At 35.4% G+C, this 72089-nt stretch overlaps 2 protein-coding genes and 4 pseudogenes across 4 annotated transcripts; 3 read left to right on the forward strand and 3 right to left on the reverse strand.

Annotated features, from left to right (window-relative positions):
* Nucleotides 1-3541: 3541 nt before the first annotated feature.
* On the forward strand, nucleotides 3542-6429 carry LOC120148179 (annotated as a pseudogene).
* Nucleotides 6430-8814: 2385 nt separating this feature from the next.
* Nucleotides 8815-12197, reverse strand: LOC120148159 (annotated as a pseudogene).
* A 4556-nt stretch (nucleotides 12198-16753) lies between these two features.
* Nucleotides 16754-19106, reverse strand: LOC120148160 (annotated as a pseudogene).
* A 4098-nt stretch (nucleotides 19107-23204) lies between these two features.
* Nucleotides 23205-25478, forward strand: LOC120148161 (annotated as a pseudogene).
* Nucleotides 25479-27325: 1847 nt separating this feature from the next.
* Nucleotides 27326-34847, forward strand: LOC120148224 (phototropin-1-like). Its single transcript, XM_039161393.1, is given in 24 exon segments — nucleotides 27326-28041; nucleotides 28142-28324; nucleotides 29231-29322; nucleotides 30287-30566; nucleotides 30663-30781; nucleotides 30784-30881; nucleotides 30987-31057; nucleotides 31219-31325; nucleotides 31498-31547; nucleotides 31699-31803; nucleotides 32007-32066; nucleotides 32160-32249; nucleotides 32334-32410; nucleotides 32524-32546; nucleotides 32549-32607; nucleotides 32691-32771; nucleotides 32918-33021; nucleotides 33174-33223; nucleotides 33306-33412; nucleotides 33510-33632; nucleotides 33742-33793; nucleotides 34023-34135; nucleotides 34216-34356; nucleotides 34498-34847. Coding segments are annotated over 24 exon segments (3003 nt in total). The 3' UTR covers nucleotides 34600-34847.
* Nucleotides 34848-59896: 25049 nt separating this feature from the next.
* LOC120148236 (kinesin-like protein KIN-5D) lies at nucleotides 59897-68631 on the reverse strand. 3 transcript variants are annotated; one of them, XM_039161405.1, is made up of 23 exons: nucleotides 68508-68631; nucleotides 67886-68106; nucleotides 67669-67798; nucleotides 67326-67481; nucleotides 66466-66942; nucleotides 66107-66204; nucleotides 65863-66019; nucleotides 65635-65704; nucleotides 65458-65534; nucleotides 65302-65355; nucleotides 65126-65206; nucleotides 64909-65020; nucleotides 64651-64737; nucleotides 64392-64567; nucleotides 64148-64309; nucleotides 63954-64061; nucleotides 61544-61702; nucleotides 61374-61457; nucleotides 61071-61276; nucleotides 60875-60976; nucleotides 60679-60788; nucleotides 60425-60576; nucleotides 60102-60335 (listed from the first exon to the last, which is right to left on the reverse strand). In XM_039161405.1, exons 2-23 carry the CDS (start codon nucleotides 68056-68058, stop codon nucleotides 60102-60104), a joined length of 3165 nt encoding a protein of 1054 aa, XP_039017336.1. In that variant the 5' UTR covers nucleotides 68059-68106; nucleotides 68508-68631. The 3 variants fall into 3 exon arrangements, with proteins under 3 accessions (XP_039017338.1, XP_039017336.1, XP_039017337.1); XM_039161406.1 differs by having other exon boundaries at nucleotides 67886-68101; nucleotides 68508-68565; XM_039161407.1 differs by lacking the exon at nucleotides 68508-68631 and having other exon boundaries at nucleotides 59897-60335; nucleotides 67886-68058.
* Nucleotides 68632-72089: the final 3458 nt, after the last annotated feature.

Consider the following 72089-nt stretch of genomic DNA (forward strand, 5'->3'; position numbering starts at 1 on the left):
AGAGTCAGTCAGTGTTTGTATATATATATTTCCTCTAGAGAGTTAAGAGTACTTAAATAACTGGAATGACGATAATGACCCTATCTTTTTCTAATTTCAGATAGACTCTATGGTAGATGACCCAGATTATAGTCAGGATGACAGAGACGAGAGTCATGCCTCACCACCACCCAATATCAGTGAGGGATTTGTCCCGGATACCTATGACCGTCATGATCCAGCAGATGCGGGTAGAGAAGGCTACCTTCTTCAGGGACCTCACCTTTGTACTTAGGCAGATAGCTAGGTCTCTTCTTAGTTCTTCAGCTGCACCACCTCCCCCACCAACACCCCAACTCAGCTAGTAGTCTTTTCCAATGAGTCCCCGTAGAGCAGCTCCACATATATAAAACTACCGAGTTCTTTGGTTCAGAGGATGATGATCCTATCACATCGTACCAGTGGCTATGCATACCTACGTTTCAAAAAAAAATCAATGCATACCTCAAATAATCAAATGATCTCTAAACACATGATTTCACACATATATTACTTGGATCACAAAAACAATGAATTTATGTAATAATTACACATTATCAAACATAAAAAATTACATATACACAAAATGCACATCAAATGATGGTGCGCTTCGCACGAGGCTCTCTCGGTGGGTTGGTGTTTCTGATGGCTGATGTTGTTTATACGGGTCGATAGAGAAAATTATTCTACATACATTACGATATTATCCTAAGGTTCGATATTTTTTTTCTTAGTTTTGTTCCGTATGATATTTATCTCAAATTTCACTTTTGTGTTGTGTGGCTCCGGGGGCGGAATCAAAGTGGGGTAAGGGAAGCCTGCTCCGTTAATTAAAAATATATATTTTTAAAAAATAAATAATTTTTTTTATCAAACTCTCATCAATTAAAATAAATTGTATTTATAAAAATTAAAAAATATTTTACCCCGCTATAATAAATTTCTAGTCCCGCTCTTGCATGACTCGAACATCTTATAATATCTTTATCATTTTACGACATTGTTGGTTCTCCTTTGAAAGGTCTTATCAAATTCGTCCATTAACAAGGGTAGAATGTGATATGTTAAAAGGTCCCCAAAATTTAAGACCCTATATTTAAAAAGAAAATTATACTAACCTAGAAAAGTTATTTTTTATAAGACTTAACAAACAAAAAAACCCTTATAATTTCATGTCTTATTATCTCAAGAATTCAATTGTAATAAATTCTTCCTAAAAAACCATCAAATTTATGACGTTTAATATATTAAAAAATTATTATTTATATCCATCCTTAAAGAAATTAGTTTAGGCGGCTATTTTCAAGAAAATAGCATAAGACCCATATATATTTTGGGACGGGCATGAGTCTTATATGACTATAATGTTTTTTTTCTACGAGGACCTATTTGAATGTTATTTCTTCTTCCTCATGAGCTTTCTGTCTTCTCTTAGCTATTTCAAAGTTGTCGTTGGGTGAAGTCACCCCGAGCACCGTTAAGATCAATGTCGATGGTGCTTATATGAGATAATTAGGATCACTTCACTAATAATGGATATATTGACTTTAGATTCTTCCGGACGTGCTGGTAAGTAGGAGTGTTCGTTTTTTTTATTTTAATTGAATTAATCGATTAAACCGAATTAATTCAGTTAATTCAGTAGGCCACTAATAAAATAAAGAGAAAATAACCTCAGTGATAAAAAATCCCAGATAATATACGATTTTGACCAACTTTTTTTGGATTTGCGAAAATGACCAACAAAATCGCAATGCGATCTCTAATTCGCATTGCGATCTCCAGTATCGCAAATTCGCGTTGCATTTCGCGTTGCGATAGTTGAAAATCGCGTTGCGATTTTCCATTTCGCGTTGCGATTTTTCATTTCGCGTTGCGATTTTTCATTTCGCGTTGCGATTTTCCATTTCGCGTTGCGATAGTCTATAGTTGTCATTGCGATTTTCCAAATTTGTTACAGTTGTCGTTGCAATTTTCCAAATTCGTTGCGATAGTTAAAAAAAAGATTTTGTTTCTTAAGAATTTTCTCTAAAAAGATAGTATCCGCGCGGACGTGTCGAAGACACGTATTACCACGACCACGACCCGAGACGAGACGGCGACGGCGGCGGCGCGCGAGAGTCCCCCTTGTTCTCTTTCACTCAACAAGAAAGTGCAAAGTCCAAGCCTTAAATACCATTCCCAATAGTATTTCCAATACTATGTGGGATTGAGCATTACCAATCCTATTGTGAAGATTGTTGCTTGAAGAGTTGAATAACGTTCATTGCCACAAGCGTTGCATGATTGGTTCTGGTGGAGGTTCTGTCGGGTTTGTATTCTTATACTTGAAGAAATGATGATAACCTATGCTACTTAAATTAAGCACATGATATCTACGTATATTACTCTTAAGAATGTAAGTTGCTATATATGCAAGCAAAGTCATCAAATTAAAGGACTACTTTTACTTGTTTCAAAACATTGTTAAAAGTAAAAAATTAGAAAAAGTAGGGCAATGCTCAATCCCACATAGTATTGAAAATACTATTGGGAATGGTATTTAAGGTTTGGATTTTGCACTTCCTTGTTGAGTGAAAGAGAACAAGAGGGACTCTCGCGCCGCCGCCGCCGCCGTCTCGTCTCGGGTCGTGGTCGTGGTCGTGGTCGTGGTCGTGGTCGTGGTCGTGGTCGTGGTCGTGGTCGTGGTCGTGGTCGTGGTCGTGGTCGTGGTAATACGTGTCTTCGACACGTCCGCGCGGATACTATATTTTTAGAGAAACAAAATCTTTTTTTTTAACTATCGCAACGAATTTGGAAAATCGCAACTGATGGCCAATCCGTTTCGAATTTAGAGGCGAGAGCTCTGGTATTAAAAGTGTTGGTAATGGGGACACAGAGTATATGTGAAGCTGGCCAATCCGTTTCGTCTATGGAAAGTGGAGAGGAAGGTAGAATTGGGATGGTTGAGAACAATTCATTCATAGGTGATGGAGCTAAGCTTGTTAATCATATGATTGCGGAAGAGGGGGATTATAAGGTGGTTGAAGCCGATGTTCCAAAATTTTCCAGTGGAGAAGACTTGGATGTTGGTAATACCTTTAACTGGAGATGCTTCGGGCGTTAAGACATCTGAGATTAAGGAGGCAGAGGGTGGGAATGCGAGCTTGGACTATGGTTTTAATCAGCTTAGTCATGATAAGGTGAATGATGAAATTATTGAAACTACTGAGGTCTTGGCTCCTGAACAGATTTCAGAAATTGATGCCTAGATGAAAGTTGGTGCTGCTAGTGGGAGTCTGCTTGGTAAAGATGATTCTCAAACCGAGCTAAATGACCTAAAAGATGAGGCAGGTATTGATATATTGGAGCAAACGTCTCCTGATAAAATAGATGGAGGGGGTAGAGATGGAACTCAGCTAATGGATCATTCTTCTCAACCTACCGAAATGATGACAGCGTATGAAACGAAGAATTCTGATAGTGATTCTCAAGGCAAAAGAGTGGAAGAACCTCATTCACCCAAGTCTGTAGAACAAACTACATTTTTCGAAGTAGTTCATTTTGAAGGTTAAATGGAAGAGAAGCACCATCAAAATGAAGGCCTTGCAATTGGAGGCTCAGATAAAATGGAGAGACTGAAAGTATGTTCTTCGAGAATGCTGAAGCTGCTAAGCAATTCTCGGAAGAGCTAGAGAGAGGATCTGCCATTGCTTCTCACTCAAATGCTGATACATCTCATGATCATTCTCAGATGATTGATGATCAGCTTGTCATTGATTCAGATGAAGAAGGGGAGGGGAAGGAGTTTGATTCAGATGCTTTGGCTACCCTTCTTAAAGCAACAACTGGTGGTGGCTCTGATGACAGTAACATTACTATAACCTCTCAAGATGGTTCCAGGCTTTTCTCTGTTGAACGTCCTGTGGGTTTAGGTTCCCCTATGCAAAATGCAAAATCTGCATCTCGATCTAACATGCCCAACATATTTAGTCCTGCTGCTGTAACAAGTAGGAGAGACTCCGATAATAACTTGAGTGAAGAAGATAAAATGAAATTGGAAAAATTACAGCTTATAAGAGTCAAATTCTTGAGACTCGTTCAGAGGATCAGACTTTCAACTGAAGATTCTATAGCATCACAAGTTCTGTATAGACAAGCACTTGTTGCAGGTAGGCAAACTAGTGAACTGTTTAGCATTGATTCTGTAAAGAGGAAAGCTCTGGAGTTTGAAACAGAGGGTAAAGATGATTTAGGCTTCTCCTTAAACGTACTTGTGCTTGGGAAGATTGGCGTGGGCAAGAGCGCCACAATAAATTCAATATTTGATGATGTGAAGGCCTCAATTGATGCATTTGAACCTGCCACTACAATTGTGAAAGAGATTACAGGAATAGTTGATGGTGTTAAATTGAGGATCGTTGATACCCCGGGTTTGAGATCTTCAGCCATGGAGCAAGCTGCCAATCGTAGAGTCCTAACTTCTATAAAACAATTCATAAAGAAGTGTCCCCCTGATGTTGTTGTCTATGTCAATCGTTTGGACACCCAGACCCGGGATCTTAATGATCTTCCATTGTTAAGGTCTATCACTAGTTCTCTCGGTGCCTCTATCTGGAAAAATGCCTTAATTGCTTTGACTCGTGCTGCTTCTGCACCCCTTGACGTACCATCTGGCTCACATTTGAGTTATGATATGTTTGTTGCCCAACGTTCCCATGTTGTTCAACAGTCTGTTGCTCAAGCTGTTGGTGATCTACGCATGATGAATCCAAGTTTGATGAATCCTGTTTGTATTGTTGAAAATCATCAGCATGTCGAAAGAATAGAGATGGCCACAGGGTGCTTCCTAACAGTCAAACTTGGAGGGCTGAACTATTGTTGTTATGCTACTCTATCAAAGTCTTATCAGAAGCAAATATTCTCTCCAAACCTCAAGATCCATTTGACCATCAGAAGCTCTTTGGTTTTCGTGTTCGATCTCCTCCTCTTCTATACTTATTATCTTGGCTGTTGCAGACTCGTAGCCATCCTAAATTCTCCACTGATCAGGGTGATGAGAATGGTGACTCAGATATTGATATGGCCGATTTATCTGATTCGGATCAAGAAGAAGAGGATGAATATGATTAGCTCCCACCATTCAGACCTCTAAGGAAAGTGCAGCTTGGTAAGCTTACCAAGGAGCAAAGGAAGGCATATTTTGAGGAGTATGATTACCGTGTGAAGCTCCTCCAGAAAAAGCAGTGGAGGGAGGAGTTGAGAAGAATGAGAAAGATGAAGAAAGGAAAGCTTGGCCGTCGATGAATATGGTAACATGGGGGAAGATGTTGATCAGGAAACAGGTGCTCTGGCTGCTGTATCAGTTCCATTACCTGATATGGTCCTGCCACCTTCCTTTGATGCCAATAATCCAGCGTACAGGTACCGGTTCTTGGAACCAACTAATCAGTTCATGGAAAGACCAGTTTTGGACACTCATGGTTGGGACCATGATTGTGGCTATGATGGTGTTAATGTTGAACATAGTCTAGCAATTGCCAGCTAGTTTCCTGCTGCAGTGGTCGTGCAACTCACCAAGGACAAGAAAGAGTTTAACCTGCATTTGGATTCTTCAGTTTCTGCAAAGCATGGTGAGAATGGATCAACCATGGCTGGCTTTGACATCCAAAATGTTGGAAAGCAATTAGCTTATGTTTTAAGAGGGGAGACCAAATTCAAAAATCTCAAAAAGAACAAAACAGCTGCGGGCTTTTCGGTCACCTTTCTAGGTGAGAATGTTGCTACCGGATTCAAACTTGAGGATCGAATTATTGTTGGAAAGCGGATAATTTTTGTTGGTAGCACCGGGACTGTTAGATCACAAGGTGATTCAGCATACGGAGCAAATGTAGAAATGCGGCTACGAGATGTAGATTTTCCAATCGGCCAAGATCAATCCACTTTGGGCTTGTCTCTTGTCAAATGGAGAGGGGACTTGGCATTGGGTGCCAATTTTCAGTCTCAGTTTTCCGTTGGACGGGGTTAAAAAAAAGCAGTTCGTGCGGGACTGAACAACAAGATGAGCGGACAGATAACTGTTAGAACAAGCAGCTCGGATCAACTTCATATTGCACTCGCTGGTATTCTTCCTATTGCCCTGGCAATTTATAAAAGGATCATGCCTGGGGTTAGTGACAACTATTCGATGTATTAGTTAATTTACTAGATGAGATTATTTTTGAGGCATTGCTTAAGGAATCTTGTTTACATTTGAGCATGAACAACTGCTTTGATGAGAGATTAATTTTTATTGCTTAATAAATGTTGTTTAAGCACGGTAAGTTATTGCTTTTATAAATATGAATTTCGCCATTTTAGCAGATGCTTCTCCATGTCCAGATCTTTGTAGCGTTGCAGTATACTGTATACACATGTTTGGTGTTTTGTGCTCTAGTGCCCTTTGAATATATCCTTTACTAGAATGTTTCGGAGCAGTGTAGTGTTAATTAACTGTTTTGTTCGGCTTTGGGGGAAAATGTAATTGATGTATAATATTTTGACTTTTTTTTCTTTCTAAAAATCAAATCAATTTCCACATAATTAATTTGATCAGAATCAATTTCCTTCAATTTACCACCTACCTAATACATACCGTAGCGCCTTTAGAATCGAAGAAAGATGTAGAGATTTAGAATTTGATCACTTGTTTTGGCAGACTGCCATGTTTCCCTAGTACCTTGTCCAATGCAGTGTGAAAATTGTCAAATGGAACCAACTCCATCCTATGAAAGAAAAGTGCACATAATGGTTTCCATAAGTGAGGATCGAATTACATAACCGCAAGCAAGATCGGGTATAAGACTGTTTGACTATGGGAACTACTTTGCTTATTCCTAGCTGGGTACATAAAGTTGAAACTAGCTATAAGGATGATAGTTTGGCTGCTGATTGGATCAGATTATTATCTGTGACACCTACTGCTGCTCCTAATTGGACATTTTCAAAAGGGGTACTTAGATTTAAAGACAGAGTTTACATTGGATCTATTGGGTCTCTTAGACTCCAAATTCTTCAAGTTTTATATGATTCTCCTCATGGAAGTCATTCTGGGACTCAAGCTACTTATCAGAGAATTAAATCCTATTTTTATTGGCCTAGGCTGAAAGCTATGGTGGTCAACTATATAAGATGCTGTACAGTTTGTCAGCAAACTAAGGTTGAGCATATATCTAAAACAGGACTGCTACAGCCCCTTCCTATTCCTCACCAAGCTTGGGAGGTGGTTATTATGGATTTTATTAATGGGTTACCTACTTCTTTGAGGAAAAACTGTATATTGGTGGTGGTGGATAAGTTCACAAAATATAGTCATTTTATGGCATTGTCCCATCCCTATACTGTGGTTGAGGTGGCTAAACTCTATCTTGATAATGTTTACAAGTTACATGGTCAACCTAAGCTAGCTATTTCAGATAGAGATAAAACATTCACTAGTCTCTTTTGGAGAGAACTAATGAAGCAGCTTGGAACTACTACACGTTCATCACAACTTACCATCCTGAAACTGATGGTCAAACTGAAAGGGTAAATCAATGTTTGGAGCAGTATTTAAGGGGCTTATGTTTTTTTCAACCTAAACAATGAGCTAAATGGTTGGCTCATGCAAAGTGGTGGTATAACACTACCTACCACACTGTCCTAAAAATTACACCTTTTCAGGCATTGTATGGTAACAAGCCTCCTACCATGGTTTGACAGACAGACTCTAATGTACAGTCAGTGAATGATTTAATGAGAAGCAGAGAGGACATTAGACAATTAGTAAAGCTACAATTGGAGAATGCAAGCAACAGGATGAAACATAAAGCAGACAAGAACAAAACAGAGAGAGTTTTTACAGTCGGGGAAACAATTTACTTGAAGTTGCAACCATATCAACAGACTTCTTTGGCCCTGCAAAAAAATATAAAGTTAGCAACAAAATTTTATGGCCCTTATAAAATTATTGAGAAAATTAGGGAAGTTGTGTATCGATTAGATTTACCTAAATCATCACGTCTACAACCAGTCTTTCATGTGAGTCTTTTAAAAAAACACATCGGGCCCTCAGCAGTCTCTTCAACAACTCCTCATGAAATAGATGAAGAAGGACAGATTAGAATAGAACCTGATAAAGTGATGGGTAGAAGAATTATCAACAGACAAAATAAACCTGTTACACAGTTGCTGGTGCGATGGAAGAACCTTGATAAAACCAATTATACATGGGAAGATTATACTGTTTTGCGTGGGCAGTTTCCAGGTTTTGATCATTGGGGTCAAGGATTGATTCCAGTGGCGGGTATTGTTATAGTAGGAGGAGAAGAGCGTGGAAATGAAGAAGAAATTGGGAGAAATGACGAAGAAATTGGGAGAAGTTGAGGTCAAGGGTTAGGGATTGTCGTTGGAGAATTGGGGATCGAGGGAAGAGAAGGGTATGAAATTGGGGAATTATGGATTAAAGTCAAAGAAGAGGGAACGAGGTATTTACCTTCTGATTTGGAGCAGATTGAATGCTGGGGTTAAGAGGGAGTTGGGCCGTCCAAGTTTGCAGTCCAACAAGAGAAGAATTAGCCAAGTTCGGTGGCTAGGACCTGAGGAGAGAGGAGAATATATGTTAGTTATAGCTGTTATATAGTACTACTGACAGCTGGCACATTTAAAATTACAACTTTAGCCCTGTAACTAAATAAAACAATGGATGAGAGGAATTGATTTCTCAAGTAATGAATGAAGTATCTCTTTTCTGTAATCCCTAATTCTAAATTTCTTCTTCTCGAATCCTTTCTACTTCTCTTAACATAACAGCTTTTTGGACATTCCACCATATGTTACCATAGTTCCTCCCTGCCTGAAAATTTGCATTCCAATGGAAGTTGGATTCTTATTACAAGAAAAATGTCCAAGGTCATCAATACTTCACTGGGGGAAGTCAACACTTGACGGGACTTAAGAACTTGAGAACCAAAGAAGCAGCATTTCCACCCACGCAGTTCAATCCCAGAGCAGGTCCGGGTATATTTGACTACCATGACAATAACAAATCAAATGGAAAAGATGGGTGAGCATCGAAAGTGTCAAAATCTAGCAACGTTAATAACATGAAATCCACGTGATGAAGATCAAAGATCTTCCCACAGTAAAATATACTATGTTCCATTAAGGATAGATAATACCAGAATGCTCTTAACATTCCTCACTTCTAGTTCGCTCCCAGTAAATACTTCATCAGCACCAAGAGCTTTAAGTTTTTCTTTTACTTCATCCGATCCAGCCCTAAGGCAAGCAGAGGATGGTAAATACAGCCCTAAAGCAAGCAGAGGATGGTAAATAAAGATGCACCGGAAAAAATTGCATGTATCACCTTAGAAAACCCTAACTGATAAGAAAGTACAATCAATTAAATAGTTCAACTCAAAAATGTTCGCGGTCAATGACAGCAACTTCCCAATTAACAAAATATCCCAAACTGAAAACACCATTTTCTTAAAGAAAGCAAGTGCAGTGAAAAAAAGGCATTCAGATGACTACAAGAAGCTGAGTACATCACCTGTCCCGGATAATGTTAATGCTATGGATGCCACGGTATCTTGCAAGTTGGATTACGCATTGGCCCACAATGCTGGTGGCCCCATTTTGAACGATAGAATCCCCTGCCCATGCAAGAAGCATGTGATAGAGGCTTGAACATTGTCAATACCACATCAACAGCTGTACCTGCGGTTAAAGTTGTGAAATCTTCAAGCAGTCAAAGGATTAACGGTAACTGTTGCAGCATATTCAATTGTTCAATCTTTACTGATCTTGTGCCACGAATCATGGTCTTTGACAACATAAGTTTGCCATGTTCCTGCCAATTATTTTCAACTGACCCTAGCATCAAGAAGAACAAATATCAGTCTAACTTATCCTTCCATTATTTGGCATATAAATGAGAGAACTGAAAGAAACTTCAACAAATTTTGTTAAGTTGAAGATGGAATGTTGAAAACATGTAAATTTCCAAGGAGAAAAAAAATGAAAGAATCCTCAAAAAATATAAATGAGAAAAACAAAATCCAACAGCTTGCAAGTTCCAACTATAAATAAGTAGATAATTGCCTTTTCTAATTCCTTTTAATCCAGTAGATCTAATCTGCTACACTATGTGCAATATAGCCATTCTAGACTTCCGCACCCAAACTTCTTTTAACACCATTTTGTTTCACATTCCAACTTAAAAGTTCTTTGAGATGTGAACTTCGGCACCTAAAATTGAAGATACATAACCAGAAAAAGATGTCGGATTACCAATTTTTAAACATGAGCCACTCGAAGTAAAATAACAACGGAATAGCAAAAGGTGCAAAGAGCAAACCAGAGGAAGGTGGGGACGGAATGACCAAATAACCCGGCAAGAGACCCTTAACTGCAGAACCAACAGAATATACTTATCTAACACCTTCATAGCCTCCAACTTCGGGCACTTGTGGCCTCACAGGGTATATTCCTACACACCAAAAATTCACTTTTTTATTTACAAAAGCTTTAGGATCATTATTAATAATGGGGATAAATCTCAAAATTTTATATGAACTGGATAAATCTCAAAATTTTATATGAACTTTGATTCAATGTGCAAGTAAATACGTGAACTGTGTAATTGCATAAACTGAATTTTGTTTAATTCAAATTTCATAAACCACTACAACCATTAGTTTAACTTCACATAGATGTATTTATTTAGTTTTTAACGAGTATGATAGAATCAAAAGCAAATGTGTATAGTAAAACTAACCAAACTCAAAGTTGTGTAAAATTGAGATTTATCCTAATTATCATAATTTAAACCCACCCAATTGAAGTAACCAACAACAAGTTGGTTTAGTGTGATGAGACACTAGGTCCCTTAAGCAAGGTCAGGGGTTCGAATCCTGGATTTTATGAATAGAGCAAACTGGGTTGATAAGGTCGCCCTTACCTCTGTAGTACCCGATCTGGATTAGCCGATCAATATATCGGATACCAGTAATTAAAAAAAATAATCAAATGAAGTAAAAAGTCAATTAATAAATAAAAGTGCGGTACAACTGAAAAGCAAAACAAACCAATAGAAAAGTGAGTCCAGCGACGGTCCACTGCAGCTTGCTTTTCAACGCCGATGGGAACATCCTCGATCCAATATCGGTCCTCAGAACCCAAATCCTTGTCTGCCGCCAAGATATGGGCAGCCTGGTTGCCAACACGCGGGGTAAAACTGAAGGAACACGACCGAAGAGGTGAGTTTATTGATGACCGAGCGCGCGTCCCCTTCAACAACTACATCTCGGAGGCCCAGATCGAGGGAAAACACCACTGCATGCACGGCTGCCATAGCTTCTGCCTGAAAACTTGAACTAATCCTCCTCGACTTTCTTCGACAAGCCCCTATTATGAAACCTTCAGTGTTGCGTATGTCAACTCCTGACCATGACTCGTTTTTCCCCTTCATGTAACTTTGTGTCAAAATTTGCTTTGAATGCATGTGGACTGGGAGGGAACCATCGAACTATGGTCAGCACTGGAGCACCATTCAGATTTGCGTTCGCTGTGATGAAGTCAAGAACTTGTGCTCGAACCAAGGTAATGATTTCCTCAGCTCTCAATCTTACCCCTTCATGCATGAGTTTGTTCCTGGCGTACCAAAGCGCCCATATTGTAACTACAATTTCTGCATGCTTTGAAGAAATGTAGTTAGTCATAATCCAGCGAAACCAATCGAAAAAACTCTGATAAGAAATATTTGGCCAGTTATAACCGAGAGCAGGCCACACTAAACGAGCCAAATTGCAATCTCTAATAATATGTATTCTGGATTACACCACATTCGAACAAGACAGGCACCATGGATCATTTGATATTCATTTGATACTCAACCGAATCATTGTGACTAGATTCAACCCTGCTCGGGAAATCTCCAGGGAGCCAGTTAATCATTCCATATAGAGATGGAAGTGAAGAAGTCGACTAACAAGCGATGTCGGATTTGAAAACAATCTCCACCCCTGTTTGGCCAACAGAGCTATGTTGAATTTGGCCGCGTCCCTAAAACCAAGTCCGCCATTCTCTTTTAGAGAGCAAAGATTGTTCCAGGCACACCAATGGATTCACCTCCTGTCTTCGGATTTCTGCCACCAGAAGCGAGCCATCAACCCTTCCATCTCTTTACATAACCCTTTAGGTAGAAGGAAAACACCAATTGCGTAGATAGGGAGAGCTTGTAACACGGATTTAATAAACACTTCTTTGTCACCTTGGGATTCCACCCCTCTTGTTTCTACCAACAAATGCTGGAGACCCAGATATTTCTCTAAATTCTATAAAATTTAAAATCTCTTTTAAAAATTATGCGATATATATAAATTTATGCATCAGAAAAAAGAACACTAAAAACTCGTGATTGACTGTAATATAACAGTGTTAATGATACATAATACTTTTAATTATCAGTGAGTGATTAAAAAATAATGAGAGTGAGTTTATCATTTTTTAATAGTTTGGGTGATTAGTGATTATTTCCTTCGTCCTATAAAAACCTTTTTTTATTGATCTTTTAAAAAGTTAAAATTTTTAAACTTTGACAATAATTATTTTAAATATTTTAAACAACTAAATTTTATAAAATATATATTTAAAATCTAATTGATTGAAGGTTTTTAATATATATATATATATATATTATATTTTTATCAATAATAAATTTTAAATAATAATGAATCAAAGCTAGAAAAAATGATAAAAAAAAGTCATAATAGACATATTTAATGGGACAAAGAAAGTATAAGATAATATGTAACACCTCATTCCCGTATCTATCACCGAACACGAGTCATAGATGGCACATGAAATTCATAAAACTTCCCTTACTGAAAATCGGTAATAACTTGTTTCTTTAAAACTATTATTACCAACATAAGCTAGTTTATAACTTATTACAACCTATGTTTGAGTAAAGTTTATACCAAATACTAATAACATATACATGCCAACTAGTAAAAATTGAATAAATCAGATGGATGTCATTATGATACTATAGACCTGCTTCTTGGTAGGTAAGATGACAAACACTCCTTATTTTGATCTTTGTTATTTATCTACGCATGAAAATCATCACACACTAAGTATATACTTAGTGAGACAAAATCAATAATACAAAGTAAAACATATCGGTGATATAAAATAAATCGTATAATGAAAATATGAAACTTATTATATGATATTATATGAGCACATAAAATGAACTTAAACCAAAGTCATTTTCAATTCAAGATTCCTAAAGTCATCAAGTCATATATAATGTTTTTTTATGCTAAATCACTTATAATAAATGGGAAGTTTAACTTTCCCACTTATCTGTCATAACTTGCATTTTTCAAAAATAAAATTTATGTCATAGCCCAATGTATATAAATGAGAATGCAAGATATGTGCGCCACTGAGTATATGGATGCACTTTTAGTGCCAATCACTTGTACATATACTATAATCACTGTATCAATATAGAAATAATCAAGAATATCATAGTACCATTATCACTCTACTATGTATTGCATTTCTGAGAGTAAAATAATGCCATAAACACTCTACAATGTACTCAATGTAACTACATACAATAGTTCCACAAGCACTCTACTATGTACTTAATGCAACTGTTAATACTCTACCTCTATATCATGTCAACTATAACAAAGACTCTCGATGTACATACAATGGATATTTCCATTAATTACCACTTGTTCTTCAATCATCAAAGATAACAATATATATTAAACATTTCATATAATAGCACAATTGGTTGTTCATACCTAAATATTTCATTTCCACAAAACATGAATATATCATTGATCAATTACCTTTTTGACACGTAAATAACATGTCCATCATATGATAACTATCATAATTATCATGGCAATATAATAGAGTTGGCTTCTCTTAAGCCTCTACAATGACATATAACATAAAGATAACATAAAATGCATAATTCACCACTCATCTTTCTATTATGGCAGCTTGTGCTACCCTTAAATAATTATTTTTTTGTAATTATCTACAAACTAAAATTATATTCCGTTTGTTCCACCAGAAACTAGATTCAAATACAAATTCAACCATATAAATCACTCTTTCTAGTTCAACTTGTTCAATTTATGATAAATTTTCTAATCCAAATTACATAATCTGTTTTGAGTAGAATATGCTGTCATGTTTTATGACCTATCATCGATAAAAAAAATTCATATCTTCTAGTATACATATCCAATTCGATCTTCATTTGTTTTAAACAAAACTAAATTGGCATAAGAATACACGATATAAGAATTACATTCTAATCATTTTTTTTATAATTTATGACGATTTTTCAAATATACTGTTAAGATCATAAAATGTAGGCATATTTCATTATTTTGCATCTTTAGTTTATTCATTAATTTTAATAATCTTCTAAATACAAATTTAACCTAAATGCATGAATCAAAATGTCACATAGTATATAATAGTTACTTCTTACCATAGTAACACATTCACTGGCTCATCGCAAGCAATGTTTACATTTAACATATATACACCATAATCATGCACTCACTTCAACACTTTAAACATCAACGAGCATCTAATCTTCCTGAAAGCTTTATATGAGCTCTCATCTTTTTCTTTTTTAATCACTTCACCTCGATTGAACTTGGATGGTTCACACACATCAATTACAAAGATACTAAACTGAAAGACATGTGTTATAATCTATTTTAACCATGCGTACAAATATAAGGACTTCTCTAAAAATTATTTCGATGCTTAATCAAAACTAATTACACTTCACACACTTCAAATTAACCTTGAATACCAAAATTTCACTAAAATTTTATTTTCTCTCTTAGGATTTCAAGGACCAAATTAGGGGTTTTCACATTTCATTTCCAAATTCAAATAATTTTACCATCAAAATGAAGCTTAGATGACGACAACCAACATGAACACTTCAATTTCATCAAAACCCTAAAATCTTAATTAAAAACCCTAATAGCCAAATATACCATGGTGTGTTCACATTTGAATTTTTTCTTCAAATAATATTCTAAAGCTTGTACAATGAATAATTTCCCTAATTTTCTTCTTCATGGCCTAACCTTGTATATCAACTTATCCATGAAATTTATCTTGATTCAAACATGGAAAAACTATATAAACAACTAATCCTTAGAGTCTAAGCCTTAATCCAATTTAATTCATAAACCATAATCTTTCTTTCTTCAAATTCCATAGCTCATACCAACCAAAACTATAAATTAATGATACCAAATTAAAGAGAAATCAAAGAAGAACAAAATTACATCGCTTCACCTTAAATCTTAACCAAAATGCTTGAAAAATCAAATGAAAGTGTTTTCTCACTTACCTTAGTAACCCATGACAATGAACAGAAAATGTGGAAAAAGTCTTGAAATTTCTAAAACAATTAATAAAATTATTTGTCATCTTTTAAATTAAATGAATTTAAAATTCATTTTATTATAAAATGATAACTTTATCCTTAAAATCCAATATTCTTTCATTATTTCACATGTCAAAATCTTCATCCAATGGCTAAGATTATTTCACGGAGTTAGTAGTTACCAACTTTGTCATTGCAAAATTTCATAATTATAATGTTGCCATTTTTCATCCAATGACTATGGAAAATCAACTTAAATTCAATGGCTCATATTAAATCCTATCATTTTTAAAGCATGGAAATGATAGTTTTGTCCTCGCTCTACATCTAACAAAATATCTCATATTTTCGATTCTATTCGATTATCTTAATTTGTCTCGAACTTTAACACTTTACATCCTTTAACATAAATTTCGTACCCAAAATCCGAGTAACTCCAAATATCATTCATGAGGGTAAATTATTCATTTAGGGGATAAAAATACATACTTTGAGAAAAATACTATTTTGGTCCCTGAATGTTTCCCAATATATTCTTTGGTCACCAAACTTTCAATTTATTTATTTTTGGCCACTAACCAAAATTTTGGGGTATTACCTAGTATATGTTTAAAATTTTCTTAACCTATTGACAATGATTCTCATAAGTTGAATTATAATTAACTTTTTTTATCGTAAAATGAATAGGTTATGAGGTTATTCCATCTTGTTTGGGTCTTGAGAAAGCTGTGGTAAATACCGAAAGTTATTCCATTTATTATGCACAATATCAGAGTGGGTTATTAGGGGAGCATCATGAGCGATTGCTTAGGACTTTTACTTTTTTTAATTCTACTTTTTATTTTTATAATTGAATCCCCTAATTTTTGTAATCTCACTTTTTACTTTTTATAATTGAGATTCCTAATTTTTTTAATATCATTTTTTACATTTATAATTGAGGGCTCTAATTTTTTCAATTATGCTTTTAACCTTTATATTTAAGGCCCCTAATTTATTTTCAATCTCACTTTCCAACTTTATAATTGAGGCCCCTAATTTTTTTAATCTCACTTTTTATCTTTTTAACTGATGCCCCTAATTTTTTTAATCTCACTTTTTACTTTTATAATTTAGGCCTCTAATTTAATTAATTTTCTAAGACTTATAATATAATATTAAATTAATTATTCAAAGTAGCATAATATACTAAAAATATCCAGCTCTGCACAACATATATACTTCATGGTAAAAATAGATGGATATAATGAGGAAATTACATGTATAATATAACTGTTGTAGATTTGTTGAACTGAAAATTACACATGTAGAGAGCACCCTCAAGAATGAATTTTCAATGCATCAGACTCATTTCAATGGTTTACATATTGTGGGTTTTTCTTTTGCTTTCTCTGAGCTTGTTGGGGGCAGTTCCAAGTTTTTCCAGATTTACTTCCAGATCGAGTGAGTGACTCATTTCATGTTTGCCTTGGGGCTATGGGGGTAAAAAGCAAGACTAAGAAAATCTTTGAAAAAGAAATGACCTATGATGATTGCTTTTTCGATTGTTGAAACTCACTGATTTCACCCTCTGCATTTTCCCACTGATATTATCATTGAGTTGTTCTTTTCTGATCGCATTACTCTGCAACAATCCCTCCTTGGTGACTGCAAAACACCAATACAAAACAGCTTCAGTAGTATAAGAGAACGTTATTCTTTCTACGATACTCGAGTTTGAACAGCTGCACAGAATATGTGCGAGTTATCAATATACTAAGAAAAATTTTGAACATCCTTTTACCGTCATAGTTTTCCTTTGTTTTTTTACGAAGAAAGATAAATTATCGTACCTTTTGCCATCGTTGGTCATCACGTTTCTTCAGGATGACAACGGAATCGAGTTTCTCTGGCGATGGTATTCTCCAAAGGCAGTTGGGACTCCTGATTTTGTGACGGTAGTAAATGCTGATGGTTTGCCATATAGGACGATCAAACTTAACCTTCCTCATGTAGAAAACGAAGGGCTTTTGACAAGGGTGACTTTCAACTGGTCTGGTGTTGAATGTATAGGCAGTGTAATCGGCTCTCTTGTACCAATTCAGAAATGTTCTCGACGGCATCTCCATCTCCCTGGGAGACATGATTCCCCTCATGATTTGAACCACATAGCCCCAAGAGATGGTGATGGACCAAAACCGATTCGAATCGTAGCATATCGATTGTTGCATCAGGCTCGCCGAGTCTTCTTTGGCGGCCTGGAGCAAGTGCTCGATTGCTTTGGCTCGTTTCATCCCGGGGAAGATCGGTTCCACAACATCTAGGTGGTGAAGTGATACCAATGGAGTCACTGGGTGGGCTCCCAAGAGGCCTACCAAATCTCCATATACATCGTACTGTAGACAAAACAAGGTGAAAACAATTTACCCTTCCAAATTCTTGGATGAGTATCAACAAATCATATGTTTTGAACTTTCAAACTAGGCTTATTTAGAAATGTTTCATATACTTTCATTGGTCAAATTATGATTTTAGTCCATGTACTTAATTTAATATAATTTATTCAACTTATAATTATTATTATTAATGTTACACTTTAACCCAAGTCACGAACATATTTAGCCATAATAAAGGGAACAAACAAAACCATGATGTTAACATCATGATTCAGACCTTTTTCATGAAATAAATAATGGTGTTATTTTTTTGGACTAATTAATGATTTTATAATGATAGAAAGATAAGATTATGTTAAATAATAGTGACTAAGTATCATTTTTAGCCATAATAAAAGGAACAAAACCATGATGTGACTAAACTGAGTTAGTGATTTAGTCTTTTAAACTAAAGGCCTTAAGGCTAAGGCGAGACAAAAATAATCGTACGAGGATTAAATTATGCCAAAGATATAATACAAGGACTAATATGAACATTAAGTATGATATAGGGACTAAAACCATAAATTTACGTACATTCACTCGAGAAGTAATTTTATTACCTGATGGAAACCAAGTTCCTTGGTGAGTGGCACTCCAAGCTCCGCCATGCACGCCTGAATCCGATCATCACTGCCGTACAATCCCGGATATCGTTGGATGCAGTTATCTTGCATCTTCGACAATTCTTTAGCCAATGGATAGCTTATTGCGAACCCACCACCTCCGAACGCCATAGCATACGAAAAGAATATGTTCTGAATATGGCTCTCCGATCCACTCCCGATGTAGTAAAACTGCGTGTGATCGTATTTCGAGAGCACCCTCACCACATTGTTGATGACGAACACCGTGTCGTCGTCCCCCATCACAAACCACCGGATATCCTTCATCCCGAGCTTAAGCGTCTCGGAAACCACACGCGTGATCCTCAACGCTGATCGAGAACCTTGCCTGTTGGTGTACTTGAACTTCGAAGTATCTTGAGAAACCCTAATTTCGGGTAATTTTTCGTGCGTGTAGTTCTTCACTTTCTTGTCCACCCACACTACACCCCTAGTCTCCTTCGGCCTCCACCATGCTTTAATGTACTCTTTCCGGCTTTCGAACAAATTCGACGACGACGCTATACCGAACGCAATGTGTTTGAGCTTGGTGTTGTAGCGGTTGTAGTGTCCGCTCGGTTCGACGATCTCTACCGGTGCCGGCTTCGTTAACAGTACCATGTTATTCGAAGGCGAAGATGAAGAAGAATTGATGGTGAAGGAATCGTTTGAGGACGATGAATCGAGTTTGGTGGAAAGATGTCGGTAGCTATTCGTGTCATTTTTGGTCAATAAAAGGTTTGAGTATAGGATGTAGAGTAAGATAATGGCGATGAACAAATAAATGATCGAGAATTTATAGTTGTGCTGTGGGGTGCGTTGCGGGAGAGAGGTCATTTGTTCTTACAATTTTTATTGGTTTTTGGTGAATGTTTTTTTCTTTCTTTTTTGCATTTGTTGTTATTGAGGTTGTTGTTGTTATTTGTGATGTTTATGTTTCCCATGTGTTTCGGTCGAAGGCTTGGTTAAGGAAATTAGGTTGGACTGAGGATTGTTCGGATCTAGATCGACTAATTTTCTTTTTTCCACAAGATTTTGTTCATAGTATCCTCCCTTGAACGTGTCAATTTTATATTAAGAATATCACAATATTTTATTAATAATTTTTATATAAAAAAACTCAAAAAAGTTGTCATAAAATAATGGAAGTTAAAGAAGAATAACACAAATTAGGAGAGAATCATGTATTATTTTCTTAAGAAATATATACAATGTTTTCTTCCTACTTTGTATTTATAGTGTTAAATAGTAGACATCATTTAATATATACTTATCTTATAAAAGTCTTAATAATAAAGTTCATCAAAGCCTTATTTAATACATATAGTTTTATTTATTAATGGATATCTACAAATACAAAAATATTCATAATACTCACCTTTGGATGTGCATTTAAGATAATGTGCATCCTTAAAACTTTACTAAAATAAAAACTCTGTAAAAAAATCTTAATGAGAAAAACAAAGTATATGTATCTTTAATATTCACATAATGTCACTTCATTAAATATCTTACCAAAAAAATTTAGCCGAACGGAACCCTGTTTAAGGGGAAAAGATACCATTTATATTTAATCCCCTCGTAGCAACAACACATAAGATCTTTGAGTCTTTAGAATTTAATCTTAAATACAATCTTCAAAAGTACCATGTGATGAATAGATCTTCAAAATTACAACTTAAACAGTTTCAATGAATATTTATATTGTCATTTGGTTGCTATCGATATTTTTAGTTACTTTATGTTGTTAAACGAAACAGATTTTCAATTCTTTTTATTCAAAACGATCCACAAAGCATGAATAAAATTATATTAAAGAATTCTTTTTTATTGAGATCTCGGGTCCAAGTGCCACATACGTAAAGATATACGAGCGTTTAATATCAAATAATTAAAAAATTTTGAGCAAAAACTATCTTATATTTACCTCAGGCTAATAAAAAAATAATCAGCAAAAATGTGTTTAGTGTAGACACTTGTTTTTGTCTGGGTCTACAAAAATATTTTATTATATTATTATTTATTATATTATTATTATTATTATTATTTATTTTATTATTTTTGCAGGCCCCACACTCAACCACCATGATTCAATAACCTTGATTTAGTGGGATTCAAAAAATAAACTAACGTATTTGAGTCCTATTGAAATACTAAAAACTGAGGCATTTGAGTCCAAGTGGGACTCTAAAACGTCTCTAAAAATAGCCAATTATTAGGCTATTTAAAGGCAAGCAAGGAGGGAAGGTAACCCACACAGATATTGGAACAAGCCATTGATTTGGGCAAAGAGGGTTCTTTCTTTTATTTTAGCCTTCGGCCCATTATTGTTTTCCCACTTATGCTTATTCCCCTACTCTACTTCGCTTGGTCCGGAAAGGCTTCCAAATCCTTGGAGCACCCGAAGGAATAAAAGTTTTTCGATCAAGTTCAGCTCGCAACGATGCGACTCAGTTCACTCCACAATTCAGCATTGCACCATCGTCGTTCCGTGTCTCATCAAGGGTTCCTCTCTCCAACTGCATTTTCAGGTGTCCAGTTGAAGCATGTTTCTATTTGGAATCGATGTTGCCGTATCACTCTGCCACTGCTTCGGCTTTGATGACTTCGATGCTCATTGTTTCTCGTTGCAGCGCTGGTTGGTTCTCTAAAGGGTTGACTTTACATTGTTATAAAATCCTCCATCATAGTATGTGTAAAAAGTTGATTTTATTTTTTAATTTTAGTATTTTTTTATTATTTATTTTATGTTTTTTACTTCTTATTATTTTTATTTTATTTTATTACTGTTAGAATTTAACATTTTTTTAATTTTTTCCCCTTTGATTCATTTAATATTATATATATATATATATTTGATTTATTTATATTTATTTATTATTTCTTATCTAACATTTTCAACTTTTTAGGTATATTTTCAATCGATCAAAGGTAATTAGTTTGAATTGAATTTTCAAATTTTGATTTAAATTTTAATTTTCGCAATTAAGACAACCGACGAATTGATTGGTACCGAAAGAGCAGTACAAGGGTGCTAATATTTCCTTGACTGTAACCGACTCTCAAACCCGACACATTTATGGTAAAACGCAGACCATGTAAGATGGTGTCCGATCCACCTAAATATTTTTAAAATGATCGGTGGCGACTCTACCCTAATTATTCAAGTCAAAACCTAATTCAGGGCCCAACCGAAAGACAACCACGACACCTAAACTTCAAAATTTGACGTTGTCATTTTAGCTGAACCCCTCTAAAGGCCCATATTATCATTTTGTATGTATATATCGTACAAAACAATTTTTAAAAAATAAATATGTTGTATTTTAATTATTTTAAATTATTTAAATTTTGAATAAATATTACATTATAATCTTGATATATTATTAAAAAAACATTAATAATGGCTTAAAAGAAAACTCATCCATTTCAACCCCACGACATTTGAATCCTTCCCTTTCAATCAAAATCAGTAGTACATGAAACTGCAAACCTATTCGATTTACATGCTTTTATGCTTGCAACCAAAAAGCTAAAATGGATATAAACAAAGCAAAAAGCAAATAAAATTGTGATAGGGTAAGGTGTTCCTTCATATTTCATAGTCATCCAGCTTGCTTTCAAGTTGAAAACCCCTATATACAGGCCGACTATTCCACGTGTCCATCTTTCATGCCTCTAAAATTTATAGCAAGCCAGTCATTTCATTGTCAACCCTCAACAACTATTTGCATTCAAGTTCCAAACACACATGTATCCATTATCTTTATGTTATTCCCCTTGTTTTTACTTTAATCGATTTGTAGTTTAATTTGCATTATGGTAAATATAATTTAATTTTTTAACCATTGATATTCAATGTGTTAATCGATTAATCCAAATCGAAGATTACATATGTCCGTTATGATTTCCATGTTTAAAAAAAATCATAATGGTTTTTTTTAAACAATACTAGTGGTTTGAGCTAAGGAATAACATTAACAATATAGACATTAAGAGGACTAGATCCCTAAGTTAAGTACAATACAGGGATGAATAACAACATTTGACCTTTTACTGTTTTCGACGATGATAAGCCATGGAATTGTGGATTATCCTTACGCCCCGTTTGGTTCACGGATTAAAACATTCTTGGGAGGAATCTTTTTTCCCCGAGTTAAGATACCCTCGTTTGGATGGCCATATTCCCAAGTGAGGGTAAACATTGAATACCAACAGTGATTTTTCCCCTGTTTTACTGGGAATGTTAGTCCCCCATCCCCTTAGGTATTTGTTTATACATGTCCTTTGTTGGCTAAAATACTCTTCTCCCCCGTTAGTTTGCTTCTGGCTGAAACAAAATATTCTTTCTTCTTCAATTTGGTGAGAATTGTTGCGAGGAGATATCTCTTGCTTCAACGGACTTCTTCTTCTGTCTTGTTGTATCTGCTAAGCTCTTGCTAGGCTCATCTCTCTCTCCCTATTTGAAAACTGTTTTATTTAGATTATTGAGAAAAGAGCAATTGCCATTTGTCGTAATAAAGAGGGTCGGTGGCTGTCATTGCTGCTTGTTTCTTCTTTCTTTCTGTTTTGACGTTGAAAATTCAATTCAACCATCCATTTCTTTCAGTTTTCGTTTTCTAAATAATTCAATAAAAATCCAAATTTGAACATCATTTTCAAAAGCCCCTCCCCTTGGATTTCGCCTTAATCTTTCCTTCTTAATACCCACAGCTTCTCTGGTTTTTTATTTTTGTTTATAATTTGATAAGCTCAAACAAAATATAAAAACAATAGCAGTAAAAAGAAGCAGAGAGAAATGGCGACGAATATAGGTATGATGGATAGTGCTTACTTTGTTGGAAGAAATGAGATTTTAACGTGGATCAATAGCGGACTTCAGCTCAATCTCTCGCATTGAAGAAGTAAACTTTTTTAATAATATATGCTAAATTATTCTTTTCTATGGGTAATTATTGTTTCTTTATTAATTATTGTTGTTTTTTTAATTTAATGGCCTCCCCATGCATTGTATATGCCAATGTAGGATTGTTTCATTTTGTTTTTACTAGAAATGAACACTTTTTGCCTCATTTTTCTGATTAATTTTAATGGAGAACAGAGAGAATGCTTTGAAATTAGTTTATATTTTTCTTCATTAAAATGGGATTGTTTTGGCCCATCCTAATAAATTTTCATATTGGAATCTTGTTTAAGATTTACTGATGTTTGAATTTATTTCTTTTGTTAATTTTTGATTTACTTGAAAAGTGTTGGTTTCCCTTGTTCTTTTTCCATGGTAGAGAAATGGTACTTGTAATATGTTAATAATTTTACCTTTTTTCCAACCTTATTTTGAAATATTTTTATTTATACTTCAGTAATTTCTCTGATACAGCTAGAAGCCGAGAAATAATTTTGGGAACATTCTTCCTTTGCTTGCTTTTGTAGATTAGGATAATGCTGAGACCAGATGATTGTGTTATCATGTCTATTTCCAAGCTATTATACTGCCCCTGCTTGATGCCTGATGGTGTCTTAATTAGGATAACATGAGAGCACATGGAATTTACATTAGGATCAAAAGTGGGTGATGATATGTGTATTTCTGACATTTTAGTCTATAGTTGGTTTGAGGTTTCCTTAGTAATTATGGCGATCTGTGCAGCCTTACTCGATAAAACTTGACTCGAACAGCTAAGTCAAACTGCAAAACACAGACGAGAAACTCATGTTTGTTTTGTAGATTGACTTAGGTATTTGACTCGAGCTTGATCTTGAAGGCTGTGCGGATGTAATATGATATTACCACTCTATTAAATGTGTTCTCTTATATCTTGACATTCATTACTTATCTTTAGTTTAAATAACTATTTGCTTCCAGGCTGCCTCTGGTGCTGTACAATGTCATTGATAGATATGACCTATCCAGGAGCTGTGCCAATGCACAAGGTGAATTAGCTCGCTTTATTCATCGTGTCTGCATTGTTTTCTTAATTAATTTTCCTCGTGAAAATCATTTTCCGTGATTTTAATTGGAATGCAGGTGAATTTTGATGCAAAAACATAATATGATATGATCCAAAATTACAAGGTTCTGCAAAAAGTATTCAACAAGTTGAAAATTGACAAGGTAGTTAAATATCTTTCAATGGCTAACATATGTAGTTTGTCTTTTTTTACTACACGTTTTAAAAGAATTAAAGAAATTCACCTTCAGTATCCTTCATCACATCGATTTGCATATGGGATACTGAAAACCTAAAAAAAGGAAGCAGAGTGTGGATTAGCTCTCATGTGAATTGCACTTCTTTCGGTAGTATGCCGAAACGAGATTGTGAAAAAAATAGAAAAACTGTCATGATGCCATTGAGGGATCTAAAATTTTGCTTTTGGCATAAAAATGGATGGTACTATTTAGATGCTTTTATAGGAGTTGAAGCTTACACTACACCTCATGAATTAAGATTTGAGGTCAACATGTGTTGTTCATTACTGTTGGCAATTGAGCATATTCCTCCACATGAATAGTTTTGTACGAGTTAGATTTCCTATGGTTTTCTTGAATTAGTTCAAATCTGATACCCGTAATTCTGCCATTTGCAGCATATTGAAGTCAATAGACTTGTTAAAGGTAGACCTTTGGATAATTTGGAGTTCTTACAATGGCTGAAACGGTATTGCGATTCTGTAAATGGTGGAATCATGAATGAGTAAGTATTTTTCCTGTCAGTTTATGAATCTTTCCTCCCTAACATGATTAGTATGTTATTATGATTGGATTATTTGATTTATTGTATGTGATTCGGTAGGAATTATGATCCTGTTGAAAGAAGACTTAAAGTTGGAAAAGACAAGAACTTGAAGGCTTCTCGCTCAAAATCTCTGGAAGCAATCCATCTCCATAACTCTACCTCTGGAGATGCAGCTGGCCATAATAAAAACATCGGTTTGCTTAAGCAATGCTATTTCTTTTGCGAACCAAACAAGTACACTTATGAACCAAAAAAATAGATATGTTTATCACTTCTGCACTCTGTAGTTGTACATGTAACTTCAAAATGGAAATTTTGTAAATTTGTTACCAGCACAAGAACTGTGTAGAACACACAAATCTGTTGAAATCTTACATTCCCAAACACACTTGTTGATTGAATGCATCACGTATGTACTCGACAGCGGTCTTGGAGAGAAGAATGTAAACCTTGTCGATTGAAAAATACAAGAAACCTCCCAGTGAATGCATCACGTATGAACCGCAACTAGTTCCCACAATGCAGTGCCAAGCTGGACCGTATGTGGAGTCGAATTCCTGAGAAAGCCAACGAAATCATTGTCATGGTCGATTCAATATCGTAGTGAAAGTTAAAAATCCCTAATATTGAACATTTAGTTAAATGTTGATGTAAAATTTTAATATATTTTTAGATAAATTATGTAAAATTTAATATTAATTAAAATTAAAATAATACATGATATATTTAAATAATAAATTAATATATTATCGATGAAGTTTTATAGAAATAATTTTTATTTAAATATATTATCGATGAATTTGTATAGAAATAATTTTTATTTAAATATTTAGAATTTCACTTGTTTAAAAATATAGAATAAGACAATTTGGTAAAATATACATTCCAGTAATCTTTTATTCCTTCAACCAAACACTGTAATCTTACATTACTACCAAACAAATGAAACACAGTAATGTAACATTCTCAGTAATGTGTTAGGTAATATTACATTCCGGTAATCCTATTCCCGGAGGTAATCTTACATTCCGTGAACCAAACGCATTAGAGAAAAACTTTTGGCTGCTTATTGGAGACAATGAGACATCAAAGGAAACAAATAAAGTATTGATGGAGTATTGATGGAGGACAAGCTCTCGAAACTTGCTACTGTTTTTTTCTACCGATTCTGGTTTTATTGCTATTGTTTCTTCTCCTTCTTGTATTGACAACCCATTTCCAGACTGTAAATTGATTCCAAGCAGAAAGCGACCAACAAATCACTCAATCAGTGAGTCAGCAAGGTGAGTGGATTGGTTCATTTATAAAAACACAACCTCATATCATTGTGTTTTCTTCTCTTTTTTTAAGAGAAAGAAATGGTTTGATGATTGAGTTATAGGGATACGAGCAGAATGGCCAGAGCCATGTGAGGTATGGGAGGAAGGATGAGAAAACCAAATCTTGTTCCTTTTTGCTTGCCGATAAAAGGTGGTTTCTTTTGCATGATCTTCAAATAAGCTATTGTGAAGAACTCAGCCTGAGGTAAGCCCTCATTTTCTTCATTTTAAAAAGATTTTCCTATTTTCTTTCAAGAATTTCGTACGTGCTCATCAAATTTCCTGAATATTTTCTGGCTTTTTTTAAAATTATTAATATTCTTATTCTGAAAATGAAAAATTGTCTCTGTATGGAAGAAGACGAAGTTCTGGATCACTTCTACTTTTGTGGTTACCAAAAGTAGAAGTTAACGTGGAGCTTGATGTTCAAAACCTACCTGAAATGACCTTGTGATGTATACTTTGTTAACCATGATACTTTAATTTTATCTTCGAAAGCATCTATCTATCTATCTTCAACCTCATGGTTCATGCCCCACCATTGATGTTGAAAATGAAACATGGGCATATAAGACATGGACGAACCCTCATCTCTATTAGTACTATTTCCAGCTGGTAATTCAATTATTTGTATGGCTATCAATTATTATGTGTTTTTTCCCCTCCGTTGATAGATTTTTTGAGCGGTCTAGTTATGGTTTTAGTCCCTCTACAATGTGAAATTTGGTATAATTTGATTCCTTCCATCTTTCATTATTGTTTGTATTGACGTTGAAGTTATGCAGATATGGAGCCGATGGAAAACTCATCCAAGCAATCGAAACTGATTCCACCATTGCCAAGGGACCCAAGGGGCTCACTCGAAGTGTTTAATCCATCGACTTTATCAACCCGACCCGTTAACCCGGCATTTCGCCCGCACCCCATTTGGGAAAACTTGACAGAGCGACGCGGTGAGGAAGAAGCCGACACTTGCAAGCTAGCCTCTAATTCGGGTCGGGTTGAGGAAATTACATCATGGATGGCACTCAAAGAACCGAGTGCTCCTGCACTGTCTTCACTAGCGTCGTCGCAGCACGTTCATAAGTTCTCCGGCGATCAAAATGGCGGTGGGACCGCGAGTCCGAAACCTTCCGACGAAGCCGGAGTGGCCGCAAAGAGAGCAGCGGAATGGGGGTTGGTACTGAAAACGGATAACGAGACGGGTAAACCGCAGGGAGTTGTTGTTCGGAATTCGGGCGGGGATGACCCGAATGCCAAGCCGGGTACCTCTAGTAGGAATTCGAATAATTCGGTTCGGAGCTCCGAAGAATTGGATAATGAGAATAGCAAGGAGAGAGGGTTCCCTAGAGTATCCGAGGACTTGAAGGATGCATTATCAACGTTCCAACAAACGTTTGTTGTTTCGGATGCTACCAAACCCGATTACCCGATTCTATATGCGAGTGCCGGGTTTTTTAAGATGACCGGATACACTTCAAGGGAAGTCATAGGCAGGAATTGGTAAATATATCATGTTGATTTGTTTACCTTTTTACTGTGGTTTTATTAACTGTAAATAACGGTCATGAAAGGGTACTATTGACATTTTGCTGGGATCCAGTCGGTTTTTGCAGGGAGCGGGTACGGACCCGGAAGACGTGGCGAAGATTAGGGAAGCATTGCAGGCAGGGAAAAATTATTGCGGGAGATTGTTGAATTACAAGAAGGATGGGACCCCTTTTTGGAATCTTCTTACAATTTCACCCATCAAGGACGAAAATGGAAAGGTCCTAAAGTTCATCGGGTTAGTTTGCAATTTATCCTCTATTGGGTCTTGTTTTTCTTTAATCTTAAAGGGAAAGAAAACGGTAGTAAAAGCGAAATATTTCATGAATCTATATAGGCTAAACTATTAAAACAGCCCTTGAACTAGCTTATTTATACTTTTATTATACCCAAATAAGCTTCTATACTTTTGATTTGTATTTAAATTAACCCTTATTTCAAAAAAAATATTGATTTATATTGATAATTTGTATTTAGATATAAAATAAAGGTCAAGGACTTCACCAGAGACAAGTTAAAGATTAAGAGTTCATTTTCAAATAAAATGACAAGTTTAAGGGCTTATATAGTATATGAGCCATTAATATTTTAATATTTGACCTAAACTCACGTAATATGTCTACACTCAAACTTGCATAAAAAAAAGAAACTTATGAAAATATCAATGTTAACTAAATTAGTAGTCCAAGTTCGTTAACTTAAGTGTTAAAACGAACCTCAATTCTTGAGAAAGAGGCTAATTAATATGTATTTTTCATTGCTTAAAATAATTTATTTCGATCACTAAAATATTAAATTATAAAATAATCATTAAACTTATTAAATTAATACAAAATGATTGTTTTATAACATTTAAAAATTCAATAATTATAAAATTATTTTAACACAGTTTAATGATCATTAATATATTTTATCCGAATAATATTCGTAACATGACACAAGAAAATAAGAAGGAAGGGATAAGGAAGAAAAATAATGGCGGTGTCGTTGTCCCGATGTGTAATTTTGGTGGCAACTTGTTGGGGGTGGCTCACATGCGGTCGTTATCAGTTCTCACCCACAGGATTCATATTCTTTTGTGGTGTGGGGATGTCTGATTGGTTTGATGGGGGATCAATAAATAATTGATTGAATGATTTGGCAGAATGCAAGTGGAGGTGAGCAAGCATACGGAAGGTGCCAAGGAAAAGGTGATGCGCCCCAATGGATTGCCTGAATCCTTGATTCGATACGATGGTACATTTTCTACCGTATCCCGTCTCACTTTTAAAATATTAAAATAAGACATTTTCTTTTTATAAAGAAATAGAAATATGTGCATCGATGCACCGATGCCAACTAGGATTGTTAATAAGTTTCGTCCGATCAAAACTCGAATCAAATATATTTGACTTGAATTTTTAATAAGTTAAAATGAGTTATTTGAAATTTGATTTAAAAAATTTATGAGTAAAAATATATTAATTTTAAATTTTTTAAATTAAATTAATAGTAATTTTAACATCCAAGAACCAATGTCAATTAGGATTGTAAATAAGTTTGCCTACGTATCGTAAGTTATTCGAGTTTCATTCTATTAATATTGGAATTGAATAGATTTGATTTAAATTTTTAACAAGTTGAAATGAGTTATTTGATACTTGATTAGAAAAGTTCACAAGCAATCAAACAAATAATATATTATTTTTTAATTAAATTATTAATAAAATTAATACCCATATGTTTTTCTAAGAAAAATAAAATAGGGTTTTGATGTAATTATGGTGTAGGTTTGTGTTTGAGCTTGAACTGAGCTTGAGTTCAAACTTTAATCGAACTAAGTATGAGAATGTTTCGAGTTTAATTTTATTGAATTTGAGTCGAACTTTAAATTTTTAAGCCCACGGCCACGAGTTTTGGAGTATATCAAACAACTTTGAACTTAGTTTGACTCAACTAGTTTATATCTGTAAATTATGAAGTACCCCCAACCTATTTTCCCAGGACATGCATGCATTAGTTACGTAGTACCAGAAATACAATTAAGAATAAATCGTACTTATAATTTTATGTATCATATTATATATTCGATCAAAATTTATATATCTTGAAAAGTCAAAATGCTTCCATTTACTGAAAATGGTTTCATTTTCATTTGATCTTGTAACAATATACGTCAATTTTACCAAGATACGAGCTACCTGATATCATGGTATTGCAGCCCGGCAAAGGGACATGGCTGCAGGATCGGTCACAGAGCTGGTGGAAGCAGTTAGGAAGCCACGTTCACTTAGTGAATCATCAAATGGTCCTTTCACTAGAAAATCAGGCGGTGGAGAAGAAGATGAAGAAGAAGGCGGTGTATCTATGGCGAGGCGAAACTCAGAAAGCGTGCCTCCTCATAGAAGGAACTCCAATGGTGGTATGCGGCTTTCAATGGAACGTATCAGTGAAGTTCCTGAGAAGAAACCCAGAAAATCCACTCGTCTTTCTTTCATGGGGTATAAATTTATAATCAAATCTTTACTATGATAGCTGCTAATAACAAAAAAACTTGGTATTTAATGGAAGCGTTCATCTTAAATTATGCATACCAGGCTTATGAGGAAAAGCCAGTCTACTGCAGACAGCTTTGACAATAGCCTGCTGGTGGATGCTGATGAGGACGAAAGTGATTATGATGATGAGAGGCCAGACAGTGTTGATGACAAAGTTAGAAAAAGGAAATGAGAAAGGGTATTGATTTGGCCACCACGCTTGAACGTATAGAGAAAAACTTTGTCATTACCGATCCCAGGTTGCCTGATAATCCCATTGTAAGACTTTTGAACTCTTAACTTTTATGCTTTTAATGGTAGATCATGCAAATCTGAGATTAACTATGTATGAAACTAAATGATTCTACTTGTCTTAATGTTCAGATCTTTGCCTCTGATAGCTTCTTGGAGCTGACAGAGTACAGTCGTGAGGAAATCCTGGGCAGAAATTGCAGGTATCCTCACTCATATCTGATAGTTTAAATAGTTTGAAAAGCTGGTAAAGAATGAACTTAAACCATAGCCTTTTTTAGCTGATGTCTAGCTAAAATATTGAGTTTGAACTAAAAATGGAATTCACTTCATTTAATTTTGTGCTGTTGTTAAAACCTTATAGATTTCTACAAGGCCCCGAAACTGATCCGGCTACTGTAAGGAAGATTCGAGAGGCAATTGATAACCAGACAGAAGTAACTGTGCAGCTCATTAACTACACTAAGAGTGGTATGGTTATTAACATTTTTCAAGTTCTAACACCCTGGAATTGCTTAAATATGAGGCATAATCTTCAGTTTTCCAGATTCATGTCATGAATGTAACGTTCTTGTCTTTCAGTATTTAAGGAGTTTATCTTCCTAGTCCTTAATTATTTAAAGCATTTTTGTACACGTTGCAGGCAAGAAATTCTGGAACCTGTTCCATCTACAGCCTATGCGTGATCAGAAGGTAAAATCCTCTAAATGTTTATGGTGGAATATGGATGTTTCATCTTGCCATATGACTCCATAGCTAAGCAATGATAAAAAATTCAGCTAGATACGGCTTTCTGACTTGGGAACAAAATTCACACTGATTTTTTTTTCACTTTTATGAACAGGGAGAAGTACAGTATTTCATCGGAGTGCAGCTAGATGGCAGCGCCAAAGTCGATCCGCTTCATAACTGCATTCCAGATACTGCTGCACAAGAGGGTGAACAACTGGTATGAACTCTTTTCTCAGATTCTCACTTTCTTTACTTGTTTTCTAAACCCTTGCGTTCTTAACTGAGTTCCATTGTTCTCTACTTTTGATTTGCTTATTGATGCTGATCTTCCTGATTTGTCATCGAAATCTTCGAGTATTATTAAAAAATGTATCAATTTGTTGGCTTGTTATGACATATTAGCATAATCCGTGCTTGCAGGTGAAACAAACTGCAGAAAATGTCGATGAAGCAGTGAGGGAACTTCCGGACGCCAACATGGTAATGTTTGAATGTTGACACTCTTCACAAGATCAAAGCTCTTTTTGTCTTACAAAAATCATATAACATATTTCACATTTTCACTACCTGCAGAATCCCGAAGATCTATGGATGAGTCATTCCAAGTTGGTTCACCCTAAACCTCACAGGAAGGATACCCCCTCTTGGAGAGCTATTCAAAAGGTATTATTCTTTCATACATGCAGACACGGCCCGAGTATCCTTTAAAACAAACCCAAAAACTCGATTTTCCTTAATATTTTGTAGGTACTTGACAGTGGAGAAAAGATAAGTCTAAAACATTTTAGGCCTGTAAAACCATTGGGATCAGGTGACACTGGCAGGTCTGTCTAATTACTTTGCTCTTATTTGACACTTAAAGTTTGCATGATAATTCATATCTATTCAGTCATACAAATTTTTATATCAGCTATTGTGCTTTTTATTTTCTTGGCAGTGTTCATTTGGTGGAACTATGTGGACTGGCCTGCACTTTGCGATGAAAGCTATGGATAAAAATGTTATGCTGAACCGCAACAAGGTATCTGAAATTGCATGATTATAAATGTACCCAGATTTTCATATGTTTACTATTTAATGATGCCTTGCCTTCCATTGCTATAGGTGCATAGAGCTTGTGCAGAAAGAGAGATTCTTGACATGTTGGACCACCCTTTTCTTCCAGCATTATATGCATCATTTCAGGTTAGTCAAATGATAGTTTGAAATGTAATTAATTTACAAAATTTTCCGGTCTTGTTTATTGAGCTTTTTCTTTTATAGCTGCCTGCTCTAATGTCACCACACTTTTATATGAAGACATCATAATTCTAACCGTAGACACTTTGCAGACCAAAACACATATTTGTCTGATCACGGACTACTGTCCTGGTGGCGAACTTTTCATCCTTTTGGACCGACAACCAAAGAAGGTCATGAAGGAAGATGCAGTGAGGTAAATATTCTTTTCACCGTGATCAAAACTACCTTAATCTTGTTCTGAAAATCTCTGATTATCTAATAAGCTAACCGATTCTGGGTTTGTGGGATTTCCATTTTATTGTGATGTATGAATCAGAATGGGACTAAAGTTCTTTATGAATGCAGATTTTATGCAGCAGAGGTTGTTATTGCATTGGAGTACCTTCACTGTCAAGGTTGGTTAAAATCAAATACATCAATGAATCTGGCAGTATCAGTGAAGTGATCAATCAATTCTTATAGTTGCTTTTCTTTCAGGGATTATATACAGAGATTTGAAGCCTGAAAATGTTTTACTCCAGGGCAACGGGCATGTTGCCTTGACTGATTTTGATTTATCTTGTTTGACATCTTGCAAACCACAGGTATTGAAATCCAAGCTTTGGCATCTAGACGAAAATGGTTTTTTACTGTATTTTCGAAGTTTCGGTAGCAAATCTGATACATGAGCCGTGTTTATAGCTGCTGATCCCAGCTACGGATGAAAAGAAAAAACGGAAGAAAAGCCAGCAGAATCCGATCTTTATGGCCGAACCAATGCGTGCATCGAATTCTTTTGTGGGGACCGAAGAGTATATAGCTCCGGTTTGTTCGCTTGCTCTAGGAATTCTTGCATTTCATATCAATACGTATAGTTCTTATGGGGTTTTTTTCCCTATTGAATGCTCAATAATGAATTGTTGATTATTTGCAGGAAATTATCACCGGGGCAGGCCACACCAGCGCTGTAGACTGGTGGGCTCTAGGTAATTTTGTTTTCTTACAAAGCAATACTGTAATCCAAAATTGCATGATTTTACATGAACATGATAAGATACATGAATTGCAAAGCCAGAGGCTAGTTTAGACTATAGTTTAATTACTTGCTGAAAAAGTAACTAAAAAGAAGAAAGGAGAATATCAGAAACCATCCCTATGAAAACCTTGTAGTTACACAACTAAATGAATTTTCCTTTTTTTTCCCTTCCATTTCAGGCATTCTTCTCTATGAAATGCTCTATGGATACACGCCATTCAGGGGAAAGACAAGGCAGAAGACATTTGCCAATGTTCTGCAGAAAGATCTTAAATTTCCCAGAAGCATACAAGTAAAATTCTCTCCCCAAATCTCTCTTTTATTACTGCAGTTTTTAAGTGACAATCCAAATAAATATATGCATGAATGCAGGTAAATCTCCATGCAAAGCAGTTGATATACCGCTTATTGCATCGAGATTCGAAAAACAGACTAGGTTCGCGTGAAGGCGCCAATGAAATCAAACGACATCCATTCTTCAAAGGCGTAAATTGGGCTTTGGTTCGATGGATGGTAAATTCAATACCCTTGCAACTCAACTCATTCAAGTAATAAAAGAAGTTTTAGCATAACCTACATTGTTTGGTTCATTAAGTTGGTGAGATGTGCATAGCTATTATGTAAACTGAAGTGCTATTTTTTGAATGCACTCAGAACCCACCTGAGCTTGAAGTTCCAATCTCCACAACTGAAATTGTGAAGGAAGAGAAAGCAGAGGACCCTGAACTACAAGATCTGCAAATCAATATTTTCTGAGTTACTTCGCCATTAGAGGCTTCTGGTTTGCTCCAAAATGTGGCTTTGGGAATGGCAGTGTTCATTGCAATGCCATCAACAAGCAGCCGAGCCACGAAGTTGATTGCAAAAGGAAAGATTTTTGGTTTTTGATTGTGTGTTTCTTTGATGTTTTGCATAATGTTGGATGCTTTCTTTTTTTGTATTAATAGTTGCTTGTAATTTTTTCTGTAAACTATGTTGATTGGTAAATAAAAATCAGTTTGGTTCATCTCTTTTCACCTACATTTTTTTGGATTAATAGTTGCCTTTGAATGGCGTTGGGGTCTCTAACCAGCCACCCAACCACCCTACTCATCCCGTCCTTTCTTACAAGGAGACTCTCACTGGCGAGAAAATCGGACAATCAGAAACGGAAGAACCCATCATTGATGATGAGGAGATTGAATTAATGGAGGGCGATGTCACCCGTAGCCTTTTTGATGGTATTATCTCAATTGATTTTTCTAGTCGTGTGCAGGATTTGGCCTCGAAGAGCCTCTATCAGACTGTTGTGTTCGAGCTAATGGGTCGGAAGATTGGCTACTCCACCCTCCGTAACAAAATCTATGATCTCTGGAAGCCTTCTCAATCAGTCTGTATTATGGATATCGAGAACGATTACTACCTAATTATCTTTCGTACTCATTCTGATTTTCTAAAGGTAATTTCAGAAGGGCCTTGGGTGATTTTCAAACACTATTTGATCGTGGAACCATGTGTTGGGAAATAAACTAAGTACGGGTAATTTTCTTATAACAAGATTAGTGAGAATACAAAATAAAAGCGGAAAAATAATACCCGAAATTGATAACAGAGTTCAGCCAATCGTGCATACGTCTCCGGACTGCTGCAGATATTTTACTAAGAGAGAAAATTTACAGATGTTTACAAAACACTCACTACTCACAAGAAAACTCTCTAGTATTGGAAGAAAGCTAGAATGCTTTGGGATGATATTGAAGTTAAATGGGTTAGGGTATTTATAGTTGAAACTTAGGGATTAATCTTGTAATTAACCCTATTTCTATTTCAATAAAATAATGCCTAACTTTAAATTATAATTTGCAGCAGCCGGCTGCCACGGCTGCTATCAGCTTTCAATAATGTTGGCTGCCATCTAGAATATTCAACACCATGGACAGTGGACTTCTCTACAATGCAGATGCACTCGAAGAAAATAATTGCATGGATCCGTCTACCTAGCCTCCATGTTATGATCAGGGCCGGTCCAATGAGTTTTAATGCCCTGGGCGAGATAATAATTTTATGCCCCTATACTTGTAGCGTATAATAGACAAAACATAAATAATTTTTTAAAACAAAAATGTAATAGAAATTATAGTCAAACAATATCAATACTAATACAAATAAAAATTGACAAAGCTACAAATATTACCTAAAATTATGCCTTCGTGCATTTTTTGAAGAAAAAACCTCTATTATTTTACGATATAGCAGAGTTGAAATGATGAATCTCTGGTTTGGGTGGTCCTTAAGGATGTGCCACTTCAGATTTGGAACGATAATTTTTTCTTGAACAGTTGGGGTAGGGTGGTAAATGTTGACAAAGAAACATCAAACCGTGATAGATTTGATGAGGCTAGGGTTTTGATCGTGGTTCGAAAAGAATCTATAATCCATGAGAGATTGATTGTCTTTCTTAAAGGCAGCAACTATGTGATCAAATTACATGTTGAAGAATACGAGGAAGATGACGGGTTAGTTGAGGCTGATGGGACCCACACGTGTTCGATTCATTTTATCGAGTATGAAAGAAACGAGGAAAACATAATGATTGATAGTTTAGTAGGTTAAGGATGTTAGATGGAAGGTTTTGAAGAGGCATCTGAATCCCTAAGTATTCTGGAGAATCCTGCCCATCTTATCGAATCAGTATCTAGCGGAATGAACCTTTTTGAGGTCCCAACTATATCTGGGTCTGGGCTATCCAGCCCATCGCTTGGGGATAACTCTAATCTTGTTGATGATTTTGGACTAGTGGGTTCGAATATTATGCATCAACCTATTTTGCAAGGGTCTTTTCTTCTCAGGCCAAATATATATATACACACTATAAGTATTAAAAAACGGATGCCCCCCTCAAACATGCTGCCCTAGGCTAAGGCCCATCTGGTACATGTATTGGGTCGGGCATGGTTAAAATTGATTTCCAAATGGAAAATGATAGGCGTGATCGTTTCGCCCACGTGGCCATTCATATTGATCTGGATAAGCCTTTAATCTCAAAGATCATAATCAATGGTTGCCTCTAATCGGTTGAATATGAAGCCTTGTCAACTATTTGTTTTGAATGCGGCAGGTACGGTCTGTAAGTAATGTTTAAGTTAAACTCTAAGTCCTAACTTATCTCTAAAACTATATCCTAATTTGTAGAAAAGATGACTCCTATCTTATATAGGTCTCTAATTCATGTATATAAAAATCCTATGTATCCTCTTGTGTAATATGTAATTGTTCTTTGAATAAAAAAAAATCAGAATAAAAAAACCTTGTTTACCATAGTCGAAAAACTCTGTTTACCAGATCCAGAAAACTCTGTTTCTACATGGTATCAGTTGCCGACGTCGATCCTTGCCTTGCTGCCGCCGTCGTTCGTCATCCTTCCGACCAGCAGTGTGTCTTTTGTGCACTGTCGTCCTTCCAATTGTGAAATCCTTTGTAGCACCTTCCTCATAGCAACCTTGTTCTCCTCGCATCGTCGTACCTCTCTAATCGTCGTTATTATCGTAACGCTACCCTCTTCGCAGCGCCGTCTTTCTTGCTGCCAAACCATAGTAGTGTCGCTTCTGTCGCAACACTGCTCTCCTCGTCTTACTGCTCTTGTCACGTCGTCGGTCTAACGCTGCCCTCATCACAGTGGCAGCACGTCCTGTTCCTCTGTTTGGTACATGTTTCACCGTTGTTTGGTACATATTCTACTGTTGTTAGTAACTGTCCGACCAGCATTGTCTCCTCGCCATTCAACCCATCCGATACTCATTCTAGCGTCGAACTCCTCAAATCTCCGATTACCACTTATAGTAGTGTTCCCTGCTAGTTCGCGACATATCACAAGCTCTCAATTCCTCGGCAGTCATGGCATATCCTTCTTCGTCCAACCTGTTATCCGAGGCTGAAACTTTCATTGTTTAGTCGTCTCTTTCCGACTCGGTTTCCTCGTCCATTACTTGTCATCGTCTAAATGGTGAGAATTACATTCCTGGTCTCAATCCGTGCATCTATTCATCACCAGTTGCCGGAAATAATAATATCTCTCTGACAATATATCGGTCCCCGATCCATCTGACCCCCAATACGACACTTGGCTCATCGATAACACCATGATTATGTCCTGGCTCCTCAACTTTATGTTGTCTGACATTAGCGTGAACTTCATGCTCTACACCACCGCCTCAGAAATCTTGAACGCCGCCAAGGAGACGTACTCTAATCAGGAAAACTCGTACACTCTGTTTGTCATTGAATGCCCAATCAACGACTTGAAGTAAAGCGATCTCACTATTATATAATACTTTATTCAACTGTCTCTCTTATGGCAGCAAATTGATATGTTTGAGTCTCCCGATTGGCAAACCGATACAGATGCCAAACTCTACAAAGGGCTACTTGAAAACGACATATTTTTCAATTGCTATAGGGATTGTTCGTATCTCTTGATGATGTTCATGGCCGGATTCTGGGCATCAGGCCTATCATATATCTTCCCGAGGTGTTCTCTGAAGTTCTCCACGAAGAAATCCGCCGATCTCTGATGCTTCCTTTACCCGTTGAAAGTTCTGCCTTAAATACCTATTCATCTGGTGACACCTGTGTTAAGAAAGGTCATCCTTGGTGCGATCACTGTCGAAAACCTGGTCATGTTTGTGATAAATACTGGGAAGCTCCATGGTCGTCCAACCAACTGGACTCCATCCAAATCCTCCTAGCGTCCATCTCACGGTAACTCTGCTGTAACGACATTAGAAAGTGGTTCATTTTCTCGTCAACAGTTGGACGATCTATGACAAATTTTTTGTCATTTACAGATTTCTCCTGCTACTGAGTCCAAGTCTGCCTGCACTATTAGTGAAGTTAGTTCTCCTTTTACCTTCTTATCCCCTTCACCAGGGTGTGTCTCTTGGATTGTTGATTCCAGAGCAAGTGATCATATGACGTGCAACTTTTAGTTTATTTTCCACATTTCACAAAAATGGTATCTCATGCAGTGTTCGTTCTGTTGATGGCTCCCTATCACCGGTTAAAGGCAGTGGCTCAATTCACATTAATAGCCACATTACTGTCTAATGTTCTATTTGTTCTAAGTTTGACTTGTAATATGCTTTCAATTAGCAAATTATCTACCTATTAAGGTTGTACTTCTCATTTTACTCGTGATTATTGTGAATTTCAGGATTTAACCTCAGGGCTGGTGATTGGCAACGCTAAGCATCGTGGTGGACTAACATCCTTAACGTCCCTCCTTATACTCTCGTTCCCAACCACTCACCTACACCATTTATCTCTTCTTTTGTTTCAGTTTCTCCCACAGATGCGGCTGCCGACAATATGTTATGGCATTTTAGGTTAGGTCACCCAAGTTTTTCTTATCTTACAAAATTGTTTCCCAAATTATTTATTAATAAAAATCCCGCATCATTTTCTTGTGACATTTCCTCTCTTGCAAAACACATTTGGGGACCTTCACGGGTTACGGGTTTACATGGAATTCGTTGGTTTATTACTTTTATTGATGACAACTCTCGTACCACTTGGAATTTCTTATGAATAACAAATTTGAGTCTTGTACCATCTTCAAAAGAATCCACAAAATGGTTGAAACACAATTCCAAAGTTCCATTGGCATCCTTAAATCTGATAATGGTGGGGAATACCTCTCTCAGTCATTGGGATCATTCTTCCTGGAAAATGGAATACTCTACCTGACTTCTTATGTCGACACTCCACAACAAAATGGGGTCATCGAACGTAAAAATCGTCATCTTCTTGAGGTAACTTGGGCACTCCTTTTTTTCTTCTAATGTTCCAAGATCTTTTGGGATGAGGCTCTCTTAACAGTTACTTTTCTAATCAATCTTTTGCCTAGTAAGATTCTTACCTTTAAGTGTCCACGGGATATCATTTCCACTAAATTACCTCACTTCAAGCCTTTTACCTCTTTTGTTCCTCTTCGTGTCTTTTGTTGTACTGCCTTTGTCCATGACCATAATCCTCATAAATTGAAACTTGATCATCGGGCAATTCGGTGTGTCTTTGTTGGTTATTCATCTCATCATAAAGGTTATCGTTACTACTCTCATTCTACAAAAAGGTTCTTCACATCAATGGATGTCACTTTTCAATAACATAAATCATTCATCTCAAAAACTGAAATCCAGGGGGAGAGTAAGTTTGAATTTCAATTTTTACCGATTATTACTGAGTTACCTATCAATCTATATTCTACTAAAAAAACTACCACTCCACAAACCACCACATCTGATAATGAAAACCAATTCATTAATTTCATCGACTTTCATGAACCACCTAGATCATCTACCGATATTATCATCTACAAAAGATGACCCAAAGAAGCCCTACCTTCCATACTGCAACCAATGCATTGTCAAGAGCCAGAACTGGGTTTAAATCCATCGACAAACAAAGGAGATAGTGACCAAAGTAAGTTGGATGTAGTAATTGATACTAGTGAGTTACCAATTGCTCAAAGAAAGGGAGTTAGACGTGTAAACTCATCCTATTAGTAAATTTTTTGCTTATGGGAAACTAATGTATGGTTTTAAGACTTTCACAACTCAGGTTGATCATATTCACATTCCAGAGACCATAGAGGAGGCATTAAAAAGTTCTGAGTGGAAGAAGGCAGTTGAAGCAGAAATTTCATCTCTAGAAAACATTGATTTACCTAAAGACAAGAAACTAGTCGACTGCAAATGGGTCTTTACTGTGAAATTCAAGGCAGATGGAAAAATTGAGAGATATAAGGCTAGACTTGTGGAAAAAGGGTTCACTCAAACTTATGGAGTTGACTATCAGAATACCTTTACTCAAGTTGCAAAACTCAACACTGTTTGAGTTCTATTATCCTTGCAGTGAACAAGGATTGGATACTTCACCAACTAGATGTAAAAAATGTATTTCTCAACGAAAATCTTGAAGAAATGGTATTTGTGCAAGTTCCACCAGAAATTTATTTTGGAAATAACCAGGTATGTAAATTATTGAAATCCTTATATGTTCTAAAATAATCACCTCGAGCTTTGTTTGATAGATTCAAGAAGGTAATGTTACAAGACAACAACAAACAGTGTTAATCCTATCACACTCATTTTATAAAAACTACTCCTGATAAGAAGAAGTCAATCTTGATTGTCTACGTTGATGATATCATTATCACGGGTGATGACTTGGTATGAATTGAGAAGTTGAAGACATTACTAGAAAAAGAGTTTGAAACCAAATATTTGGGAACTCTGAGATATTTTCTAGGCGTGGAGGTAGCGAGATCACGAGAAGGAATTGTCATAAATCAAAGAAAGTATAATCTAGACTTACTTTCTGTAACTGGAATGACTAATTGTAAGCCCTCGGAAACTCCTACAGAAGTTTACTTTAAATTGAGTAAAATGAAAACCCGGTAAACAAGGAACATTATCATAGTCTAGTTAGTAAACTCATTTATCTATCTCTAACTAGACCTGACATTGTTTTTGATGTTAGCATTGTTAGTCAATACATGTGTAACATCCAAAAAACAGGGCTAGTGACTAAAATGAAAATTTTTAAAACTTTGAGATCAATATCGAAAAATTTTAAAAATTTAGGGACTTAATTGGAATTTCTTGGATCAGGATTGAATAACAAAGTTTGGAAATAGAAATGGTATAATGGTCATTTAGCCAGCAAATGAATTAAAAATTTGTTATTGTGAGGATAAATACACGTGGAGTTTGTAAGTGGGAAAAATCAAGCATTCCAGAGAACTCTCCACTCTTCTTCCTCCTTCAACCGTGAACTTCATTTGGAAAGGTGAGTTTCATATTAATTGATTAATTTTTGCAATTAAGCTTGGTTTATGTTCTTTGGGTAATACTCAAGCTTAAGGAAAGCTTCAGTTGTCTTAAAACCAAAAGATGAGAGAGTTAGGAAGGATTTAATATAAGAGTTGTTTAAGTGAAATGGTTGAAAAGAATTAGTAAATGGAGTTTGAGGCTAAATTTGACTTGTCATCAGCTAGTCTAAGAAGTATTAAGTGATAGAATTGAAATTAGAACATGTTGAAAATATAGTGAGATTCTTGGTTTCAAGATTTATGTTAGAATATTGAACATGATGAAGTGTTAAATGGATATAAGATGATAGGAATAATGGTAGTTGAGTTTAATGATATGAAAGGGGTTCGAAATAGAAAGTTTAAGTTAGTAATGGTAACTTTTCGGGTTAAGGAGTGATTTCTAGACAAGGAGTATCGGTACTGATTTATTTAGTATCGATACTTCAAAGGTAAATGGGTGACAATTGAGGTAGGGTATCGATGTTGTATGAAAATATCGATACCATAAGCAATAAGTGGGTAATTTATTCAAGGGGTATTGATACCAGAAGGGTAGTATCGATACCCAGGGTACCGATACCATTAAGCGAGTATCGATACCAATTTTAAGTTTGAATTCCAAAACCGAGAAAGGGTATCGATACCCAAGCATGGTATCGGTACCACAACAAAAGGAAGTATCGGTACCATACCTTGAGTACCGATACTACTCAAAGGGGAAATTCAAAATAAGTATTTCGTTTAGCATAGATTAGTAAGGACCGATTCATAAGGGTTATAATTCTAATATTCATATAAAATATTCATTGGTGTAGATATTGAACGGAAGCAAGTACCGGATGAGTAAATGAGATAAGATCGATCAAGAAAGAATTGTACGTGTTTAATTAGACTAGTGAGGCTAGGTGAGTGCATAATATTAGATATATGAAATTTGATGGAAATAAGACTTGTGATAAGTCTATTTTCCATATTAGAGCATATGAATATGAGTGTATGTATCATATGTTATTACATGAGTTACATGTTATGCTATGTATGTTAATTGAATTATGTGATGACGTGAACCTGGAATATAAGTTATGTGGTATAGATATAAATGATTATATAAACATGAAAAATAAGTCATATGATATGACCTATGTGATTATATGAGAAAGAATATGAACTATATGAGAACATGTATATGTGAATGAGTTATGTGACTATATGAACATGTGAATACATGTCTATGAGATAAGCCATATGACTATGAGATATGTGATAAGAAGTTATGTGATTACATGATCACAAGATATATGCCTATGTGATATGAATATGTGAACATGTGATAAACATAAATGATAATGCCCATGTTATGTGATACGAGAACTAGGGTATAGTTGGCATGCCAAGAGTCGAGGGTTCTATGTGGTCCTTCGTGATATATATGTAATCCTTTGGAACATATATGCGGTTTTTCTGGACACATATTTGGTCCTTTGGAATATATATGTGATCCTTAAGGAGTGGTCCTTCGGGACATATATGTGGTCATTCGGGACATCTATGTGGTCCTTCGGGATATATATATGGTCCTTCGGGATAAATTCTATGTGCCCCTAGTGGGAATGTATACAAGCTATAGTGACAACATATGTGCACAACCTCAATGTACTCACATATCTTTAGTTCTAAAAAATGTACATGGGCTAATAAAAAGATAACATAAAGAACCTTGTGTGATGTTATGTGTTTTGCTTGTAAAAGGTATGGTATAAAGTGTACAAACATTAACTACAAGATTATATGTTATAAATGGATTAATGATAATGATAATGACAATGATGTGATTAGGATATGATGATATATGTGCAGGTGTATAGTTTGTTATATGATGTTTGTATGATATTATTATATGAAATGTGAAATGTTGATGCATTGTTAAGTATCTAGAGTTGTTATTATAAGTGTTATATTCCTCACTAAGTCATAGACTTAGCGTGTAAGTGTTTCATACGTAGGTTCCGAGAAGCAAGAAGAGGAGCAAGGATAGGCAAGTCAGGTCAGCTTCCCCTTTCCAAAGATCAGATCAGAAAAGTAATTGAATAATATGTATTTTGTTATATGGAATGTAGTTGGCATGTAACTAAAATATTTGAATTGTATACACTCTGATAAGTTTTGTAAACTCTTTAGTGGAAATTGTATAATTTATGAACTTTTATTTAATAAAAGATGAAATTTTCACTATTTTGTAAATGTAAATATTTTGAAAAGTTAATGTGACATGTTGGATTCGTATCCGGGTCCGGTATGGATTGGGGGTGTTACAACATGAATGATCCCAGAGAAGAACATCTGGAGGCAGTTAATCGAATCTTAAGATATCTAAAGATGACACCAGGACATGGGTTGATTTTCAGAAAACATGAAGACATAACAGTTAAAATCTTCTCAGATTCAAGCTAGGCTGGAGAATTAACAGATAGAAGGTCAACCACGGGATACTGCTCATTTGTGTGGGGAAGCCTAGTGATATGGAGAAGCAAGAAACAAACATTAGTCTCCAAAAACAGTGCAAAAGCATAATATAGAGCGATAACACTCAGAATGTGTGAAGGAATTTGACTACAAAGACTCTTAATTGAACTAGAGACGTGCGACAACAACAATTTTGAACTTCAGAGTCACAACAAATCTGTGATAAACATTGCAAAAAATCCGGTGCACCACGACAAAATAAAACATGTGGAGATCGACAGATACTTTATTGTAGAAAAAGTAAATGGCGAAACTTTGAAATTAAACTATGTCCCTTCACAAAAACAACTAGCCGATATATTGACTAAGGCACTTCCAAGGATTACCGTTGAAGAAATTACATCCAAGTTGGGTCTTCACAATATTTACTCCCCAACTTAAGGGGGAGTGTAAGTAGTGTTTAAGTTAAACTTTGAATCCTAACTTATCTCTAAAACTATCTCTTAATTTGTAGAAAATATGACTCCTATCTTATCTAGGTCTTTAATTCATGTATATAAAAATCAAGTATATCCTCTTGTGTAATATGCAATTATTCTTTGAATAAAAATAATTTCAGAATAAAAAAACCATGTTTACCATAACCGGAAAACTCTGTTTACCAGAGCCGAAAAAATGTGTTTCTACACGGTCATGTTAAAGACTTGTGCCCTTTAACCATGCAACCAACTCAGCTCCCGGATGAATCTCCGCCGAATCCACCTTCCCCAGTACCGGCACCAGAGAATTCAGCCTTCGACCCCTGGATGATGGTTGCTAGAAAGCAACGTAAGTCTCCAGCAAACCAAGCTAGCCCTAGACAAAGTGTGAACGGATCCTTTCAAGATGGCTCCCAGTTTAATCCCATATATAAAGAGTCTGATGATGACAAAGTTGAGCACGAAACTGTCCCAATCCCCGTGCAGGATGCCCCCTCTAGTAGCTCCTTGAAACCTGCCTCCATCAAGGTTTATATTGATCGAATCAAAGGTAAAGCTATTGATGATCCTGTTTCTAGCAAGAATAAGGGTCCCGCTTCTACCCGTAAGTCCACTTTGTCCCACTTGCAGTTGACTATTGCAAAACCCAACATGTACATCCTTCGACGCTCCTTCGGTATTCAACAGCAACGTATTGAAAACTCTTCCTAGGTCTCACAGGTTCCTGAACCAAAATTCTCATAAAACAATGGTCATTTCTAATAACTCAAACCATAATATTATTACTGATCCTCCAGACAAAAATCCAAGTGAATTTTTTAGCCCCCGCCAAAGCCCCCAGATGCCCCTTTGTCAAGAAGTTACACTCCGAACACAGTGGTGTTCCAACGTTCATCAGAGATTCAATAAGTAGCCAATTCTATTAGCACTGGTGCAACATCAATGGTTGAATAAACATTGGTATTGTTTCTCTTTTTCTTTATCATTTTTTAATGGTTAAAGTCTTTGCCTGGAAATTAAAGGATTATGGAGACCCCAAAATTATTACGGCTGCTAAACAACTAATATGGGACAACTCCTCGGATATTATTAGCTTTGTTGAACCGAGGATAAGCGACTATAAAACTGATTGTATTATTGTTGTTCTTGACTTTCCTAATTCTTACATAATTAAAGCTTCAGGTTTTGCTGGTAGCATATGGCTTTGTTGGAACAATTCCATTGAAATTGATATTATTCTAATTCACTTTCAATTCATTCACTTCCGCTTCAGTTTTATTCAAACTGGTGTTTCATCTCTTGCCACTCTTGTCTATGCAAGTCCCAATGCCACAAAGCGGAAGGGTTTTTGGTTTCATCTCAGATAGCTTATTGGTTTTATTCAAACACCTTGGATCTTATTTGGAGACTTCAATACCACTCTCTACACTGATGACTGTAATAACTGCACCCTTTCCACCAAGTTGAGTACTTCTTTCCACAACCTGGTCTTTGATTTCGACCTTCGTGACCTTGGTTTTTAGGGGCCAAATTTTACGTGGAATCATGGATAGGCCTTTGCAAGACTGGATAGATTCCATTGCAATAACTATTTGGATGAGGCTTTTCTATCCTATGTTTTCCACCATTTGCTTCGAGTTAGATCAGACCATCGACCTTTAATTCTTTACTCTGACCATGCGATCCTGCGCTCTTCCCTACGTCAATTTCACTATTTTTTCGATTGGCTTTCTCACATGGATTTTGACATGATGGTTCAAGACAATTGGAAACCTTCATCTAGCCTTTCTGAAATGGTCTCCATCTTTACTAAGGATGACGACCAATGGAATAAAACTGTTTTCGGATACCTTTGCTATATCTGACTTGAAATTAAGTTTGGCAAGATTGGAAATTTCATCTTGATTGGTGGCCAACTTATTGAAAAATTAATCTTGGTTGGTGGCCAACTCATTGGAAAATTCTTTGGTAGGTGGCTAACTTATTTTTCATATTTGGTCCTTAAAATATTAGGTTATTTATAAGTTTAGTCCTTAGAACTCAACTATAAATAGGCCTAAGTATTTCATTAGAAATCATCACAAAAATAAGTTTTGTCTTCCTTTTGTTTTCTTCATTCTCTCACTTTGGGAATTCTAAAGAATTTCATTTGTTGTAATATTTGTTGATAGTGAAGTTATCATCCGGTGTGGTGCCAGAGGAGTAGACGATATTCTCGTCGAACCTCGTAAATTTGGTGTGTTCTCTCCTCTATTGTTTTTATTCAGTTTTTTCCATTGTGTTTCAATATTCAATAGTTTGACAGGTTTATCAGTTGTACAACATTTAGTGGTTTTGATCTTGACATTTTAGGTCAATTTTGAAACTACGTTCGTGTGGGAAATAACCCGATTTCCCCAATAATTGGCATCAGAGCTTCGATTGAGGTTATCATGGTGGTTCTGTTGCTGAAAAGATACAGTTCGTGATATTGAATATTGTTCGTTAGAATTAAAATGCCAAAATACGGATCAGTTGAGACATAAAGCTCTTCATCTGGACCGGTGAGGAGGGTGATGTCAAATGCAAATTTCTCGGTGGAGTTGTTCGATGGATCCGATCATTTTGGTATGTGGCAAGGCGAGGTATTAGATGCTTTATTCCAACAAGGTCTAGACATCGCTATTGAAGAAGAAAAGCCCAAATATATGGAGGAGAAAGAATGGGGAACAATTAATCGTTTGGCGTGCAGCACGATTCGATCTTGTCTTTCCAGGGAGCATAAGTATGGCTACAAGAACGAGACTTCTGCAAGTAAGATGTGGAAAGCATTGGAGGAAAATGTAACACCCCCAACCCGTACCCGACCCGAATACGAGTCCGAGGTGTCACATTGCCCGTTCAAAAAGTTTACTTTGACAAAATCTAATGAAATTCAGTTAGACATTTCCAATAAAATCCAAATAATTTCTATTGTATAAAACGTATGGTTTTACAAATTGGTCAGAGCGTATCCATTACAAATCTTTTATCTTACATGCCAATTACATTTCATATGACAAAATACATATAATTTAAACATATTTCTGATCTGAATTATGGAAAGGAGAATCTGACCTGTCTTGCTCCTCTAAACTTCTCTTCTTGCTATCCGGAACCTACGTGTGAAACACTCACACGCTAAGTTTATGACTTAGTGAGACATTAAACACATAAAAGTAACTCTAACTACTTAATCATGCATGAACATGTCATAACATGCTATCACACCAAACAATATAGCATTTCATGTAATCAAATGTAAATATATACACATCATTCATTCTTTCCATCATTAACATTACTTTACTATCAATATGATTATTATTTATATCTTGTAATCATATCCTTTCGTACATAACATTTTAACCAACATGACTCATTTAACCACGCAATACACATATCATCATTCAAATCATATGATACAATTCATCTCACAAAAACATATACATCACATTTAATATATTTATTGTTATATCCTTGTTTAGCCCATGTACACTTTTGAGAACTATAGATATGTGTGTCTATTGAGGTTGTGTACTATGCTGTCACCACAGCTCGTATGGGGTCCCACTAGGGGCTATGAAATTTGTCCTGAAGGACCTATGTACTATATTTGTCTCGAAGGACCACTCCTTAAGAACCATATACATATTCCAGTTGATCAAATCTGTCTCAAAAGACCTTGTAAATGTTCCAAAGGATACATATATGTCCCGAAGGACCACGTAGACCCTCGACTCTTGTCATGCCAACTATATCTCTAGATCTCATAACACATAACATGGGCAATATCTTTATATAATCATATGATTCATTTTCACTTGTCACATATACTTTCTCTTTCATATATCTCATGCCATATATCACTGGGCTCTTTATCTCATTCTCATATGATCATATAATCATGTAATTCATTTCTCATATCATTTTGCATGGTTTTACATAAACATATACCATATTTTATTCATATATATATATATATATATATATCCGCAAACACATGTAAACACATATTTTCTTATCTTATAACCTATGTTACCTATGTCTGTAATCTTATGACTTATTGTTAAGTAACTCAAATAACATTGTATTATTATATACTTTATTCTATAACTATCTATTCATATAGCACATATATACTTATACTATCAAGCATACATACATTTCATATTAATCATATACTTCATGTACTATACTATCGGAATAGACTTATCGCAAGTCAATTTCCATATAATCCTATACAATAAGATGCACTCACCTTGGCCTCACTAAGTTCCAATCCACTTTTGATTTCCTTTCTTTCGATCGAATCTTAATTTGATGATCGTTCCGGAACTTGTTCGAGTTCGATATCTACATAATCATACACGGATCCACGTTAGTATCCAATTGATATATTCTAATCTATCATTTCTTAGACCAAAAGAAATATCTATTTCAATTTCCCCTTGAAGTGCATCGATGCATTCTACAGTGCATCGATGCATTCTTTAACATGTGCATCGATGCACTACTCATGCATCGATACACCAATCACCTTCGATGTTTTCCTTTTAAGGGGGGGTGCATCGATGCAATCCTTATGCATCGATGCACTAATTGCATTCGATGTTCATTTATTTGAGAGTGCATCGATGCACATTGAATATGCATCGATGCTCACAACCCAAAAATTCCATTTGAGCCCAAAAATTCTTACTTTGACCTCAAATTCTACTTATTAACCCCTCTTTATGCCTTAAAACTCATCTATACATATGTAAACCTTCTTATAACACTATAACACTTAACTATCCCTCATAATTCACCACAATTCTTGAATCAAAGAATTTCATCAATTTTTTAAGTGTTCTTAATTCAATTCTATCACCTCTAACTTCTTAATTAACCCTTTGACAAGTCAAATTTAACTTCAAATTCTGTTAACTCCTTCTATTTCAATAATTCACTTAAGAACTCCTTTTTCTAAATCTCTTATAACTTGTTAATTTTGGAGTTTTAGGTCACCATAACTCTTCACTTACTCTTTCTTATCACTCAAGAATCAAAAGAAACCATAAGATTGAAGAAACAAGCAAATTAAATCCAACTCACCTTATACATGAAGACACGGGAAGAAGAAGAAACTGAACCCCATCTTTCCAGAATTTTCTTTCCCTTTTACACGTGGTTATCTCTTTTATAAAGAGATAATAAAAAAAAATTCTTTGTAAAGACCAATTTACCCTTACTTCCTTACATATTTACCAAACAGTCCTCAAAATATTCCTAATTAAGTCTCTAAACTTTCAGATCTTTCAAAATTAGACTTCAAATTTTCAAAACTTCCATTTTAGTCACTTGCTCTAGTTTTGGGATGTTACAAAAAAATTCCTAAAGAAAAGCTCTCAGAATCGTCTCCATATGAAGAAAATATTATTTAGATTTGATTATCAACCAGGCACCAGTATGAATGAACACATCACTACGTTCAATGAGCTAGTGGCAGACTTATTGGGCATGGATGAAACCTTCAAAGATGAAGATTTGACCTTGATGTTGTTGTCATTTCTTCCGGATGAATTTGAGCACCTTGAGACAATGTTACTTCATGGTAAGGATAATGTTACCCTTAAAGATGTAATTGATGCTTTGTATAGTTATGAGCTCAGGAAGAAAACCAAGAAGAGGAGCAAGTACGAAGCATCGAAGGCCATGGTGGTAAGAGGTCGCTCGAAAAGTCAAAAGCCAAAGTGGAGAGGGAGATCAAAGTCGAAGTTTAGACTAAGAAAAGATGAATGTGCCTTTTGTCATGAGAAATGTCATTGGAATAAAGATTGTCCGAAGTTGAAAAAGAAAGGAAAAACTGCTCCAGATGCATGTGTTACAGAGCATGATGCAAATGACTCTGACATATCATTGGTTGCATATGACTCTGACATATGTCCCCCAATCGGGAGTGGTTCTCTGATTTAGTATAACTAAATGTAGAAGTTGTTTATATGGGTAATGAAAATGCCTGTAAAACTATTGGGATATGTTCAATTCGATTGAAGAATCAAGATGGATCAACCAGAGTTCTGACGGATGTCCGATACGTGCCCAGTTTGAAGAAAAATCTCATCTCGTTGGAAGCCTTGGAATCCAAAGGCTCAGTAGTCACTTTGAGAGATGGAATTTTAAAAGTCACATATGGCGCACTTGTGATGATGAAGGGCATCAGGAAAAAATAATTTGTATTACTACCAAGGTAGTACAACTATTGGAGCAGTTGCAGCAGCTTCCGGAGGTGATGATTTGGATGCAACCCAGTTGTGGCATATACGGTTGGGACATGCTGGAAAAAAATCCTTGCAAATTTTGGCAAAGAAATGATTGTTGAAAGGTACAAAGGCTTGCAAATTAAACTTTTACGAGCATTGTGTTATGGGAAAGCAGAAGAGAGTGAAGTTTGGCACCACTATATATAATACAAAAGGTATTGTGGATTATATTCACTCAGATGTATAGGGTCCTTCAAAGACATCGTCTTTGGGAGAAAACCATTATTTTGTAACTTTTGTAGATGACTTCTCCAGAAGAGTTTGGGTGTATCCGATGAAGTCTAAAGATGAAGTTCTTTGAATTTTCCTTAAATGGAAAAATATGATCGAGAACCAGACTGGTAGAAAGATCAAACGTCTTAGGACGGACAATAGAAGGAATATAAAAGTGATCCATTCTTTGACGTTTTCCATAAGTATGGTATTGTTCGACACTTCACTGTTAGAAATACACCACAACAGAATGGGGTGGCAGAGCGTATGAATCGAACACTATTGGAGAAAATTCGATGTATGTTGTCTAATGCTGGGTTAGGCAAGGTATTTTGGGCTGAGGCTGTGACATATACTGGTCATCTCATCAATCATCTGCCGTCATCAGCGATAGGAGTTAAAACACCATTGGAGGTATGGTCTGGAAAACCTACTACTGATTATGATTTCTTACATGTATTTGGATTCACTGCTTATTATCATGTGAAGGAATCCAAGCTTGATCCGAGAGCAAAGAAGGCTCTCTTTATGGGAATCACCCATGGAGTGAATGGATTTCACCTTTGGTGTTTAGACACCAAGAAGATAATTTGTAGCAGAGATGTTACCTTTGATGAATCCACCCTAGTAAAGAAGGTAACAAATGAAGCTGTCCAGACAAGTAGTACTCCGCAGCAGGTGGAGCATACTCCAAAACAGGTGGAGTTTCAGTAGACGATGATCCCAGAAGTTGATGCAGCTGATTCTTTAACTCCAATAGAAGAATCAGAAGATGGAGAGGTTTAAACCCAATAACCATTGGAAACACCAGAACCACTTGCAGTTACAAGGCCAATGAGAGAAATTTGTAGACCTTCTCGATTTGTTGATGTAATATCCTATGCTCTTCTAGTTGTTGATGATGATATCCCTATCACTTACCAAGAAGCAATACAAATCTTAGAAAGTGATAAGTGGAAAAGTGACATGGATGAAGAAATGCAATCTCTCCAAAAGAACAATACTTGGAAACTAGCACAATTACCGAAAGGTAAAAGAGCAATTGGATGCAAGTGGGTATTTACAAAGAAAGATGGATCTCATAGAAAGAAAGATGTTCGCTACAAGGCACGGTTGGTAGCTAAAGGCTACGCTCAAAAGGAGGGAATCGACTATAATGAAGTATTTTCCCCTGTTGTGAAGCATTCCTCCATTAGAATATTGTTGGCCTTAGTAGCACAGTTGAATTTGGAGCTAGCTCAACTTGATGTAAAGACGGCTTTCTTACACGGTGATTTAGAAGAGGAGATCTATATGACTCAGCCAGAAGGATACAAAGATGGTGGTTATGAGAAATGGGTTTGTAAGCTAAACAACTCGCTATATAGATTGAAGCAATCTCCAAGGCAGTGGTATAAGCGATTTGATAGATTTATGAGGAGGAAAAAGTACACTAGAAGAAAATATGATCATTATGTGTATTTGAAAAAGCTCAAAGATGGATCTTTCATTTATCTTCTCTTATACGTTGATGACATGTTAATCGCTTCGAAGAGTCAAAAGGAGATAGACAAATTAAAGGCTCAGTTGAATCAAGAGTTTGAGATGAAAGATCTAGGTGAGGCCAAGAAGATTCTTGGTATGGAGATAAGCAGAGATAGACAGAGAGGGAAGCTTTGTTTAACACAGAAGCAGTATCTGAGAAAAGTATTACAATGTTTTGACATGAATGAAAATACCAAACATATAAGTATCCCACTAGCTTCCCATTTGAAACTTAGTTCTCAATTATCTCCTAAAACTAACGAAGAACGAGAGTATATGGCAAAAGTTCCATATGCTATTGCAGTTGGGTGCTTGATGTACGCAATGGTGTGTACGCGTCCTGACATTTCACAAGCAGTTGGAGTTATGAGCAGGTACATGCATGATCCTGGATAAGGACATTGGCAAGCTATGAAATGGATTCGACGGTATCTCCAACAAACCGTGGATGTTGGTTTAGTTTTTGAACAGGATGAAGCACTTGCTCAGTGTGTTGTTGGATATGCTGATTCCGATTATGTTGGTAATTTGGATAAGCGTCGATCAATTACTGGGTATTTTTTTCTCTTGTTAAAGCCCCAGTAAATTGGAAGTCTACATTGCAATCTACGATGGCCTTGTCTACTACAAAGGCAGAATACATGGCAATTTTAGAGGCTGTAAAGAAAGTAATTTGGCTTAACGGGTTGATGGAAGACTTGGGAGTTGCTCAAAGTCACATTAATCTCTATTGTGACAGTCAGAGCACTATTAACTTAGCGAAAAATGAAGTCTACCATTCAAGGACTAAGCATATCGACGTGAGGTGTCACTTTGTGCAGGAGATATTTGAAGAAAAAAAGATTCTGCTTCAGAAAATTGCGACAGCAAAAAATCCTGCAGATATGATGACCAAGGTAGTAACAGTAATAAAGTTCAATCATTGTTTGAACTTGATTAACATCCTGAAAGTATGAACACTTTCAGGTGTGTGGCGCTTGTGAGCGCAATTAAAGGCACAACATCAAATTTGGGGAGTTGAAGAAGTTGAGTAGGCTTGGTAATTTCAAGCCAAGGTGGAGATTTGTTATGTTTGACTTGAAATTAAGTTTGGCAAGATTGGAAATTTCATCTTGGGTGGTGGCCAACTTATTGAAAAATTAATCTTGGTTGGTGGCCAACTCATTGAAAAATTCTTTGGTAGGTGGCTAACTTATTTTTCATGTTTGGTCCTTAAAATATTAGGTTATTTATAAGTTTAGTCCTTAGAACTCAACTATAAATAGGCCTAAGTATTTCATTAGAAATCATCACAAAAACAAGTTCTCTCTTCTTCTTGTTTACTTCATTCTCTCACTTTGGGAATTCTAAAGAATTCCATTTGTTGTAATATTTAATGATAGTGAAGTTATCATCCGATGTGGTGCCCGTTGAGTAGATGATATTCTCGTCGAACCTCGTAAATTTAGTGTGTTCTCTCCTTTATTGTTTTTATTCGGTTTTTTCCATTGTATTTCAATAGTCAATAGTTTGACAGGTTTATCCACTGTGCAACCTTTGTTGGTTTTGATCTTGACATTTTAGGTCAATTTTGAAACTACATTCGTGTGGGAAATAACCCGATTTCCCCAACAGTTTGGCCTTTCATGGACTTTATCTGATCTCCAACTCTAAATTAAGTATTGTTTTCAGAACGCTTGAAATTTTTAGCAAAATCATAAGATGTTCTCCTATGAGGTGCCTTTGAAGCATATACTTTTGCTTCGAACAATTGATTCACATTTCTATTCATAACATAGTCTAATTCTACCCCTTTTAAAAGGTCGTACTTCTTCCCTGCTCTCAAATGATCTAGATTTTCCCATCTTGCTACTATGCACAACATTGCAGTTTCGTTGAATACAAGTTCCAAACATTGGGTCTTCAGCATCGTCTAACCTAAGCTAATCCCTTTCCTTGAGTGTTGTTGACTCGTATTTCTTTCGAGGAAGTGTTCCTGGAAAACCATATGGCTCAGAATTCATATCTAAACCAGAGTAAAAACGGTTTCTGAACTCTTGTGCATAAGGATAATTTGACCCACTTGTCTTCAGTTTACCTTTTGGATTATGTTTCCTGTATTTTGTTGGTTCCAAATCCATCAGTTGTCCTCCTAAAGTGAATTCTAAATTTAGATCAATCCTAAATGGATTTCTATGAAGCTTTCCAGCCTTTAACCCTTTTGCTCTACAAATTATCAACCAAATCCTGTCTTTTAGATGATTCAGAACCCTTATCTTCCAACTTCTCAAAATCCAAACTATTTTGACTTCTCATAATAATCAAAGCACGAAGCCGCTCCTCAATGTTGTATCCCCTACAATTAATCCAAGCATCCCTTACCTCAAAACGATTGACAACCATATTATTCTGATACTTTCTCAAATGATGGTAATGTTACCGCTTCTGAAAGAAACTTAAACCCTTTCGATAAAGTGCAACCCTTGGCTCACAAAATCCTCCTCTCAACATATCAAACAACTTCTTAATAGGACTCCTAATGTGAAAATTAATACCCTTCAAGAGGTCAATCAAAGTCCTCATAAATGTATCATGATCCATATCAGGTAAAAACTTAGCAAGGCTAAACCTCTCTTAATCGCTTAAACACTAATTACGAGCATCAAAAGATAAAATTTATTCCAAATCAGGAAGATCATATTACTCAAAAGGAATAAAAAAAGTCGAGTTACCGACTTGGCAAAATTCACCCCAGTTGCAGCTAATTCTAACAAATTCATCCAATTCTAATAAATCAAATTCAGACGAGCCTGCTCCTGAACTAGTACCATCAAATTCATCACCATCATCATTGGCAGAGCTTCTATGCTGAAGCTCATCATCATCACTTGACACCTTCATTTCTCTACTACCAGGCAAACACTCAGAATCAAATGGTGAAACTTTGAAATTACTCTTCTCAATTGCCATCATAACGTAAACTGTAAAGCACCAAACAAACAAAAATATTTTTAATCCTCAATTCTTCTAATATTTTTCTCAATTCTACTAATAATCAAAGCACCATCGAAAGGGTTTAAGTTTCTTTCAGAAGCGGTAGCATTACCATCATTTGAGAAAGCATCAGAATAATATAGTTGTCAATCATTTTGAGGTAAGGGATGCTTGGCTTAATTGTAGGGGATACAACATTGAGGAGCGGCTTCGTGCTTTGATTATTATGAGAAGTCAAAATAGTTTGGATTTTGAGAAGTTGAAAGATAAGGGTTCTGAATCATCTAAAAGGGTTAAAGGCTGGAAAGCTTCATAGAAATCCATTTAGGATTGATCTAAATTTATAATTCACTTCAGGAGGATAGCTGATGGATTTGGAACCAGCAAAATACAAGAAACATAATCCAAAAGGTAAACTGAAGACAAGTGGGTCAAATTATCCTTATGCACAAGAGTTCAGAAACCGCTTTTACTCTGGTTTAGATATGAATTCTGAGCCATATGGTTTTCCAGGAACACTTCCTCGAAAGAAATACGAGTCAACAACACTCAAGGAAAGGGATTAGATTAGGTTAGACGATGCTGAAGACCCAATGTTTGGAACTGGTATTCAACGAAACTGCAATATTGTGTATAGTAGCAAGATGGGAAAATCTAGATCATTTGAGAGCAGGGAAGAAGTATGACCTTTTAAAAGGGGTAGAATTAGACTATGCTATGAATAAAAATGTGAATCAATTGTCTGAAGCAAAAGTATATGCTTCAAAGGCACCTCATAGGAGAACATCTTATGATTTTGCTAAAAATTTCAAGCGTTCTGAAAATAATACTTAATTTAGAGTTGGAGATCAGATAAAGTCCATGAAAGGCCAAACTGTTGGGGAAAACGGGTTATTTCCCACACGAACGTAGTTTTAAAATTGACCTAAAATGTCAAGATTAAAACCACCAAAGGTTGCACAGCGGATAAACCTGTCAAACTATTGAATATTGAAACACAATGGAAAAGAACCGAATAAAAACAATAAAGGAGAGAACACACCAAATTTATGAGGTTCGACGAGAATATCGTCTACTCTTCGGGCACCACACCAGATGATAACTTCACTATATCGCCAATATTACAACAAATGAAATTCTTTAGAATTCCCAAAGTGGGAGAATGAAGAATACAAGATGAAGAGAGAACTTGTTTTTGGGATGATTTCTAATGGAAATACTTAGGCCTATTTATAGTTTAATTTTAAGAACAATATGTTCAAAGTTTGGCCACCTACCAAAGAATTTTTTAATGTGTACAAGTTAGCCACCAAATATAAAATTCACATGTTCAAAGTTTGGCCACCAACTAAGATGAAATTTTCAATAAATTGACCACCAATCAAAATGAAATTTTTAACTTATCAACTTAATTTCTAGACAAATCTAACACAAACCCTTCCGCTTTTGCAAGGGAGTCGAGTTGACATATCTGAGCGTGCTGAACTATTTCGACAAAATATAAGACTAGGAGAAGATTTGCCTGCGGATTCGCATGTTAGATCCGATGATTGGAATATTAGAAGAGGGAAATGAAAATGAGGGCAAAAATCTCCTGATCTCAATTTTAAATCTTGTAAAGCTTCCTCACTGATGATGAATGACCGGTTCTTGCACTCTGACAATAGAAAGAAACCATCGCATGACATGATCAGAGGGAACTATTTGTAAAAGGGGTGACCAGTTATGGCCTTTTCAAAAGGTGCAAGAGAATTTATTAGAAATGAAAAAGGTGAATCTGTCTCATCTGAGTAATTTGATGATGATGAGGTGGGCAAGTGACACGCATCGTATTTTATCAAATAAATAATATTTTTTCTCAAATAAATAAGTTTGAAACGTAATATAAAGAGGAAATGGTCGATCCACAGGGCATTAGAGATTTTGATGTGGGAAAGTTTTTACTTTGATTTTGACGAAAAGGGTAAAGAAAATGGGAGATTTTGATTGAAAGATAAAAATATATGTGAAAATAAAAGTAATTGTAAAAAATTAAATATAGGAAGAATAATGAAAGTAATTTTTAGCAGAAATTCAATTTAAGTAAAATAGCCTCAGAGATTACTTTACCTCAATTCCAATTAATCATCGAAGAGGATTTTATTTCTGATAAATGTCGGTTACAGTCTTCAAGGTCCAACCCTTGTAACTTGTTTTTCTCTCTGGTAAACCAACAATTCAAGGCCAATCCTTATGATTTAATCTTTATTTAGACTAACCACGACTATCGTCGTTAGCACCAATTCAATTTAAGCGCTGGAAAAACTTGACTCAGATCATGTTGTCTTAATAAGAATCGAATCCGATCATAATTTCCCTTAGCATACCGTCGCTAAGTGTATTCACATGAAGTCGAATATGCTACAAGCCGATCCTTCCTCCCAACTTTAAATCAGAACAAGATGCACTTTTGAAATGAAAATGTTTTGTTTTTTAAGGCGAGGCCGATTACTAAACTAAGTTTGCAAAAAATTAAGAATAATATCATAAAATATTAAGTGTTTTTTTAGTCCTCACGATTAGAATCGAGTCATCGCTTAAGGCTTTGGCTTATTAAAAAATTAGATAAGAATAAAATTTTTAAAATATTCAAATAATAAAATAAACAAGTGATAATTGCCAAATTCAAAATTAAACTAATTCCTAATAATTCGTCATTCTAGAATACTGATTGTACTTTTTGAAAACTGTCACATCATACATCACTATGCATAAAATCTTGCCCACTAATCTAGTAACTCCAGAAAATAAAAAATAAAAACGAAAGAACTTCGCTTCTTTAGTGTTATTGGTGAAAATTAAAATCTTGCCTAGAAAACGAATCAAAACACCCTAAATTAGTAATATCAAAGAGATAATATGGATTAATTAACAGTAAAATAGTAACAAAATAAATCACTCATCAGCAAGCATCTAATGAGAAGCAAGTTTGAATATGTCAGTTGAGTCGTAGAAGATCCTCGGTTCTTCGTTCTATTCTGGCCTTGATTCTGAAAAGACAAAATCTTTGAAGAAAGTTAGTAAGGATTGATGGCCTCTAGATGGAATGAATCAATTCTGTCAAAGGAGCTTTGAGGAAAATGTTCATGTCCCAAGAGTAGAAAGCTTCTATTTATAAAGAAAAATGAAGGGTAAGATGCGTGAAAGTTGTCTCTTGCATAACTCTGGTTCTAGAGTTTTTGATGAGGTTGATGGCAAGCAAGCTTTCAAGTTGGGCAAGAACGATCATTTACAAGGGAACCTGGTGAGGGGTTACACAGGTCCTCGTTGAGGGCCTACCCTATTGAAAAAAAGGCTGAAATGTGAATCTGTCTATGGCCATTCTATGACACAACACAATTAACTTGTTGATGAGAATAATGCTTTGCCTGTAACACTATCATTGGCAAATAAATTTAACCCCGGTAGAACTGGGAAGAAAGGCCAGAACATTGAAGCATATGATCACAGTGAAAAGTCTGAAGCTTCATTGCTTGGGCATAACACAATGACAAAGAAGAAGTGAGAGCTTATTTCCATAGGGAGGAGCTTCGTAGGTATTCTATCCCTGATAGGGCTTTCTCTTACACAGCTGCAGATTTTTTTCTCATCATTTTAACCTCAGATTTTTTTGTATATTAACCATGAACATGTTGAATTATGAACTTAGTTGGCACTTAGAAGGCTATAAATCGTGCAGCAATAAATTCCTCTACCGTGACACCACTAATATGTCTTTTCTAATTCCAGCTTCAGAGGAAAGAGATGAAAATAAAATATTTGTAACTTTGGTACTTGTAATCGACCCTGTTGGCTTCTGACGATGTGAAACATCGACATTTATGCAGGTGAAAGTGCAGCTTAGGGTAGAACTGCAGAATGCACTCAAGTTATATATTTTATATATTGGAAGGTTACTTATATAGTGACTTTAGCAGAAATTGTGTAGTAGAAAGTGTTGTGAGGGCCCAAGAATATGTTTTCTGGAGTATAAAATCTACAGATGGATATACTTCACCACTCAGTTAATCATCCTCATTAAAATATAAACTTTTTTTTTTTGTAACTTTTTTTATAACATAATTTATATATATTATACACGATACAAATAAATTTATTTGATCATAATTTTAATGAGGACTCAATTAAAACAAGGATTTACTTGAATATCGTCTAATTCAATATGTATCCACAAATTCCAAACATAAAGGTCAAACAAAAAAACCCAGTGTTTCAGTATTATATATAAAAATTTAGTGCATGTTGATGTTCCAGTTGAAATATTTTTTGCAAACAATGAATGGGGGAGAGGGGTTTTCAGCCACACGTACTCTGGTTCTGTATCTGCAGGCACTGTACACACTTTTCTTTCTTACCACTATACTAAATGCTACTGCTATATAGACCCATTCACTTTTAGTTGATAGCAGTGAGTGGAAGTCTGGAATCTTTCAATTGGGGCGCTGTTGATGCTGCGTCACATTCCCCCAATGTGTGCTTTATGTCTCCATTCCCCAATTTTCCTGATTTTGCTTCCCAGAACACCTTCAACAGTTCCTCAAAGGGAGGAGTTTTCAGTTCCTCAATCGAAGTCATGCTTGGCAGGTTAAATGCCCTCTTCCTCGGCGTCGAGCAAGATGCCTTGTCCACCTGTGATTTGAGTTCCCAACCAGAAAAAAAAATAAGAGGGTTTTATTAAAAAATTGTTTCTATACTTTTGCTGGTTTCTACTATCTTACCATGTATTCCTCCTCCAGACATTTCCCTGCATTCTCCGTGATTTCAACAGTCTTGTGGTAGTGACCACCCTTCACTTCCCTCAATTCCACACAACAAGGCATGATCATGGAGCTCATCTTCCCACATGCTTCCTGGTCAAGTTGTAATGAATCTGCCAGTATTTTTGTTCATCGGGCTCAGATTTGAATTCAAACGGATAACAAGTAACAGATCTAGCTGGATAATCTTATATTCATTTATCTTTGGTACTTACGATCAATGGACGTGAGGGAACTGTAGTTTGCAGTGTCTACATCTTCAAGAGCAGTGGACACGGCGCCAGAAAGTTGATCTCGGAGAATCTGATTGGCTTCCACCCCTCCCCTAAATTGAATAGATAACAAAGATCAGTGATCCATGATCCATGTCTGAGAGTTCTTTAAAACACTTCTTGAAAGAATAAAGCTTACCTCACAATGGAATCCACCGATTCAACATTACTTTTTTCTAAACTGAGAAGGGACTCCTGAGCATTCCTCCATTGCTGAGAACTCATCTTTGCTTTCTTCATACTGCAACAAGAATTTTGTAGGATGTTCAGTGCATACTAAAATAATTAACATTTGAAGCAGAAAATTGATGCCGGGGAAAAACAACAAAGCATACCAGTTTTGAAGAACCTCTTGCATATCTTTCTTTCCGCTTTCTACAGCACAAGCATCCTCAATATAGTGGGATTCTGTGCTTTCCATGTGAACATTCCATTCATTTTTAACAACATTAGTGGACTCTTGCATGGTACACATTTCTTTCTGTAGCTCACTTGTTTTGCTGGATGCATTATCCCGAAGATCATGGACTGCCATTTGGACCTAAAAGGAAAGAAATAAAGGAATTTATTCCCAAAATAGTTATCAAGAACGCACAGCTCATAAGATTGTTGAGATTAGAAGTTATATATCTGGGTACCAGTTTTTGCTTCCTAGCACTTGAACCTGCAAGAAGTTCTGCCACCTTTTGTAGCAATTGCTTCTCTTCATTAGCGGCGCATTCCTACATGTATTATAGATTTCAATTAAACTTAACGGTTACCAGCTCTATGAAAAGCAAAATTGTTTGAATTAAAAACTATTAAGTACCTCAAACTTCTTTTCAAATTCAGACAATTTGTTGTCATTCATTATTTGAGCTTCTTCCACAATTTTGGTCAGCTTGGATGCATGCATGTCTAAAGTCTCGAAGAAATTCACTGTTATTTTAGAAATTGACCTTGCATTGTTCACTGCCCTGGAGTGTGCCTGTTGATGAAATAGAAGAAGTGAGTACAGCTTGATTGCCGATTAGCTGAGACACAGACCAATAAGTTACAAACCTCGCAATAAAATTAACATTTTTTAGTGAGAGAAGCTCCTGCTTCTCTCTAGTTTTTTAGGCGTTTTTTTACAGCTCTTTCTTTGATCTCTCTTTTTGTCTTATGATGGCAAGTAAGGTGACTAGTTCTGCGGGGGAAAATTGTTTTACGGTGATCATTTTCAACATTCCAGAGCGTCTTCATCATAAAGGGCTTTGGCTGTTATTCGATAAACATGGAGAGGTGGTTGATTCTTTCATCCCTAACAAAAGAAGCAAGGGAGGAAGTAGGTTTGGCTTTGTTCGTTTCACCAGATTGGAAGACGCAAGGAAGGCTATCAACTGTGTTGACAGATCTAGGATTCGCGGTAATGAAGTTAGAGTTTTTTTGGCCAGATTTCAACCCCGGGAAGCTTTTTGGAGAAAGAAGTTTTCGGGTTTAAAACCAGCCGAGATTAAGAGTAAAAGGGAGGATGTTGGGCATTTAGAGGCTCCCATTGTGGGTTCTGTTGACGAGGACAAACTGTTAACTTGCAGAGGCAGCTTGGTAGGGTGGTGCAGAAATTTTTTAAAGATGAATGAGTTGGCTGCCATAATGCATAAGGAAGGCATCTTAGGCCCGAAAATCATGAGGCTAAGCGGGTTAGCAGTTCTAATCATTTTTGAAGATGATGAGAGTAGGGATTTCACGCTGAATAATCAGATGGGGGCATTGAATAATTGTTTTGGCAAAGTAGAAGTGTGGTCGGAAAACTTTCATTGTAGCAGCCGTCGGGCGTGGCTTTCGTGCAAAGGGATCCCACCGTTTTTGTGGAATCCCTCCACCTTCAGAAGCATTGCAGACAAATGGGGAGAACTTATCTCCATTGACGAAGGATCTGTGAATCCAGGTTCTTTTGAAAGGGCTTTGTTTCAAATTATTACAAACCATCAAACACGTGTGGAAGAATCCGTTGTTTTGAAAGCCGGGGACTTGTTATTTACAGTTTGTATTTCTGAGTTTGAGCCTTGTTTCAGTCCCGATTCAGTCTGGGCAGACTCGTTCTTGATGGATGAGGCAGTTGCCTCCCCGTTATCTTTGGTGGGGGAGCTCGTCGGTGTCTCGCCAGTTAATTCTCCCGTGGTGGAGGTATGTCTTGAGGGAGCTGGCAGAAACGAGGACTCTTCGGTGGAGAAGATTTCTGAGCGTTGTTCTGTGGATGAAGAAAGTCTATTATGTTGTATGGGGGAAAGAGTTAGTGGTTGCTTCTCGTCGGGTGGGGAAGTAGTGGAAAGGAACATAGGGGAGGATTTTATTATGGGCTTAAGGAATTATGCTGCTGGTTTGGGGATTATTCCATCGGAATTCGAGGATGTGGTGGAGCACGAGAATGTGCTGGATCAAGGGGCTAGAGAGTCATTTTTTGAAAGCAACGAAAGTTGTATGTCTGCACGTGATAGAGAGAGAATATTGGATTTTTTTGATTCATCCAACTTGGATGGTCGGTTAAAGGCAAGGGTGATGAAGAACGTGATTAACATTATCAAGAGGCGTGCTATTAGTAGTTCCAAGGGTGTGGTGGCCCACCAGGATGGGGATGCCCAACAGGTTGGGGCGGTGGTTGACAGGCTGGATGGCAGAGATATATTGGGGTTAGCAGAGAAAGTTTCGGGTCCCCAATTACTGGCCTGATACAGCCAAATCAAGCAGCAGTAGAAGGTTCAATGTGTGGGAGATTTGTCTGTTCTGGGAGCCAGATTATGATTCCATTTTTCCAGCTTTGGAGCCAGAGTCTATAGTTTGGTTTTCTGCCCTCTTCGTGTGGATGGAAGCTCCTGGATGTCTGTGTTTTATTTTGGATACTATAGTTTGAGTCAGCTGTCATTTTCTTGTCTCTTTTTTAGGTGTTCTGTTTTCTGGTGCTCTCCGAGTCAAGAGTTAGGCTTTTAGTTGGGTCAGTCCTTTAGAGGTTGTTGTGGTTGATATTAGGTTGAGCTACTGTTGCTGCTATGGGGGTGTTTTTTGGTTGTTTTATGGTGTTTTGTTTTATGTACGGGGTCGATATCTGGATGTATTTTGGTGTTCTTATGTTCAATGAATTCCTAAGGCACTCTTTTCCTCCTTCCGCTGATTAAGGAGATTCTCTGTAAGTCTCTCTAATCAAGAAGGAGGTTTTTAATGAGGCCTTCAATTCCTATCAAAAAAAATAAGTTACAAACCTCGTGCTGTTGTTGTGCGAACACAGTTAGCTTCTCCTCCTGCTTGTAAAGACTACTTTGAAGGTCATTGAGTAACGCTTCAGCCTCGGAAGTAATTCCTTTCAATAGCTGAACCATATGAATAACATCATAAGCAGAAGAAATAAAAAAAAAGGAAGGTCCACTTGAAAACTTAACTGCAGAATACTGCTTACATCTTCCAGGTCATGCGAGTGCTTTGAAACTTCAGAATTTAGATCACCCAAGGTTGACATGAAATTTCCATCAAGTTTTGAGGATATATTGTCCAAAGTTTTAACACCCAAACCATATGTGTTCTTCAATTTCCCTAACCTTCCTCGAAGTTCTTCTGTAGCCTGCAATTATACACAGGACAAGCTATTAGAGGCAGTTAATCAAGCTGTTGAAATGTGTTCAAATGTGCTGTTGAAACCATACCTCTGACTTTGTCGATACAAATGAATGCATATCTTCCTCCATGTGTTTCAGTTGCTGCTCTTGTTGAGTCACGGAAGCTGCAAAAGTCTTGTGCAAGATATCAAGCTGCTGGGTCAATTGGGACCTGAACTTTTGGATAAGTGCTTTGTTTCCATCCTCAATTTTATTCTTCCTTTCTGAAAGCCGAACAGCATTCAAAGAACAAAACCTTTAGGGAACAAGTCATTCTATAACAAAGTGCTATGTGAAGGATACTAACCGATCTTGGCAAACAAATCTGAGAGATCTGATGCAGCATTTTCGAGCTCTGCTCGGAGTTCAAAAGCACGGTCAACTAGTGTTTTCTCTGAAAAAATAGCAATGGACGTATTTAGTTTCAGAAAAAAAAAATACAAAATAAACAGCATGAATGCAAACTAAAAAGATACAAGTGGCAAAACAACCATCAAAGGGAAGAAAAAGAGAAGGGGGAAAAATACTCAGACCAGAGAAGTTGCCCAAGCAACCTCCAGCTCACCAGATTTAAGGAGATTAGATACAAAAAAGTCCTGCTCTTTAATAGTTGCATTTGCTTGTCTATGTTTATCTTCGAGATCAAACAATGCAAATTCAGTTTCTTCAAGCTTTTTCTGAAAAAAAGGAAAGAACAGGGAGATGGTTCACTTCTGTCATAGTATAAGACAAGAAAAGAGCTAATATGGCATTTATAAGTTGATTATCCAAAACTGTAATACCTCCTTCTTTTCAAGTTTCTCACTTAAATCTGCAGTCAACAGCTGCTGTGAATTGTAAAGTTCCTGAAGCTCAGCAATTTGCTGCAGAAAAAGCAAAGAAAGAATAATTAGCTTGACCTATATAAACCTTACATCAGGAAAAAAAAAACTAAAGGGGTAAATTTGAAGAAATGTACCTTCTCCTTGGATTCTGATTCAAGTTCCATACGCTCTATTTTTTCAGCCATAGCCTGAGGTAAAAGTTATTATTTCTTAGTAATACTAATAAATACAATCCTCGTGAAACCTGAGACAAACAATTCTACCAGTTAACCATATGGTTTGAATCTAACCTTTTTCTCTGCTTCGTCCTGGAGAAATCGATCTCGTGGAATGTAAATTCCATTTTTCTCTCTTGCAGAGTAGACCTCTGATTAAACATAAAAAATGAAGCAAAAAGTATCACTTGGAAGAACCAGTTGATGATTCAATAAGTTTATTGGAAAAATTTTTAAGGAATGGTCAACTACCTTGCTTCAGCCGATCAATTTCAGAATATAAATCTTTTATTAAAGCAGATTTCATCATCTTCTGGTTAATCTGTAAGAGTAACGAATTTCAATTATTTCAGCATATTAAGAAGAGAACAAATATTTTAACTATGTACAAAAGAGAAATGAGACATTATTCAGCCGTATAATGTGAGATTATTAGCAATAAAAAGAACAAAAGGCGATTCGGAAGACTAATCCACTGACCTCTGGTTTGTTCTTGATATTCTTGGCACGATGTGCGTAATCTAAAGTGCTGAGTGTTTCTTCCAGACAATGGATGGATGGTGATATGGTGGCAATTATACATGTTTTTGTTTTCCCTCCTAAGGAATCCCTCAATAGCCTTGTTAGCTTGCTATCTCTGCAGTTTGCAAAAATATATATTATTATTTATCCAAACAAAAACAAGATGCTATTTGAGACATTCTCATCTATGGATAATCCATACCTATAAGGTACATGACCAGAGTGCTCAACAAGGGCATTGATTACACGACCAAGAGTGAGCAAGCTTTTATTAATCTCTCCAGCTTCCCTTGCTCTGCTCTGTAAGAGTCAATTACTTAGGATCAACACAATATGTTCAAATGTCCTAACATAGACAACACCGAATCAGTCTTAAAAGAGAGTGCAAAATAGAGAATTTTTTTCATTTGACTGTATATAAGTTTCATAGCAGACATTTACTCTTCAGTCAACAATTTTTTTTTTGACTGCATAAGACTCGTAGCACATACATTCGCTCTTCAGTCATCTCACACATTTTCCAAAGCAAATATCACACTCAGGATGATGGTAATACAATACCTCTCTTGCACCGGAACGTGAAATATTCTCAGAACCAGCAAGATCAACAAGATTTAGCTTCCCGCATTTAATCATCTCTTCCCCCTCTGGAGTACACTCCTTGATGTGGATTGTAATTGAAAATATAGAATGAGAACGACTACTTTGTTTGTTAAGCAGAGTTTCAGCTGTACGCCTTTTAGCAGAGCCTTTTTCTAAAATTTTGTAAATTTCATTAGCAGTTGTTACTATCTCTTCTTCCAGGCCTCTGACAAAAACTCCCCCTTTCCCATCTTCCATAAGAGCAATGGGTTTCTTAGTTTTATCATCAATGAACTTTGTAGTTTCCTCTGGTGCCAGAAGATCTGTTATTTCCTCATTGTAAAGCTCTAGAAACGTAACTTTCATACTATATTCGGCATTCTGAGCTTCTAATATGTCGAAAATTTGTTTAACAGCTCTTGGAATGACACCTGCATCACTAGGGAATTCTCCATTCTGCACAAAACCACAATTTCATTTAGGACTGAAAGCAAGAAAAGGATCATGAAATTCATATATAATATGTATGAGAACATGAAGATGAAAATTTGTATTCAAAATTCAAATTTCATCTTATAAATAAATTGTGAGATTGAAAAGCATATATTCTATATAAATTATAAAAAAATCAATATGATTATATATTTGAAAGACATAAAAGCGTGAATTTGAAACATACAATAAGGTTTTCAATTTAAAAACTAAACAGGCATAAAATCAATAAATTTGAAAAACAATAATGAATGTTGCATTTATATATGTTTTACCACACAAACTATACTATTTTTTAAACGCAAGTTCCCAAATGCAACCTAACAAACTAGAGAGAAAAAAAGTACCTTTTTCCTTGCTCCTCCCTCCATTGTGTATGTCTTTCCAGTTCCCGTCTGGCCATATGCAAAGATAGTGCAATTATAACCCTCAAGAACTTCATTAACAATTGGAGACACAGCTAGATCAAATAAATCCTTTTGCTGAGACGATGGACCAAAGACCTGACAAAAAAATCTCCAACGTCATAAATTGACGCATAAATTTTCAAATCCCTCTTTACCTTTTTCGAAACCCGAAAATAAACAATTTCAACTTTGAAACCAGTCTACATTACCAAACAATTAATTTAATATAACACAAAATTGAACCTCCACTCATAAAAAAGTGAATTTATAACAAAAATGCAACCTTGTCAAAAAGAAAGGTCCTATCAATTTGCTTATTAGCAATACTCTGTACAGCACAAATTTCTCTTCTACTTTCATTGCACGATATCACCACCGGAGTATTTATTCTCGCTTCATCTTCACCCAGTGGCCTACAAGGGGAAATTTTGTCATTATTAATTTATACATTTAACTAAACACGAACTGGAAAATAAAAATAAAAAGAAGAGAAAACTGACCTGCAACGTAAAATAACCTGAACGTTAACGCCTTTATCTTTATCATGTTTGGAGCTTGAATTGGAATCGGCTGATCGCAGATCTCGCACCGATTTGTCGTTTGATCGAGGCGTTTGCGACGGAGATAGCGATACCAATCCTCCTCCTCTTCTTTGCAGCTGCGTAGATTCCATTACAGATAGTTCTAACGACTCTGCGATTCAAAGAACTGTGTAGCTACACTGAGCAAACTCTGATTCAGTGAAAATGACGTGGTATTTACTTCAAGATTTAAATGCATATACGTTTCTTAAATGAATCTAAAACTTTTAAGTACATTCACTGACTGAGGAAAAGCTGAAACTCAGTGAGTTAACACGACACGAATGTATCATTAATTCAGTCGGAGAAGATCAATTTTTGAACAAAATAGAAATAAAATGAATGAGAGTAAACCATACACGGATTTGGAAGAAAAAAGATATTTCACCTCTTCACAGTAAAAAGAAGAGATGAATGAAAATCAGCAGAAAAATGTGAATGAAAAAAAATATACATAGATTCGGATCTGAAGAACAGATTTAGAGTTTCTAAAAATTAAAGAAATAGAATCGGCGATGAATATCATTAAAAGGAAACTTACAGAATAAATAAATGCCGGCGAGTTAACAGGAAATTCAAATGGCAACTATAAGCTCAGAGTTGCGTAACTTTTAAAGTGGAGAGAGAGAGAGACTTTAATCAAATCCCAACTGGCGACGATTTATATGCTCTCTCCTTAAAATAAGAAGAAGAAGAAGAAATTTCACTATTAGTCGCACGTTGTAAATCGATCTGGTACTAAGTTTTAAAATATTTTAATTTTAACATTTGATTTTAGTTGATTTTCAATTAGGACATCGGATTATAAAATTATTAATAATCATACAAAAATAATATTATTTTATTTATATATTTTGGGTTTAAATAATTATATTTGTAGAGTATATATATTATCAATTTGTTAAAAAAATCTTGAACAAGTATTACCTTATAACCACGCCTAACAAATTAAAAAATGTTGATGTTAAAGCTTACATGTACTAATGTGAAAGTAAATACTATTTTTTTATTTAGTCTCACCCTTTTTATGATTTTTTTCGCGCATCTTCAATTACGACTGAAGATAAATATTTTTTAACATCTTTTTACGATCAGACTATGCATTGGCAAAGTTTTTCATCATCGACAGTCACTTTTTTAGTTTAGATTTTTTTTCAAGTTCTGTTTTAAACTTATGAAATTAAACACAAAAATATATCATTTTTGAAGGTTTGGAAGATCTCTTGAATTTCATACGGTATGTAGTTTTCGTTAAAAAATAGTGAATGGTGGAAAGTATTATTTTAGGCAAATGAATATACCTAGAAATTAGCATCATTACGAGAAATTATTTGATAGAATTGACTCATTATGTCATCCGTGGTCCCAGTAAATAAGAGTCATAAATTTTAAAATAACTTTCAAATAACTACCAACCTCTTATTTATATGTACGAAAGATGTGAAGATTCACCTTAAAAAATTGATATGAACAAATATTATTAAGTTGTAACCACAGATGACATGGTGAATCGGAATCATCTAATAATTTTTCATCATTAGAGTATATTAGAATATAAAAACGTCAAACTTTTAGATATTTTTTCATTGGTTTTATGTGGATTTTATGAAAAATTAATCCACCTATAAAAAAATGAATGATTACAAATATTTTAATACTAATTTTTTCATAAATAATAATCGATAACAGAAAAAATTAATTAACAATGATATTACACCATCAAGCTATTAACAATTTAAACGGTCTAGAATACAAATGAAAGTTTATCGGTAAAAGTAAAGTGTTTTACAGTTTAATTCTGAAATTGATATACAACTTAAAGTTTGGTGGCTAATAGTGTAGTTTACCCCTCATAACAATAATAAACATACGAAGAGAGCTCGAGAGAGAAAAGACGGGTCCCGGAGCTTTTGGTTTGATTTTGACGACGTCAATTTGGATAAACAGTGAAGGGACGGCAACGAAGTTTGTTGAAGGTTAGGTTAACGGCACTAAAGGATCTCCGTACATCGTAATACCCGACCGTTATAAACGGAAACAAAAGGCTAAAAGCCAACAGGATAGTGGAAATCTTTTTTAAAAATAATGGGAATATAGGAACGACAAAATGCAAACGGTTTGTTTTTGTTTGAATTGGTATATTTAACTTTAAATATATAATTAATATATTTATACAATAATTTTTACAATATCTAATTAAAATATTCATAATTATTCGTATAGTATTTATAATATTTTTTGTATATTTAAAATGCATTAGAAATATTTAATAAATATAATATACAATGAACAAGACAGGATAATTATGGGTTTATCTAATATTTATAAAATAATTTTAATATTTAAATTTTAACGGTTACGATGAAACTAAGCGAAGAACAGACTGAGCGTAACAACAGTGGAATAATAACGGATTTAACAATACACTTGATTGGCTTCATCGACAACTTTAATATACAATTAAAGAAAAACGTTGTTAGAAATGTTAATATTTTTTAATATTTTCGATAAATCGTTATCTAAAACATTATTTTTTTTCTACCGATATTGTTAATATTGAACGCTACCTAAAATGTTTAACATTTATGGTAAAGCGCTACTTAAAACATTATTTTTTTCTACCGGAAATGTTAATATTACGCGTTACTTAAAATATTATTTTTCTACTGGAAATTAAGTAGAAAAATTAACATTTACGATAAAAAAAATAATATTTTAAATAGCACTTTATTAGAAAAATTAAAAAAATATTAATATTTCCGATAAGATTTTTCTTTAGCCGTATATTAAAATTGTCATAGATCATAACTACCCGCTTAACATAATTGTCTCTCACTTTCCCTGCAATTACAGGTTAAATAAATGTTATTATATTAAAGAAAATAACTAAAGGATACTATTATTTAATTAAATTAAAATTTTAAAGAGTGATAAAAATTTGTACAACTGCTTTATCACTCTATTAATTATTATTTGTTGAATAAAATTTTATTTAATTTTAATATAAAATATTTTTGTTTACACTGTAAATATAACATAATATAATATTATTAATTATATTTAAAATACTTATAGAAAATTTTCATTGATCAAAACTTTTATGTGACGTCATTAAGATTCTGGGGGGAAAGGAATGTTGAGAGCCACTAACAACCAAAGAGAAAGGGTCAATTAGTAGATTTTTCTCCTTTTTGTTTTTATAATAGAGAATTCCTTTGAATAATTTGATATAATGCTTGTATTATCTAGATGATTTTCCATTAATAAATCAGAGAATATTATTATTTAAATATTTTTATCTTCATATTTTTTTTATATATTATACTGACGATATGCTAATCGAGTTATATCTAATCGACTATAATAAAGAAAATTTTGGATTTTGATAACTAATCTTGTTTTCTAATAATTTAAATAATTGTTCTCTTTCTTTTATAAAATATAATTAACCAATAATCATGAGTCCAAATTGTCCAATAGGAAGCCTTTTATAATTTTAATCTTTTATGCCTGTGGATGGCGGAAAATTTGAATTTAAATTTTAAATTTCAACTTTAGTTTAGTGCAAATAAACTTAGATTTTTTTGTTACACATAAATAATTCTTAATTAAAAATAATTAAAAATTAAATTGAATATCAAAACATACACCAACTAGGGGGTTAAAAAACCCGTAACCGATATAACCTTTATATTTAATAGGTTAATTAACCGAACAGATAATATTAAACGGTTTTGATTAATCGAACTTTTCTTTCTGGTCGTCTGCGATTTGAAGCCACAGCGCAGGTAATTTCTTGTGTTTTATTTTGATTAATAAAATTTTCTGCTTGTTTGAGAAACAACGTTAGAAAAAGCCAAGGCATCATCTATTTGAATCACAGAAGTAGCTATTGCAAGTTTTAAAAGTTTAAAAGAAAAACACCAAAAAGGCCTAAGAAAGAAAGTTGTTAGTTAGTTTGGCATGACAGGAACGTTTCGTTATTATTATTAATTACCGATATAGGTAAACACGATAGAAAAAATTATATTTTTTCTATCGCGTTTATTTATATCGGTAATTAAAACTTGTAAAAATAATAATACTTTTGGTCATTTTTTACCGGTTTTATTATTTAAATAAT

Source organism: Hibiscus syriacus, unplaced genomic scaffold (assembly GCF_006381635.1).
Source record: "Hibiscus syriacus cultivar Baekdansim isolate YM2019G1 unplaced genomic scaffold, ASM638163v2 tig00110954_pilon, whole genome shotgun sequence".
Lineage (NCBI taxonomy): Eukaryota > Viridiplantae > Streptophyta > Magnoliopsida > Malvales > Malvaceae > Hibiscus > Hibiscus syriacus.

Bases quoted from the DNA above. Each gene is read 5' to 3' on its own strand.
- LOC120148236 (XM_039161407.1), bottom strand. From the start codon at position 68,058: ATGGAATCTACGCAGCTGCAAAGAAGAGGAGGAGGATTGGTATCGCTA. The intron at 65,705-65,862 runs GTCAGTGGATTA...TTACTCTTACAG, and splicing joins ATATCAAGAACAAACCAGAG to ATTAACCAGAAGATGATGAA. The intron at 64,310-64,391 runs GTATGGTTTCAA...GTATAATTGCAG, and splicing joins TTGTATCGACAAAGTCAGAG to GCTACAGAAGAACTTCGAGG.